This window comes from Lonchura striata, chromosome 4, assembly GCF_046129695.1.
Source record: "Lonchura striata isolate bLonStr1 chromosome 4, bLonStr1.mat, whole genome shotgun sequence".
Taxonomy (NCBI): Eukaryota; Metazoa; Chordata; class Aves; order Passeriformes; family Estrildidae; genus Lonchura; species Lonchura striata.
The window spans coordinates 35,660,094-35,732,182 of NC_134606.1; the positions used below are offsets into that span (position 1 = coordinate 35,660,094).

The window sequence follows — 72,089 nt, forward strand, 5'->3', positions numbered from 1 at the left end:
GCACCAGGCTTAATCTAAAATCATTTCACAATGGATTAAGAACTAATCATTTATGTGCTCTCAAACATTTCATGCTACTATGAACTTAATAACTCATTGTGTCCACCTATGTATATGTATGACACACATACACATGCACCTATATGCTCTGTCACCTCAGTATAATTCTTGGATTTCAGGATTGTAAAGACTATCAAGACGATGCAACAGTTTTAATGTCTCAGAGAGACTAATTTACTTATAGGAAATCTCCATGTGTTGCATAGGGCAGACTTGGGTTTCATGGTTATGTGCATAAGGTTACATTTTCACTGTTGGTCCAGAAGATCTGTGTGTCTTGAATGCTCTGTGTCGAATTTATCAGTGAGTACGCCTTAAAGAGTATAAAATTATGTGGATGCTAATGTTTAAGCAACAGAATCCTTGCCACTAAACTGAAGTAAAAGATGTCTCACAGAATACAGATTTAGGTGCTTTAGCTTTGAGCTATAACTATTTTGAGGCTTTCTGTGAATAATTCTTAGGGAACAGAAGATGGCCATTATAGTCATTGCTCAGTTGGAATATTTGCTTTCTTTATTAGCACATGTAGATAGCCTGTGACATATTTTCTCTTGGGATGGATCTAAAGGAAAACAAATCAAGTGGTGTAAATCTGCGTTTTTATTGACTATTGTTTATTTGACAGTGACAGTACTAAAGACAGTCTATAAACACAAAAACTACAGCGACTGTACTAAACAGTCTATAAACACAAAAACTAAGTTGCTAAAATTTGAATATGAATTTAACATTTTCTGACATGTTTCTTAAACATTTTGACTTAATTTGTGAATCTATATTTCTTTGGAAAAATTTCAAAGAAACCAATATTTAGTTGCAACTTCCCTGTCAAGGATACTCCATCTGTATTTCATATTTATGGTATACTAAACTGTAGTTACCACATTCTGTGTCTTTATGTATTTTTCTCATTTTCAGTCTCTCTCTCTTTAGTTCTGTTTTTCTTATTTTACTTTAATTCTGACTACATATGCCTTTCATAATCACAGAATTGAAAATTGATTTAGATTCTGTGACCAAAAAATACTGCCTGATGCCAGAAAAACAAAGAGAACAGCTGTCTCAAAGTGGGTTGTTACTCAGCTGTATTTATTTACTTCATTTTTTGCAAACATATTCTTTTTTAAATACTAATCACAACTACTTAATATCAAGATAAATGACATCTCCTGCTGATACAACTTCCAGCTTAACTATCCCATGTAAAAATTCAATAGACTCAACAGACTCAGAGATCTTTCTGCTTTACTTCTTTATTATTTAATTTTTTTTCTTGGAGATTAATTTTGCAGTATTTAGATGCAAAAATTAATCCACAGGTACAATAAAATTACTTTTCTGTTGGAATTTTCCACTTCTATTTGGAGTTAATAATTGCAGGATTTTTTTTAAGCCCACAGGGTGAGACAGGGTTCTTTGCAAGAAATTACAGTGTCTAGAATTTTAATTAATCACTTTGGTATTCATATAAACAAATAACATAAATATCTCACATAAGCCTGGATGTTTCTGCAGCTACATATAATGATCACTTAGTTTAAAATACACAGGCATACTTCAGGAACTACTGAAGGACTACTTAAAGTGCCCTAATTTCAAAAGAAGGGCATTCCCTCTCACCAAACCCAGTCTCACTGTACAGCCTCACTGCCTTATGGTTAAAACACTTTCTGGGGAGATATGGATTTCAGTTCATTCATTTTGTGAACACTTCAGCCCCATATTCTGTGAATATTAATGCTTTAATTGTTCATATATTCCACAAAACAGAAGACAGATCACCTCTACCACCTCTTATTTTAAGTTTTAAAAAGTGGTCAAAACATCCATATTTTGATTGAAGTTAATATGAAGGTACACAGGTAAATACATGGGCAGGGAAATCCCATTTTTTTCAGACTAATAATTGCATTTCAGTTTCAAACAGCCACCAGTCTTAATCCTAGCAAGATGGCAGTCACTGAAAATAATGGGATCTTTTCCATTAGAGGAGTTTTGCAACCAAAAATACAGTCCCTTACATGGTTCAGCAGAACTTTCAAGAATCTTGGACTTCGAAGCTCTATCTACAGATCCACTTTTGGCACTTTTGGCGCTGAAACCCTCAGTGTTGATTTGAACTGGAGCAGTGCTATGAAAAACTGCAGCGACGTGCTAGGGGAAAGCTTTGGCGCTGCCTTTGACTCCCGAGCTATCTGCACGCCGGGAGCTGTTGGTGCCAGCAGTGCTGTGCTGTACCAGCTGCCACGAGGACTGCCTCCTCACTAATGCTGATGGCTGAGAGATGTAGGGCAAAAGGCTAGTATAGACACATCTCTGATTGTTTAGGCTGATTATTTGTTCTCAGAGCAATAGAAGGAAGCTATGCAATGAATTTGTGCAATAAATTAAGCGTTAAGCAAAGTGTTTTCACAGTTACTGATATTTTTGCAAAGTTTGCTGATTTCTTCAGCTGTCATTCTCTTTTGAGTTTGCCACTGTGTTAATTAACCTGTGTCAATTCTATCTGATTAGTCATAGACCTAAGTGAATCAGCATAAAATAATTCATGTGTGTCTTAGGTTCATTGGATTACATTTAATCACGCAGTATTTGATTTGTCTTGGTTCCTAGATTCCTAATGTATGATTTTGAATTTGCACATAGTTACTCTCTAAATTTTTGGACATCTTTGCTGGTTTTTGAGACATCCTGCCTTGAACTTTATCTGCTCCAGATGCCAGATGTGGTTAGTAACTTTGAGCTAGAGCCCAGAAACTAAAAAAAAAAAAAAAACAATAAAAAAAAGGGCAAAACAGATATGGAAAAAAAAAACCTACAGTGGTGCCAAGATCCACCCTCACTTTTCATGCACAGAAGGTACACTGAAAACTTTGGTAAACAAATGCTCCATCTACATGCTTAACACTGTGAAAACATGACCTTAGCAAAATTGAAAGAGGGAAACCAGAAGGCTTCAGCCTGGCAGTAAGCTTTGTATTTATTAGAGCCTTCTGATTCAACATATATAGAGTTTACTTGTGTCTTATTCCTGAGAAGCCCCTAGGTAACTGACTTGAAGATAACATATTTCTAAATTACAGAAGATATACATGAATTAAATAAATAACCATATTTACTTGTAAAAGCAAAAAGTCCAAAATAAATAAATATGTTTAGGAATCTATTGATGGTAACAGGCATGATAATAAGAGTTATGGTACTATTATTTTTATTCTTTATTAAGAATACTCATTCTTTTACAGAATTCAAGTAAGGTAATTGGATTTACAGAGGCACAGAATATTTTCAAGTGTATTTTTAATGGCTTGTACCTCTATAATTCATGAAAATAACACATGTATGAAAGTCTGTTAAAACCAATGTCATTCTTTTCGTTCATTCCCTATAAAATACTGGGTTTCCATTGTTTAAAGCCATGTGATAAACTCTATGGTTAAATTGACCTTAGGTTGTGGAATCTGATCATACCAGATTTTCATAAGAGCCACTAAATACCTGCAGCTTGCCTGAAATTTATTTAGAATCACACAGAAACTGGATTTATGGGCTTGGCCTTAATCTCATGAAATCCAGGAGAAAAAACAAAAACTCTTACTGTTTAAGTGTAAAAATATCACACATTGAAATTTCTTTTTTCTCATTTAAACAAGCACAATTTTTAACGGCATGGAATCAGATTAGTTCATCAAAATGCTCTTTGAGATGAACATATATATGCTTTTCTTGGCACTGATCTCTGCCAGTCCCACATAATGTCACCTAAGCCAGAAAAGAAGACATAAACTCACTCTATAAATACTGTTGCTCTTCTGCTCATACCAGTTTGGATATTTCATACTGGGCTAATTTATCTTTCAAATAGAAATAAATGAAATGGAGAACCAGCCTATTTCCTAGATATAGAAAGATATGCAAGCTGTGTATATTTGTATAAACACACACAAATATACATTGATTATTGAGTGCATATTGATAGAGGGGACAGAATGAAATATACCTAAATTAGGTAAAAAAAAAAAAATCAAACCTTCTTTAAAAATAAGAAGAAAATAACATTCTATCTGTAAAAAGTCTTCTGGGAAAAATGTGTAGAATAGATTTAGTTAACTTTATAAATATTATTGTACTGTTACAATACCAAAATCAGGATTTTACTCATTTTGAAAATAGATCCACATACTCTAAAATCCTATCTTTAGCAGTCACCAGAACACATGAGAACATACATGTATGTATGTATGTGTATATATATATATATATATATATATTTTCATGTTGTAATCTTCCACATTGTGCTATATCATCTTCAGTGATGGCAATTTTCTGTCTAAGGGCACAGGAGCATGCAATTCCCAGATGCTGGAAGTCAAGGCAGAAAACCCAGCTGGCTGAACAGGAATCTTTTCTGGAAATAAGGAAAAAAAGGGAGGCATATGCACAGTGGAAACAAGGTCAGATGACACAGGAAGAATAAAGAGATGCTGCTTGCCACTGTAGGGAGAAAATTCATGTGGCCAAAGCTCAAGCATAGCTGAAGCTGGCCAGAAATGTGGGGAACAATAAAAACAGATAGATTCTTTTGAATCTATTAAAGGCAATAGGCAGCGTAGAAATAACATCAGCCCGTTACAGGAAGAGGATCGTCACCTCACAAACCCAGACACAATCAAGGCACAGGTGTTTAATACATTCTTTGCCTTTACCTTCAACATGAATGATGGAACAAGAGGATCTCCTCTGAGCAGGAGGACCATGACTGCAAGGATGATCAACTCCCAGTCACCCCTGAAACTGTGTGGGATCTGCTGCTCCTAATGATCCCTACATATCTATTGGGTCTGATGGGATTCAGCCAAGAATATTCAAAGAGCTGGCTGATGCCATTGCAAAACCTATCTTGGTGATTTTGAGCATTCTTGGGAATCCAGAGAGGTCCCAGCTGAGTGGAAGCTGGTGACCGTTGTCACAGTTTTTAAGGTTTAGAAGGAAGTCCCCAGAAACAACAAGCCTGTCAGTCTCTCCTCAGTGCCTGGTAAAGTTATGGAGAGGATTATTCTGGGAGGTAATGAAAAACACTTGAAAGACAATGCAGTCATTGCCTCAGCCTGAGAAAAAGAGACTCAGGGGAGAGTCTCACTTCCCATCACACTTCCTCATGAGGGGCAGAAGAGGGCAGGCACTGATCTTTCCTTTTGGTGACCAGTGACAGGACCCAAGGGAATGGCCTGAAGCTGGGCCAGGGGACAGTTGAGTTGGATATTAGGAAAAGATTCTTTACTCAGAGGGTGATTGGGCACTGGAACTGGCTCCCCAGGGAAGTGGACAGAGCACCAAGCCTTTCTGAGTTCAAGGAGTATTTGGACAATATTCTTGGGCACATGGTGTGACTCTTGGAAATAATGCTGTGCAGGACTGTGAGTTAGATTTGATTTTCCTTGTGGGTCCCTACCAACACAGCTTATGTGATTCTGTAAATTTCACTGATAATTTTTTGAACTTGTTTAAAATTATATGACACTCTATGGGAATGAGTTTCATGGTCTAACCACATTATGCATGCTGTAGACATTCTGACACCACTAGTATGTCTTTTAAATAGTCAAGTATTACATTTTAGTTATACACTGATGTTGAGAAGCCAAATTAACAGATACTCAAAGAACAAGGCTTATTCATATGGTTGTATGTGACTAACATTCAAACTCACAGACTCTTAGCAGCTCAGCAGAAAAGTTTCCCATTTAGATCACACACCTCATTCTCTCAATGAACTGTACCAAAAACTTATGTAAACTTATGTATAGAAGGCCTCATTTGAGATCCGAGTCAACCAGCTGGGACCAAGTGCCTCATAGCTTGGCATTGCTTTGCTTATTGGAGATGGCTGAACAATGGTCATCAACTGTAGATTAATACATGAGAGAGAAATAGATAGATGATAGGTAGATAGATAGATAGATAGATAGATAGATAGATAGATAGATAGATAATGTGTGATAAATATCTGTGTGAGAAAAATTAAATACTTCCTGTAAATATTTTTTTATTTTCTTCAGTTCAAAGACATATGTGACAATCTTTTCAAAAAATTTTTCTATGTGCATATATAAAATGAAATAAGGTTAAAGTGTCTTGCTGCCAGCTTCTGCCTGGCTTACCTCAGGATGGAATTAATCCAATAACAATTTTCCTTAGCATATGGCATTCTTTAATTTAAAATAATAAACATCCTATAAGAAAAAGTGTCATGGTGCTGACATTTGAGATTTTTTACTCATTTCTTGATTTTATTTAATGTGAAAATTCCTAGCAACTGCATCACTCATCAATATTTACTTTCTCTTTCATACCTTTTTGTTGACTTTTGGTTCACTTTTTCTTGTTATTTCTGGATGTGATTATGCCATTATGCTGACCAGTTGTTCATCTATAGCATGCAAAAATTTTTATGTGGCACTTCCAAGTTTTGCACATTATTTTCTTTACTCCAAATCTTTTCTTTCAGTTGTAGTAAATGTTCTCTACCACATACATCACAAAATCACTCTGCAGCACAAAAATATCTGCCCCAACTAAAAAAAAAAATTGTATGTGATAGCTTTTTCTTAAAACAGGACATCCACAAAATGATGTGCTGACACAGTGACTATATGTATAGAAAAATGGAGGCAGCCAAAACACTGGCTTGAAAGATAATCAGACCATCTATCACCATCAGACATACATAAAACTGGAGAGTAGAATAAGAGGATTGATTCTTTTCATAGTTCCCTGTTAATTCCTTAATTTTCAGATTTAGAATGAAGGCTTTTTGGCATTTCTCTCTCTTTTTTTGGTTCTTACTTTTAAAGGTTAAAACATAATCAAAACAATATTTCTTCTCAACTGGATAGTATTCAAAGAAAGCACATTAGTAGTAACTATCAAATAAGATGATTAATAAGACTCCAGGATTTCAACAAATATGAAAATCCATAAAACTCTGTGTTTATGATCATTTAAAGAAATAGACAAGAAGTCACACTAGAATGACACAGTTCTAAGAAACTCAAGTTGCTGTACTGGGTGGCTAGTGTGATTTTAATTGCTCACCCTAGCTTTTTAGGAAGCCCTTTACAATTTTATTGTAGTCCTACAACATTTTCTTTGCAAACATATAGATATTTGCAGTGCTTTATGGATTGATAATCAAATTAACAGGGAAAACAGTCATCCTGCATATAGAGTGTTGCCAAACTTGCAAGAGGCATGGGAGGGGTTCAAATATTTTTCTTTTGGTTTTGCTGCCAGCTGCTGTACTGCTGTGGTGCCAAATAAGGGTTTTAAAGGTTCTCCTATAATTATATCAGATAGAGAAAGGGCAGGGCATGCTTTAACACTGAATTTTTCCTTATACATTTGGACCCTGTCTCGAGCCTTAAGTTTTAACACCTTGCAGAACTGCCTTCCTAGCAAGGCCTCATGTTCATGTTCTCTTTCTTCCAGTAGACTATATTTTTAAAAATGTGTTCTTGATTTTCAGGCATGGGATTAACCCCAAATTCCCTTATCTAGTAACTTTTTTAAAGTGATTTTATTAATAAAGCTTCTATCCTCATTGAACTTCATTGTTACCTTAATTGCTTTTTTTATTTTTTTAACAGAATTAAGTATCTAAGGGGAAACATGAGTAGCTAAGTGTTCCTCATGTTATATGGCCTATATGCAGGACAATGGATTGAAACATTTATCACTGTGATGCCTGAGATACAGACTGAATTAATGTTGAGCATGGCAGAAGTAATTTGATAGAGGAAAGGCATGCTGGAGAGCTAGAAAGCCTCTCTGAATAGGTACTTGGGAGAGGATTTCTAAATCTTTTGTCCTTAGCTTCCTAGGCAGATGTTTCTTCTCTAGATATTCAGTATTACATTATTTTCTTAACTTCAAAACTTTCAGTAGTAGTAGATGTTTCCAAAATGACAGGAATCTCTCTTAACTTTCCTTCTCTAAAGTCAATTAGAAGCAATCTGAAAACCAGTCACCATCTCTCTGTGTCTCATTTATAGTCACATCTTCCTACCTGTTCTGACACATCTTTCCACAAAAACTGTATAATTTTTAGACATTCTTAGGAATCAGGAAATTGCACTGTACAAGTTTCTCTGTCGTTTTTTTATCATCTCCAGTGACTTCCCTTTTCTGCTTTGTAAAGCAAATTGACCACTGTATGGTCCTCTTTCAGCTAATAAACAAAGACTTTTTATTTTCATCAACTACCATTTCTATTACGACAATACTACTAACCTCAATTTCTTGTATTTTAAAAAAACCCCACATTATTGCTTTCCCTATACTGTCTGCTATTTTTGAAAAGACAGACAACAGCAGAATTATCAGTTTTACTGTCTTACTCCAAATCTCACTGTGAATGTCATGACATCTTCAAGATATAGTATAAGCACTATGAAAAAAAGACTTTTGACAACTATATTCTTGTACTCTCCTTTGATGTACCCGGTTTTCTCTGATTTGGCCCAAGTACATTACATTTTCATGCATGTTCTGCTGTCGTCCTGAGTGAACAAAATAATGTAGCCACTCACTACCATGAGCTGATATGATGTTGTCCCCTAAAAATGCATTTTGGCAAACCCCCGAGCCTGTTATTCATTCATTTTCTTGCCCTCTGAGTTAGTTAGTTAGATATTTCTGGCAACCAGTCTGTCTTGAACTCTTCTGTATACACAGCTAGGTGTAATATCTGAAATGTAGCACAGCTGCATAAGCTCCTCTTCTTATGCAGTAATTTATGCTTTTCCACATAATACATGCAGGGAGAAAATACAGAAATTGTATTATGAATAAGCCTCTTGGACATAGAAAACTATTTCATACTTGCTGTAAGTTTTTTGTTAATGAAAAACACACACCACATTAAGTATGTGGCCTGAAGTCTGTCTTTTAATTACCCCATGCAAAGCTGGACATTTGTGGCATTTCTCTAGTTTTGTATTCCAGCTGTTCTTCTTAGTAGAGGCTGGGGAATTGCACTGAGCTACATACCAAAGCACACATGCAGATTAGCTGTGTTTGTATGCTCTGGAACACACGTTGCCTGATTTCCTCATTCCCAGTGCGATACCACTTACTTGGTCTTTATAGCAACTTGGATAACACCTTGCAGAGAATGAGAGCATGGTAACAAAAAATGAATGAACAGGGTGACATATGTCTGAGGGCCATATGTCTGTCTTCTCTGTGAAAATAGGTTTAAACAACCTGGAGCTCCTTCACTTTGATGCCACTGTGGTCTATGAGGAACAGTGCAATATAAGCCATGGACTTAATAAATGGAGAGAAATGGAAGAGGAACAACAGACATAAAAGGAAAGCAAAAAAAGACATTGCTAGCCAAGAAGTTTACTAGAAAGCGATAAATGAAATGACATTTTGTATACAAACAATATGCAAAGGTTAATAAACATTCAACATTGCACCCTTGTGCAGGAGTTTGTGTGAAAAATTTGACTCAGCATCTTCAGCATCTAAGACATTATTTAGTAGTATTATTATTTCTTAACTTTGAACAGAAAATGCATGGAATTACCTTTCTCTCAAAACACCAAAATCAAATATTTGTGTACTTATTTAGTAACTTTTCATGCCTGTGATTTCAGATAATAATTGTTTGTGATAGTTTTGAGTCTATCTAATATATTACACAAAAACTCCTTAGGGCAAGTATTAGTGCAAATTTCACTTTCGTGAAAAAATCACAATATGATAAGATTTGTTTTGACTCTTGGCCATTGAATAATACACCATTATTAACTGTCTCACATTTTCTTAAATCAGCATATCAGCTTAAATAAGCATACCAGTATACACAGAATAAGGTACCCAAGGCATATACTCAGTCTTCTGTAAATTGGCCACTTATGAAAACAGATCACTTATGGTATGCTACTGCCTGATGTGACATCTCTTTCAACTTTTTATGTGAGGTTGGGTACTTTTTTTCTTAAGGCTGGGTCATTTGAAAAGGCGGGCCATTGAAAAATCAACAATGGAAGTCTTCATGCTTCTATGAGAATTTTCTTTAAAATTGAAGGAAAGATTAAAAAAAAATCAATTTATGAATCTGAGAGAAAAATATTTTGTAACTATTCCCTACCCCCCTACTCAAGTTTCATCAATAAGACTGAGATGCTAACTCAAGATTTCTAACAGATGTCTACAAGAAGCTTCTTCCTGTGGGCAATATTCTATCTTTTATGCAGTTGGTCAAATTAAAAACTTTTGATGGTAAAGGACTATGTGGCAACAAATTTCTTAAGAGTACCTGTAGTGAGTTGGCAACAAATCCAGCACAGTTTGAAAGAGCAAAGTACACATATCCTTCCAAGCAATCTCTGCTGACTCCAGGGGTAAATCACAGAGCCATCTTTCTATTACTTCCATCCTGCAGAGGATTGGCACATCCTGTTCTAGTTAGGAACACTGTGTCTTACATCAAATATATTTCTCCAAGGTTATGGGTGCCAGTGTGGATCCTTTATTTGCTGCCTTGGAAGACGTGTCATTTAGATTCTTGAATGGAATAATGGCAAGAGTCTGTTCAGCCAACAAAACCAGATTAGAAACTCTGTTTTAGTTTATCAGAATACTTCTAAACAATTTCAGCCTATGATACCCAAGATTGTATTCAACAAAGCTGATCTCTAGACACAGAACTATAAGCTTTTTTAAATGGAAACAGTGTGCACTCAGATTTTAAAGCATTCCAGCATTTCTAAAGAGTCCAGATTGTTCTTAACATCCATGCCAAATTATCAACAATTTAGAAAACTCTTGCCAAAAGTCATTCCAACTACAACTGTTTGGAATACAGAGGGGTTTATTGATCTTTTCCTTTGCATAGCTCTTTAAAAAAATTTCATTGTGGAAATAAAGACGATAACAGATGTTGATCATTGCCATAGAAGAGGGAAGGAAGGGAAAGGAGAGGCAAGTGGGTATCAGGCCTAAATTGCAGGTGAAAGATTATTGCAATGCTATTGTTAGGTCCCTATGTGGTAATACTGATCTCATAATGTTCTCATGATGTGACTTTAACCTGGCACTGTACTTGTGTCCCAACAAATTAGGGAAGCTGGCTCAGCTGGTTGGTACAGAGCTCATTATGGCACTTTGAGTGGCACAATTTTCACAACTCCAAAGCAAATTGGAGTCCTCTCAGAAACACAGGTATCATATGCTAACAAATCACTTATCCCAGAGGCCACCTTTGACTGCTTTTCTGAAGAATGTGAATCATGATCTTTATGAACACTTGATGGCTGTGATCTAATTTAGCAGCTGAGTTATATTAGTTCACATTTTTAAGGACAAAGGTTATAATAACAGGATCTTGTGTTATTTGATTTATTCAATTAGGTAACATAGCTACCTTAGTGGTTCTCTAACAGCTTGCTGGGTGCTAGGAGTGATATAATTTCTTTCTTCTAGGTAATACAAAAGAAGGGAATTCCACAGATAAAAGCAGAGTAGTAGAAAACAGACGAGGGATAGGAGAGGGCAAAATAGGAACACTGTTACTGAGAAACAAGGAGAAATTACAAGGCATTAATGATAGAGATGTAGTCTGAGTCAGAGTACTTTAGGGCCTTGAAAGCACAAGTAAAAAATTTAAACCTGATACACCAGGCAAAAGAAAACAGAGAACATCAAAGACAAGCATGTGTGTTAATATATATACACACTTGCATGATGCATATGTTTATAGAGCTTAGGGCTGAAACAAAGGATTTTTCCTGCCTAGCCAACACTCCACAACATTGCATTTTCTATGGGATAAAATTTGTGAATCTCGTAACAAGCTAATGAACAAGAGCATTTATTTCAGCTTTTACATGATTAAGGGTGCTCTTATTTCTACTGTATGGTCATATGCATTTGTATTGAGGAATTTTAGTTGTATACAGTTCTCATAATATAGCAGACAGAATTTGGCTTATAAGCTATAAAAGCAGTTAAATATGTTCTAAGGTATAAGCTACATTAACCACAGACCTGAAAATTTCTCAGAAGCACTTATCTTGATATGTCTAATATCTGTAACATTAAATGGTTGCTTTTTCATGCAAACAGATTCTGCCTACTAGGGGAATGAGAGGGAGAAGGGTGGTGGGTTGTTTTAAAGTGAGAAAAAGTGTCTTTTTTTTTTTTTTTTTTTGAGGCTGTCCTCACCCTATTCCTCATGCGACTTGGGCCAGCCAAAACTCACACAGGCTCAGGAGCTGCCAACAGCCCTTATCAAAGCTTGTAGCAGCTTCTCACGCGATTTACACACACGCACGCACAAATCGCCCTCTCCACCGAGCTGCAGCTGCCCTGGGACCCTTTCTCCGGGGCACATCGCGAGCCTGTCCCCTCTGGAAAGCCTGGCGGCGGGAAGAGGGGATGAAGCTGGGCTTTTCTCTGGCTCTTACCCTCCAGAGTTCATCCAGCGGGAGGACGATTTAAGGACCCGCTCCGCCCCTGCTTCCCCCCGCCCAGGCAGCTGCGGGAGGCTCTCAGTCACACGAGTGGGGAGTGGGGGGGAATGAGCCGCTGCAGCGGCGGCAGCAGGAGGAGGAGGGCAGGAGGGAGGGCAGGAGGGAGGGCACGAAGGAGGGAGAAAGGAAACCGGGCAGGTGACACGGCGCTGGGCTGCTCGGGCTGGGCGGGCGGCAGAGCGCGGCGGCCATGCACGTCAATGGGAAGGTGGCTCTGGTCACCGGCGGGGCGCAGGGCATCGGCCGGGCTTTCGTCCAGGCGCTGCTGGGCAAGGGTGCCAAGGTACGTCCCGGGAAGTTTCTCTCCCCTCTGCCTGCAGCCGGCACCCGCGGGGGCAGGGCGGTGGCGGCCCCCGGAGCTCGGCTCGGCGGGCGACCTGTCCGTCTGTCCATCCGCCCTCCCGCCAGCCGCTCATTTTCCTCCCGCCCCGCTCAGGTAGCCCTGCTGGACCGCAACTCCGAGGCCGGACGGGACAGCAAGGCGGCCCTGGACGAGCAGTTTGAAGCGCAGAGGACGCTGTTCATCCAGTGCGACGTGACGGATCAGGAGCAGCTGAAAGGTAGGAGGGAGCGCTGAGCGCTGCGGCACCGGTGAGCGCTCAGCGGAGTGAGCGCCGCGGGACAGCCTGCTCCCGATCGCTTCTGGCACTGACTCAAAACCGACTCCTTCCCCAGCCTGCAGATGTGAAATACTGCTACCAGCATTACTACCACAATTTCACTTTGCTCCTTGGCACATCGGAAAGAAAAGCCAAAGTCATCTCCATTGAGTGTTGTGGGTGATATTTTTGCATTAAAACCTCTGCAGAAGATAATTGCTGTTTTATGAGTAATATATATATAAACTTTAAAGCTCAGACTTGCTTTTTATGAGGTTTCAGTACAGATTCCAAGCTGCATTCCCTCGTCACAGGGGTAATAAATTCTGTGTCGAGTTGCAGCACTCTATACATACAGCACGCTTACATTCATTGTGTGCGGCCACAGCTGAAAGAACTGGCAAAAAGTGGCACGCTGCTTTATCATGAGGTTAACTATAGGGTAATAGCATTGCACACACATTTTGCAGATGGAATGAAAGCAGCTTCCCTGATGAATGATTTGCATTTCTGTTTTCACTTAGTGGATAAAGAGTGTTCCCTACTGAGTATCACATAACATTGATGTACCTTCATAATATTTTATAATAGGCACATCACTTCATCAAAGTTTCATTATTAAATGTTACATTCATAGGTAGTGACTCAGATTTATATTTTGACATCCCTTTTGTCAGTGCCTTTTCCCCAGATTCATTTCTGCCATGCTAGATGTTAACAGTTTTGGTCTGTTTTTGTTCATTACACTTCACTGATCACTTTCTCAACAGTGATCATTGAGCATAGCCATTTCAGAAAACATTGCTGGTATTCCAGAATTCAGCAGTACTGTCCACTGTTCCAACATTGCATTCCTAATTCTATAGCTTTACATTGTCTATTTGTAAGAAAGATGCTGTACTTTAAGTCTGGGATCTGCTGTAATCAGCAAAGTTTTTATCAGCTAGGTTGATGATTGACTTTTTCTCCAAATGGGAGGAGTAAGGAGCAAGAAAAAGCATCCTAGGGGTAGGAGTAGCATGTGCTGCTGTGTGGGTGTTACCTCAGTGTGCCTTGTCTCCCACATCTCCTGGTTTTCTTTAGTGCCAGGCGAGTGCAGGACCAACAGGGCGTGAACTGGGAGCTGGAGTGAGTAGGACAGGTCAGCAAGAGAGTTTTTGGAACAAGGTAGTAGGGAAAAAACAATCAGAGTAAAATTGGTAGTGGCCCTTGCAAAGAAAAAGAGCAAGAACAGGCAGCTGCTGCTGCCAATGCCTCTCTGATCATTGCATTAATCCTGCCACAGGTTTCTTACCATAAATTTGCAATCATGTCTCACAATCCTTTTGGGATCTGAGCTGGTTTTGGTGGGGGTTTTTGTTGGTTTTGTTTTTTTAACTATTTTATATTCATATTTTTCCACTTGCAATTGCAAGCTACTACTTCACATATTTAGATTAATTTCACATTTACAGTTTAAAGGTTTTATCAGAGGAATAGAGCAATCAAGTCCTGTACTTTATATTAAAGATCACGTGTGTGAATGAACTTCCTCTTTGTTTTGACTTTATTCCTTACAGTAGGAAGAAAGTCCCAGTACTAGAACTAGTATTTCTAAGTACATGAGGCTTATGGGCAAGATATCATCTGCTTAATCTAATTTCAAGTCCTGCCTGTACTTTTTTATCTGGTGGTTCTTTCACCTAATCCCCCACAAAAATCTCCTATCTCATCCCGCTTTTGAAAAATCACCATATTTACTATTGCCTTCCAGGGACATTTAGGAAGTTCACATAGAACTGGTGTTTGTGGTTCCATTATTTTTCTTACCTTTCCTTTAAAATGGATCCTTCTCTTAATTTTTCCTTCCCCACTTAATATTTCAAACAACATCTGCTTTTAATTTTTTATGGTTCCATAAGCACTAATTAATGTGCAATGAAAACCCAGAATTATTCTATGTTTGAAGAGGGAAGAATAAATCAGCTTATGCTGATGTGTAGGTGACAACTTCACTAAGGATTTACAAGATTCTTCTTGTGGATAGGCGAAAGATGGGATTACTGTAGGCAGATAAACTTTTACCAGAAATATTCCAAACACAGATATGCAAAAAACATCTGGTCTTTTCACAATATGTAAAATAGAAAACTACAATTAGTCAAGCCTGTGTAAATTTAATTAAAAAATCATTTGCAAAATAACTATTATCCATGGTGGGTTTTGAAGATTCTAGTTCTTAATAGAATCTTCAAAAACATCTTTCTTAGGAAAGATGTTATTTAGAGAGGGCTTAAAAGGGAATTAGCCAGTTTCCAAAATTTGGAAGATAAATAAGCACCCAAATTGTATTTATTTTACTCCTTCAAAATAAGTTAAATACTCACTTCTGCTTCTAATAAAGCCAAAGGTTTTCATTTGTCCTTGGTGATGGAGAATTGGAAAAATAAGTGGCAGAAGTGTTGAGAAATCAGAGAATGAATTGGCAACAAACATAAGAAAAGAAAAAAAAGGCAGACAGACCAAACCAGAAGATTTATTAATATTACAATATTCTAGTATAGGATAAGAATATTAGAAAAATCTGTACCATAAAGGCAGTTAGACAAATAAAACCTGTCCCATCAGCTGCCCAGCTCTTGTTTTGATCACAAGATTATGACTATGATGGACCTGTAGCATTGAGGCAAAGAAAAGGCTAGTGCAGGAAAAACTTTGTAAACCCCTGCAACTGCTGCAGAAAAAGATAGATGTTTGGAAGCTGCTGCTATGCAACTGATTGACCTGAAGGGACAAGCACTAAAGACCAGAGAAGGAAGATGGTCCTGTGATCACCTTTCACTGAAGTAACTTCATGAAGGCCTACCAAGCGTAATTTTGTTATACCTGAAATACTGTTGATTTTGAGTCAAATACCAAACCATGATTTTTAAAATAATATTGGGGAGGTGGTGTCTTGGTTTGCATAATAGTAAATATTTAGTGCCAAGGAGCAATATTTGGAGGGAAAAACAAGTAAGTTATATATACATGTCAGAAAATGTCCTCAGTCCTGAAACATCTTAGTCTGGAATGAACATCTGGAAGTCATCTCATCCATCTTGTCAAAGCAGAGCCAGGCTTGAGAAGTTTGCTCCTCATTATGACATCATCATGTTTTTCTATACAAATCTTTTATCTCAGTTCTAATACTGTCACCTGGGAAAACACATTGTGGAAGTTTCCCAGTTCTCATTTTGAAATTCTTTGGAAGACAGGTCACTATTTTTATCCTCAGAAAAAAAGGAAGATTTGAATTTGAGAAACGCATTATTAAAGTTACCTGAGAAGTAGGATATATAACAATTTATCCATAAATAGATACATGTAAATAAGAATCATGAATAATTATTTGTAGTTGAAATATTCATGTCAGGTATTCATTAAATAAAAACTGTGTTCTTAGGCTAAATTTGGATTGAATTAAGAATTTTTTTCTGAACACTTGAAGCTTTTGTTTTTCATTAAAAATAGATGGTGTCAAATATTGACTTTACTAGCTATACCAAACTGCTACAAAGCAAGCTATAAATGCCTAAGTTTTGTAATTGGGGTGCCAAACATCCTATCTAATACAAAATATATAAGTGCTAAGAACTTACAGCTCCTGTTATCAGACTTTATCAAACTGAATGAAAAGGAAACAACATTATCTTAATCCTCTCACTTTCCCTAAATATTTCTGATGTTGGTGCATGTTGGATAAAGTATTCAATTGCATGTTGCACACTAATGTTTAAGAAAATAACAAAGACATACTGGTATACTTAATAAAACTTTAATTTTTATGGATGCATTGTATTTTTATATCTTACTTTCCAAAGTTCTAAGAAATGTGTCTCTTGGATCTTTTACTATAGGTGCTTTTAAAAAAGTAACTGAACATTTTGGAAGGCTGGATATTGTGGTTAATAATGCTGGAGTGAACAATGAGAAGGACTGGGAAAGCACTATACAAATTAACTTGGTAAGCATTATCTCTTTTTTCCTGTCTATATTTCAGTATTTAATGCTGGAATACAGTTAACAGCCCATGGCTTGTGTAGATTTTGCCAGATGACAGAACATTAATTATTGGATTGACAAGTACAGCTATTGAAACAATCACCACATAACTAGTGTGTGGTGGGTCCCTAAAATTGTCTATCTGAGACATGTAGCACTGTGTAGAGGTGCTTGGACTATCACCAAACATTCCCTTTCTAGGAAATCTAATTATTTCCCAAATAGGTGTAAGAGTTGACTGCCCAAGGCAGTAGAGCTGCATCCACAGTAGGCCAGTCTGTTTATATGAACGTTTTAGAACATTTTAGTTACTTATGAGGCTCAGCTGGCCCGCAATAGAGTTGCCATTTGGTGATACTACAAGTAAATTTGTTCAGCCAAGACCTCCACACTTTCCTCACCACATGGCAGTATAAAATCTGAGTTTTAATACAGGCCCCTCCACCATCATCACTGGTAGGAGCACACTACTTAAGGACACTTACTCCCTAAAATCCAGTACATTCAACAAGCCTGTAAAATTAATTTTCAAGCAAACTCTTACCACTTTGATATTATCTGGTATCTCATCAGATGAAACTACAATATCTGTTCCTCAGCTGAAAAGTTTTTAATGTCAAGTACACCACTAGAACATCTAAGCTCCAAAGAATAATTTTTACAGCATTAATAGAATTTCTAGGTTAATGAAATTCAGCTTGTAGTCTACCATCTGTGAAGTCCTAATTCAATGGTGATTCAACAAGTCACCCCATGATCATACTTACTGCAAAGGAAGTAGCAAAAGGAAGCTTTGAAGAGTAAAATGTGGAGTTTTCTCATTTGAAATTTGTTGTGCAACAAGAAAGCTCAGAATATGAAAATTAGGTGTGTTTTTGTCAAAAACTTTAAAGACAAAGATACCTATCTTTGAATACTAATGCCTCCAAAAAAACAAATTAACAAAATAACTCCAGAACAAATAATATAATCTGTATATGAGACAAGTTACAGAAAAATTAATGAGAAAATTAGTATTTGTAACAAAAAGTATTTAAGTTTCATAACACCTTTCTCTTGTTGTTTTTATATCTATGCCTTATGTATTCTTCAAGATTTAAGTACATATTTCTTCCTCTTTATTTAATTTCTAAAATGTTCCAAAAAACTGAACATTAAGAAACTTCATATTGTGAAGTAACAGTAGTTTTTCATCTTCAGCAATAGGCAACATATGTTATCTCTTAGTACAGATGCCTTGAATGTAAAAGAAGGCTGCATTCTAGATGACTTATTTCTCTTTACTATTCTGCCTGGTTTTAACAAGATACAAGTTAATGTAGGCAACTGTCAAATTTGCAAGCAGAGATAATTAGTCATCACTGGAAATACTAAAGTCCATGTGAGAAATATGTTTGACTGTGATGCTTTTTGTCAAGGTAAATATCTTCACTTAGAGTGATATCTTAATAATTTTTTTATGCCAAGAGTTTCAAACAAAAGATGATGAGATCCTCCTCCTACTGTATTGCAGAAGACACCAAGCTGGGTGGGGGGTTGATCTGTTGAGGGGTCAGAAGGCTCTGCAATAAAGTGAAGTGCTGACTCCTGTACTTTGGTCACAACAACCTCATGCATCGCTGCAGGCTTAGGGCAGAGTGGCTGAAAAGGTGCCCATTGGGAAAGGACCTGGGAGTGCTGGTCAACAGCAGCTGCATGAGCCAGCTAAGCCCAGGTGGCCAGGAAGGTCAATGGCATCCTGGCCTGAATCAGCAATAGTGAGGTCAGTGGGACCAGGGCAGGGATTGTCTCTCCGTAGTCAGCATTGGTGAGACTGCACCTCAAATGCCATGTTCAGTTTGGGCCCCTCACTACAAGAAAGATGTTGAGGTGCAGGAGTGTTCCCAGAAAAGAGCAACAAAGCAGTGAAGGGTCTTATGAGGAGCAGCTGAGGAAGATGAGATTGTTTAACCTGGAGAAAAGGAGGGTCAGAGGAGCCTTATCACCCTCTACAATCACCTGAATGGAGGTTGTAAGAAGGTGGGGGACAGCCTCTTCCAGGTATGAAGTGATAGGACAAGAGAAAGTGGTCAGAAGGGCTGGAGGAGGTTTAGATTGGATATGAGGAGAGATTTCTTCACCAAAGAGGTTATCATGCATTGGAACAGGGTGCCCAGGAAAGTGGCTGATTCACCATCCCTAGAGATATTTAAAAGGCCTATAGATGTAGTGCTTGGGGTTATGGTTTAGTGATGGATTTGGCAGTGCTCAGCTAAGAGTTGTATTTGATTATTTTAAAGGTCTTTTCCAATCTAAACAATTCCATGAATCTATTTTTCTTTTTTTCTTATTACAAGTAATTGAGCAGAAGCAGACAATAGGTAGTCTCAAAATCTGAACTCCGAGTCTTAGAAAGGTACCTATGCTTAACTGTCAAGTTAGTCCCCTGTTTTTTTTCTCTAAGGGAATATTTTACAGCTTACACTTTATTATATATGTAAGTTTACCATAAATGTCCTAATGACCTCATACAAAGTTGAATGTTGAAAAATTTTATAAATATGGTGGTGACTGAAAGAACATCTAAAATGATCAGAGTAGAAGTACAGTTAGTAGGTTAAATCAAAGCCACTCTAAGATCCAAATATCTCCAGTCACCTATTGATTTGATTATTCTTTCCCTAACACCAAGTCAACTAACTAGCTTATCTTCATAAGCATTTCTATCTAGTTACTGTAATTTCTATAAAGCAAGGTATAAAACTTTGTATTTTTGGTTTTTTAATTATAACAAAAAAAAGAATAGCTGATGCATGTAATATCTTCTGTGGGTTGGTTCTATAAAATATGTTTCTTGTAGAAAGTAGCAAAATAGATATTAAATACATTCTTTTAAAATGTCTCGATTTCCCTCTTGTAGGATAGTTTAAGTATTCTTTGTTTTATTCCTAAGAACAGAAATAGCTGCTATAGCCACACAGTGTGATACACATTATGCACATTTTTTTTTTATTTTAAAAGGGGAAAAAATCTACATGCCAGTCATTGTCTTAGTGATTTCATTTATATATTGATATAACAAATATTCCCTGCCCCAGTCTAAAGTACAAAGTACAAAAGTAGAGCAGTACAGAGCAAGATAAATCAGAACAAACACATCTGGGGTGTGTTCTTTATGGCTAAAACAGTTCACAGAACTGGTTGGTCTTCAGGAACGTTGTTACAGAAGTATAAGGAAGTTTTCTGATAGTACTGCTTGAGAAACCATGAAGAAGAAGTTTCAAAAAGTGGGACTTAATTTTGAAGAAAAATGGAGTAAAACACAATTCCTACTTAGGTCATTTACAGTTTCCTGAGAGCGACAAAAGACAGCCTGATAAAGCTGGGGATGGGGTGTAGGAAGGAGTACTGACTACTAAAATTATATTTCTATTGCAATGCTTTCCACCATTTTGCTATATTTTGTGCTAAACATCCATCTTTTCATTACTTTACTAATACATCTATTATTTTTTTTACTTAAATATCCCAGCAAAGCCATCTATTCCTCACCTCAAAACTCCAAATCTCATGGTGTTTACTTGATTGATATCAGCTTGACCATCAGAGGCTTCAACTAGTGATAACCATTCAAGGGTACACTCTTGCTATTATGGCACATAAAAAAATGTACTTGGCAACCATACAAGAATTCCATTTTAAAGAGATATTACCTGTGTAGTTTCAGCAGTCTGTCACACACAGATTTGTGCACAGAATATCAAAAGGGTGTATGACACATAAATTCTTAAGGGTCCTACCTACAGTCCTCCATAATGACAGTCTTTATTGCATTCATAAAAATTTTTGCTTAAATGATCCAGAAATTTTATAACCCGACTTTTTTTATTCTTCAAATCCCTAAAGCAATAAAAGGGCCCACATCTTTACAAGCCTTGAACATGTATGTTATTTAAACACAATTGGGTGTTCTAAGAAGCTTCAATAATTTTATCTTGTGTTGATGTGGCTTTCTGGAATGACTTTAATTAGAGTGGCCACTATAATTGCAGTGTCTTTTGTCATTACAAATGCACTTAGCACAGTTTTACGCTGAAGACAATCCCCCAGATTACACACAGGGTCTTTTTTTATGCTAATGTCAGAGGCTTCTGAAAACTGACGTAGGCTGCAGTATACAGTTAAGCGTAACAGTACTGGTACCTATGCTTACATTTTAAATATTACCTGAATTAAAAGTTCAGAAGTATTTTATGTGGCATTTTGACCACCTTATTGTTTTATTATGATAAAAAATTAATTTTGTATATATGTTTAAACCAATTCCCCAAATGAATTTATGAAAAACTTTGAAAGCAAAATCACAACTATCTCCTATTTATGTGATAATTTTGCAGGCTTTAACACATTCTGGCAAAACTTTAAATTGCAGGCCAGAACCTGGGCATATCAAAACACCCCAATCATGTGGGATTCAATTATTTAAGCATTATCCAGAAGTAAGTAGAATTCAAATGCACACATAAAGTTTCTTCAGGTGCATGACAGTCTTATTCTTCATTACTAGGCAAAATGTAGAAATATGCAGTCATTCCGAGTTTTTACATTTTTGTGAGTTTGCACAATTTCTTTCCATAAGTAGCAGAACAAATTTCATGCATTTATAAAAGTCCTTTTCTAAAATGAAGTCTACCAACATAATGGTGTGTCCCTACAAAATGCTTAAATTTGAACTACAGAAAAGATCATGCACCACTGTATATTTATGTGTGACTCCTTTCAATAGCTCACGGTGAAATACATGTTCCAGCAACTAGCAAACCTTGCAAAATTAGTGTTTGCTTATCAGCGGGGACTTGTTTCTCACAAGGACAATTAATGTTTCAGCAGAAGACAGAAGGATAACTAAGCAAACATCAGAAGTGATTAATTGAATTTATTTTTGTGACATTGGCATGATGATCATGAAAAGGCTGTTCCACTGTGCAAGCTATAACATGGAGTATGTGGCAACCTGCTTCTGGTCCATACACCTTGCTGGCTTTTCCCAGCATAGAAGAAGAAATGAGAAGGACTGAACTTTCATCCCAAAGTAATGTAACCTGGACACATAGCTGGATTTAGCAGCTGGAAATAACCACTAGGTCCCACACTAGAGACAATGGCAAGCATAATTTCTCAGTACTAGCAACAGAGAAAAAAACCAAAACAAGCAATGTTATCTGTAGTAGATGAAATGGCATAGGTGACTGGTTTACTAACAAGTGGCTACCTCAATGGCTTACTTGCCTATTCTTCAGCATCATTTGATGTCAGAGGACTAAGTGCCTAGGGGTAGATGTAGCCAAAAAACGAGAAGTGACACTTACCTTGAAATTAGTAGAAAAAGGATCAATCCTCTAAGTACAAAAAGAAGCCTCTAGGTGTAATTATTTTTGCTGTTCATATTGTACTAGGAAGGACATAGTTACTTACCTTAATAGCACAATAAGCCAATTAAATTTTTACCTTATGGTTTTAATGCATGTTTACAGTAACCAGTGTTGAAGTATAATGAAAACCAAAGGTTTTAAACTAAAAACGTAAGACCAGTTATCAAAATGGAATACTATTCCTATGTCCTTCAGGAATGTTGGGGTGTATTGAATGAGGGGAGGGAAGTAAAGGAATCTGCACCATAAAAAACTGAAGCATAGTGTTTCATTCCCACGTTGTAAAAGAGCTATCGATTTGTAGCAAGTTATCTAATCCTGCTATATATTCCTTTCTCCTTTCTGCCTCTTCCTCTCTAGACTTCTTGTTTTCCACAGTTTGAGTTGGAAATTCATACTCAAGAGCTTAAAATTTTATTTCCTATAGCAATCAAACTAACTTATACATAGGAATATCAAGGAACTTGCTTGCTTGCTCCAACTTGTCTACATTCTAGAAAATCTACATTAAAAAAAGAAAGTCCCAGCTTCCTGTCCAACAGCAAAATGCTAAAATTTTCCATGGATATTCACAAGCAGCACTTTTAGTTTCAGAATTTTGAAGTTCATCTTACACAGTTAACAAAGGACTTTTAGATGTTTGATTTACAACATCACTCTATGATAGGCAAATGATCTTGGGTCAAATTCCAGCTCTGTGCTAACCTGCTTTATGAAACCGCAAGTTAGAGGTTCTTTCATTTTTATTCAGTGTCCCTAGCACTGAATTATCTTAGTTCAGGAACCTACATAAAATGTTACTATTTTGTTTTCTCAAAGAAATTCATATTACCACATCACCTTGATATCAATATAGCGCTCATCTTCAGCACTGAAGATGTTGATGTATTTTCTCAGTATGAAGTACCAGATGTATCTGACAAGTGGTGGCAAGCAAAACCTTATTAAATAGCTGTGAGAAACTATGTCAGTTGGAAGAGCTGCCCTGAAACACTAGGAAAAACAGCACTGTGTACTCAGTTACTTTCAAAGCAATTGCCACTTGAAAATGATGATGGTTAATGATGTCCTGGGCACCATCACCAAAATACACTTTTTTTTTTAATAAATAAATCTAAAATTAAACACAAAGTATGAAAGCTGACAAATATAATGTTGGAATAGAACAACATTGTACACATTGGCTGCCATTGGTTCCTAAAGGTGGAGAAAATTAATTAGTCCTCAAGACTCTTAACCTAATTAGAATCAGAGTTTCAATACATGATTTTTTTAGAATGATAAAATAAAAGCTATACAGCCAAAGGACACATAGAAATGTGAAGAATCAAAGATTTTTTAAGTTTTAGTTCTGATTTTGACACTGGCGACTAAATTGCCAGTGAAAATTTAATGATATAAGAAATCATTGAATAAGTTACTGATTACTGATACGTTATTCTCAAAAACAACTGTAAATATTTTGAGTATTTGCACAATTATTTTGCAATGTTTGCCATGACGTCAGATACCATATTTGGTTTATTACTGTAGGATACTTCAGCATGTCTGATCTCTTCTAATTTAAATCTGTAAATTAATGATAGGACATATTACCACACTCACCACTATAACTTTATTTAAAAGAATCTGAAATTTTCTGCTGGCAGTTGAAGAGTAAAACTGCCTCCCTTGAGAGCACACTCAGACCTCCAGTGCACCTTAATGGCCTATCTTCATTATGTGCTGTAGTAAAACTCTGAATATTGGTAAAAAAATAAACAGCAGTGTTGCTGAGGTATGTTAGTCAACATCCAGAAGAACAGTAATTTAGATTATTTTCTGAATTTGAGGATACTACTTAGGATAAAAAAAAAAAAAAACAAACAATCAAACAAACAAAAAAAAAAGAGGTATGAGTCAGCTTTACCATTTTTTAATTTACCTACATTTAGTTACAAAGCTGACTACTTTGACACTCTTTGTTGACATATTTATGAAAAACCCTTGAGCTAAATGCAGTGCAAACAAAGAAATCATAAAAAATTCAGCTCTAAAATGCCTTTGTGTACAAAGTCTCCCATCATATTTTCATCTTAAGCTGAGTCAGACAATTATTTTATTAGGTAATTTTAAATGTAACTTTCCCAGAATTTTTATTTAATAAATAATTATAAATTATTGTTGCCTAAAAGCCTGGGATTAAATTATTAGTCTTAAAAGAACAACTGGGGAACTGCACAATCTGAAAATACTTTTAGTCTCTTTCATTTAATTGAAAGGAAATGACAGACATTTTCATTAACCGAAAACCAAAATACTTTCTACCTGGGTTCAGAAAACACATATGTTTTGAGAGGATTGGAGAGAGGTGGATTCTTTCAAGAGAATGGGAAATCCAACACACAATAGAAGAAAAATGCCATCTGCTGAGAGTGCAGGCAGGTTCTTCTCACCCTGGGTATGTGGTTCAGAATTTTCCTGCAGAATAATTCTGTATTTTATCAGCCCAAACATCATAAATAGCCATTTGACCCAAGATCAGCCCCTCTCAGTGAGGTTTTTGTGGGGATCACAGGTGAGGATTACAAGGCAGGTGTAAGGGGCAATATCCAGATGGAAGTCTGCATTTGTCTTGAAGACCACCTCTCACAATGCCTTTATGTAAAGGAGAACATGTCTCCAGACACTTGAAGAAATATTGTTAATGGATTCCAGAGGAAGAAAAAGAACAATACAGTAATTTTGATTGGACAGCCAAGCTACCCACTTTTTTCTTGGTTTGTAATTGTGGTTTGGCCAAGGACTCATCTAGCTCTATTATCTCTGAATTAGAAGGAATTGAAAAGCCTTCAAGGAGCCCCAAGCTACTTCCTTCTTCAACTGATTTATTTTCGCTAATTATCCTAAGTAGAATTCTCCTTTTCTGCTCAGCAGGCTGAGCCACTGCTCCAGGGCATGACAGGATCTGCACCTGCTCTCCAAGGACAGCATTAACCCCTTTCTTCCTTAAATACCTTCTGTACCGCCTCCCATATATATATATATATATATATATATATATATATATATATATATATATATTAGAAAAGACACTCCACTCTTGAGGTGCCAATAAGTTTATGCTCAGAATAAGTATGTCTTATAGCAACACTACTGTACATTAACAATCTTGGTTTAAATAAATCAAACTTACATGTAACAATCAACATTAAACAGCACTAGATCAACCTTTATAAGGCCTCTGCTACTTTCCAGGACATGCAAGAGAAATCTGATTTAGTTTTGTATGTGTCAAAATACTGAAGACAATTCTTTTGACAGTTTCTGTTAAATTATTTAATCAACAGCATCCTTTTTTAATTAATCAGAATAATTCTTTTAAAATGATAGCTTAAACAAGACTTTCCAGGATAAAAAAATGGAAATTTTTTTTTAAGAAAAATTTAAAATATTATTTCAGAATTTCGAAATATTTATATTTTGTGGAGTTTTACACTATTCCAGGAAATAGATATTCTGAAAATATATTATTATAAAAATATCTCATTAAGTGCTGAAACTATCGAAAATGAGAAAAGCTGATTCATTATCAAGATTCCAAAGCAAACTTTGTAATGAGGTTTCAGGTTGTTGTATCTCTGTCAATGGGCAACCTCATGTATAGTGAAAAATCAATCAGTGATATTAATAAAGTCGGACATGCACTCTTCCAAACCCGATTCCTTGTAAAACCAAAAAATCACGAGGGATAACTGAAAATAAATTAGCAGTACTACTTTATAGTTTGTAACATGCATGTCTAAAAATATCTGCTAATGAAAATGAAATATAATATCCATCTCAAAATTATTCCAATATTGCTTTAGGAATTTAGATAGTGACAGAAAAATAGTTAACATTCTAATTTTTAAAAGCTTTTCTCTTTTTTCCCCCCCAAGTTTCTCCAGTCACTATCCATTAGGTTTTAGGCAAATACAGATTCTTCAATGTGTTTTTTTTTTAATGGGAAATTTCTGTCTCCGTTATTCTGCAGACCTTCTCTGGTCAAAAATATTGAAATAATCATGCATGCTTCACCTTTTGGACATCCAAATTTATTTGGGTCAATAAATAGCACTAAAAAGTCATAAATTGCCAATGAAGTTCTCATTTAAAAGCTGAAATAATATTTCCAAAAGACTAAAAGTGTGTCTCAATGTATTTTTCCATTTTAAGTAGAAATTGTAAAGCAAATATTAAATTCTTCCAGACAGAGCTAAAAGAAATTGGTAAATACTTATGGAATTCATCACTATTGAGTAATACCGGAACATTTCTCTAAAGTTATTATCTTCCACCAGGAACCATATCTGCTGCCTTTTTCTTACTATTTGTTTCACTCTCAGGTAAAGTGACTTTCTGGGAGAAACTCCCTCATGATTCCCCCAGCAGGCTGGGAACCCAAGGCTTGGTGTGTCTTTGGACATGTCAGTTTAAAAGTCTGAAGCTCTGTCAGAGGAATCTCAGCAGAATTTCTGACTGCAGTAGGGTTCCAAAACAGATTTTAAGGAATCAAGATGATACATATAGCTCTTAGAAAATTTTTTTTCCTTGAAGATCTGTCTTTAAAAAAAATAAATGTTTGTAAAAATCACAGCTAATATTATGCTAATAACATCTCACATCTCTTATAATGTCTTTTTTACCTTCTCTGTATTTGTCTGCGGTGGCTAACTTTCATTTGAGAGGAATGGTAAAACTCTAGTAACTTTAGTCAGAAAATAATACATATTTTTAATATCTTAGGACCAGAAATATATCATGGTACTTAATCCTAAAAAGTGTGAATTTCTTTTGACTTGAGCCTAATGCAGTTTTAAGTGTTAATGTTATAATGAGATAAAGTCAGTACATTTTTTATAATATAGAACAGGCTATCTCAACAAAAACAATGGGTTTTAGATCAGTTCATCTGCCACTTATATTTTTAGTTGAGTTTCATCTATAAATTGTTTACTCTTTATTTCATTTCTTTCACAGCTATTATTCCACATTTCAATATTTTAGTTTATTTATATCTTATTAAGAGAAATAAGTAAACTGCTATTACTTCTGTCTATTGCAATTATGCTTCTGCAGTTATTGAGTTGCAATATTGTGGAGTGTCTCCGTGCTTAAAAACTTCAAAGTATAAATAAGATCATTGGTAAAGCAATACAGGTTCTAAGCACCACAATAAAAGCAAGTTTCAATTTGTAGAAGCACAATAGATATTTTGAATAACATCAATATTTCAGTAAAATAATTTAAATAGTTTTGAGTACCTTCAGTAATTCCTTCCTCTCTATACCAGACATCTGTGATCAGAGGAACCTACCTTGGCTTAGAATACATGAAAAAAGGAAATGGAGGTGATGGAGGAGTAATCATTAATATCTCATCCTTGGCAGGTGAGAAAATTTTCTGCATGAACAAATTCTGGTGGGTTTTCTTCTTAAGTAAATTAATCATACTGATCAGTCTTACTTTCTGTTCTTTTTATGGCACTTTCCTCTTTAGCAATATTTTGAACTGGTTTTCATTGTAGCAATAGAAGGAATATCAAACAACCGCAAATTTCATTTGTATTTTTAAACACAATTCAATTGAAAAAAAAATCAGTAATTTTCCAACCTCTCAGTCTTGTATTTAAAGTCTTGAGCCTGATGTAAATTCCTCCATTCAACTCCAGAGTAACACAAATGTAAGAATCTCTAAGGCTAGACTGTACCTAGTTTATTAACAAAGATTGTCATACACCCACTCTGTTCCTAGCCCTTTCAGCTGTGATCTACCCGTACTTGAGAAGTCATAAAATTAACACTCATATTTCACCAAGCTTAAGCAAGCACTTTGCTCACTAATTTTCTATTATTCTATAACTATTTTTCAATTTATTGGTATAAAAATTGAATTCTATGGATCCTACATCAGCTGGGGGTAATGCTGCCCCTTCGTGAGGCCGAATTATGCACCATTTCCTATAGGTATACTCAATGTTTCAGTCACTGTGCTCCCAGCAAAAATGCACACTGTACATGGAGAATGAAGTCACCTGACAACTCTCCTCAAAAATTTTGTGGAGTAGCACTTGCATTCTCTCCTTTTTGTTTGGAGAGGTTGTTCTTTTTCTACTGTCATACTGCCTGTGAAAAACAATATGATACCTGACACTAGGATTGTTGGAGGGGTTTTTTTTGCATCTGTGCAGATGACCAAATTCCAGTCATTTAATTCCAGGATATTCCTATGTGTTTTAACAATGAAAAGCTGTTAAGATAGCACCAGTTAAGATAGCACCAGTTAAGATAGCACCAGCTACAGTTAATTGATTGTGCACAGGTGTGGATGTTCTGAGTAGTTTTAAGTTCTCCTGTAAGCCTTAGCTTTTGTGACAAAAAGTCCAGTTCACCCTACTGACATAATGCATATGGATCTTGAGGATCTGACTTAATGCATGCAGGTCTCCAAAGGGTGGGAGTGTCTTATTAAAAGACTCCATATACCTTTTACTCAGCATTTGTCATACTGCCTGACGCATTTCCTACTAGCAAGTTTGTCTCTATAGGCTGAAATGGACATTGTATTTGGTCCAAATTAACCTGAAGGAGACTGCTGTTTCAGTGCAAGAGGTCATCAACACAAGTAAAATATTAAACATGTTTGTAGAGACACTGATGCCCAAGGCAGTGCTTAAGAAAGGGTAGGGCTAGCAAGTGGCTTGATTCCTTTTCTAACTGGTCTCAAATGAACACAAAATTATTTTGTTTTTAAGACCTAAAGGCTTGGCTGTTGTGTTTGTTAAGACAAACAGTATTTTCATTGCTTTGTATGGTTTTACATGGCTTGTGTTTAAAAATTGTTTCCAAGGTCATAAGGAAAGACACACTTTAAAAGCTAACAAATACTAATTTTTATTCCTTATTTACTTACTGCTATTTGTGCTTTGTAATTGTAATTCTCCTTTCCAGTCTGAAGATCTAAGTCCTGTAGTTTATTCCGTATATGAAAGACAAACTTCCATTGGCTTGCTTAACATCCTCTTCAAGTGTTTTCTCAGAGCTTCAAGTGTTTTCTGTTGATCATTAAACTTCTGAGTGGTTTTGATCCCCACTGTTCAAGCTCTCTGTAAGATACAGACAGCAAACCTTTCTATGTCTTTCTGAGCAACAACAAGAGTTGTACATAATGCTTATGTAAAATCCAATAATACTTCCTTTGCACATTAATTAGCTACATTAATATTAATCAGTACATTACCTTGGGAATTTTACCAGTGATTTGGACTAGGAACAGAATCAAACCTTACAGTATTACATTTCCAAACACCTATGGTACTACCAAAATTATTTATTTGAAGTGGATGTTTAAAACTGTTAATTCAGCTGGATCAAAGCCAGAGCCTGTCTATTCAGTAGCGAGGTTTCCTTTCTTTAGTCTTGACCCCAGACTTAAAAGAGGAAGAGAAATATGTGAGCACGTGCAACAAGTACTCAACTATGTCTCAAAGCTACAAAATTTAATTTTATTAGATTTGTGCTTCATATCAAGAAGAAGTAATTCTGCTAAACTGAGATAATGAGAAAAGTGTTTTACTTCAAATTTGGCTCCATAAAAAATAATTTCAATGATTGCAGAATTTTGCATTGGAGTTGACTTAATTTGGTCTTTTACCTTGTGGTGGCTAGTACCTGTACCCTTTTCGCAAAAAATTAAGAGGGCAAAAGGAATTAAAGTATGGCACACACTTTTGTTTGGATGGATTTCATAATTTGAAGATTTTGGATTTCATATTTTCACAGAAAACAAATTTGTATCTAGCTGTATTTTAGCAGACAAAAAAAAAGTTTAAGTATTCACAGAGGGCTTAAAAAAATATTAGAATCTTTTAGCATAGTATCATGCTACTTTTTTGAGAGGCTGTTCAAAGTGTAGTGAATCTGGATGCCTTTCTGTGGCACAGCCATATCGGTGGTTTGACTGCTCTCAACTTCAAACATTCAGATTCTGCAAACAGCTGCTTTGCCTTCCCTTTATTGAAAGCTTCAGCCACAAGAAATACTTAAAGTACCTGTCACAGGAAACAAGCTTTTTTAGGACCAGATCCTATATGTATTACAAGAACAAAACTAATCATATGGTTACATCACCAAGCAAGGACTCTGTCACAGTGATACAGGGGAGCAGAAGTGTGCAAGTGAGGCTGTACAACTGAGCCCTTCAGCTCAGCATCATGACAGAGCTTCTGGTCCCTCCCCTTTGTGAAAGAGAAAATGCTCAGCAGAATCTGCCAGAATGACGTCAACAAGAATTAGAAGCTATTCCCTTCAGGCTTCAGTCTACTACAAAAAAAAAGATTGTAGAAATGGCACAGCTTAGAATTTTTACTAGGATTTCTGTTTCACCTTTGTTTTGCACTCAGAAAGACTAAAATGATGTCATGGGGGTACACAGAACGAAAACCAGAAAGGCCAAAAAAGGGCTAATAAATCTTATTCAAGGAAGGAACTTACTTAAATCTCTTTTATCAAAGTTCTTTCATTTCTTCAAAGTGGAATGAAAGGAAATACTGGTTTCAGCAAAGCCTACTGATACAATTCAAACTTGTTGATAGAATTCTCCATCTCTAGTATTAATTTCTCAGGATGTGATTATTGAAACTATGAAAAATAAGGAGTTGTACTGAGACACCTGACACCATATCTTCAATGGTAGAGTGCACTTGACACCAACAAGGAGAGTAGAATCTAAGCAAGGGCAAGAACTGTCTCTCTCAGCCTGCCAGGAACTGACAAAAATAGAACAAAGCAGTGAACATTGGAGCACAGGATTATTGTTGGTTTGCTTGAACTGGTTTTGGTAAACCAAAGAGCATCTTGAGTCATCACAAAGTAATTTTCAATTCACCATGCAGCAACATCTAGAAAGAGAGAAAAATCTAGCCATGGCAGCACCCCTCTCCTCCCCATCTAAGAGAGATTAAAACACAAATGTATCACTTTCCAGAAGTACACTGACCCATCACTATCCATTTGAACACCCTCCTCTTCTTCACCGCATTATTTTGTGCATTATGGTCTCTAGTCTGTTTCACTGCCATTCTGCTTTGCATAAGATAATTAAATATTCATGGCAGCAGCAAATAGAATCCAGATTTTCTAACAAACGAATGCCCTAACTAATATGTCAGGAACTCCTTTGCTCACTGGTTGAACAAATCTGTGGGCAGAGCAGAGCACAGAGTACACAGAGGTTTATCATAAATGCTGGCTAGGAGAGCCCCTTGGACACCACCAGCAGAGGCCCAGCTCCTCCTGGGGCAAGGATGCGGCTCAGAGCTGGGAAGCCTGCACTGTGGTTCTGAGTACTGAACCCAAGCACAAAAATGAGACAGGACTGTTACTGTTCTGTGTGAGAAATGCTAGTATCTAAGACTAGTAATCATTCTCAAAAGTGAGATGATTTTTTTCTTGGTTCTCTACTTCAGCAAAGACAATTTCAATTAGAAAAGAACTGGTTTAAAAAAAAAACAAAACAAAACTGCTATTTGTTCCTCTCTTCCTGCCTAGTTATTCCTACCTTTGGCATTTAAGTCTTTGAACCTTATTCCACTTCATTATTGTGAGCTGTGCCCTTCCTTTGTTTATTTCTTGACTTTGTTTCACTTCCCTCTCAAGTAAAAGGTGATTTTTCTTACTGTGGTTTAAAAATAAAAATAAAATTACTTCTCAATTCTTCCTCTGTGTTTCCCAGTAGACTTTGTCTGTTTTATTTCTGTTAGCTGTATCCTGATTAGAATTTCCTTATTTGGAGCATGTAAAAGTACTTCAGAGTTTGGGGTTTTTTAAAAATAGTATTGTATTATTTCTAATGTGCCAATATCCCAATGTTTTCAATAATCTGAAGAATGGTGATCCTCAAAAGTCAACAGAAGAATATTAAACATTTGTTGTGATCACAACCCACAGGAGACAGTCTAAAAGCCATTTCATAAAGTGGATTCTTAAGCAGAAGCATAACACATTAATCCAAGCTAAGCAAATAAGTAAAATTTTAAAAGAACAATCAGACAATAGATTAAGTTCTTCATTTCCCATCATTTAACAGTGCTGCTTTCACAGGATCATCAAGGTAGCATTTAAATCAAGCTAAAACTTTGACGCTTTCAGGTTGGTAATTAGAGCATTGTGCTGTCTTACGAAGTTCTTTCTGTCAGACAAAATAGATCCCAGAGCAAAGAGCCCATACAAGTCTGGCATATATAATTTTTCTGGCAAATCCATACTTAGAGATAGATAGTGAATTCTTCATCTCCACTGAGGTAAGTCAAACCCCTTCTTGAAAGTATCACCTTAACCTTAAGATCTGAAGTATGAAAGATAAAGAAAATATGAGTTATTAATTTGGATTATTTCCATTATAATCAAACATTAAGGCATTAAAATTACTATCCCATTTTACAATAGCACATTCAAGAAAACATTTTATCCTCTAGCTTTCAGACAGGCTGAAGTTTGCTATTCAAGGCCTAATTTTCAGGTGGAACTACAGCATCTATTTGGTCCAGTTCAGCTTTCATTGTACAGTAGAAATTATTGGCATAATTGGCAGAAATGAATATGTGCTTATAGTCTGTCATTTCTTCTTTAATAGCTTTTTGCCATCTACTCAGACTTACCAGAATTAATTTCTTAGTTTTCTTGCAAAACCTCTGTTCTCTCTTCTCTCTCTACAACAAATAAAATTTTGCTCTCCCACTCAGACCATAAAGGTTTACAGTGTTAGCAGAAATGTTTATTTTGCTTCTTCTATTCCCACACTTCCTCCTTGAACACACTGTAAATGATTGCAGGTATCCAGTTCACACTTTAGATATCAAAGCCTATCTAAAAGACTTTGCTCCTTAATATACTTTAAATACTTTACTCATTCACAGATGTCTCAAAAATCTTATACTTAAATGTTTTCTTCCAGATTGTGTCTTCTATTTTAAGTCATACTTCATAGATACAACTTTTCCTTTTAGAAGTTACGATTTTCTATCACTTCTTTTGCCTGCATATTTTTATTCATCTAATTTTTTCTTAGCCTATTCCAGATTACAAAAAATAATTTACAAATGTCTATTAATCCATTTTGTTGCATCTCTGTCACAAACACACTGCAAACCTATATGTGTGTTTAAGGTAATCATAAAATAGGACTATGCCACATCTTCATTCAGCTACCTTTTTATTTTAAAGGACTCATGCACACTGCAAACCTATATGTGTGTTTAAGGTAATCATAAAATAGGACTATGCCACATCTTCATTCAGCTACCTTTTTATTTTAAAGGACTCATGCCTGCTGCATTCCAGCCTGTGTACTGTGCCACAAAGCATGGTGTCATTGGATTCACACGGTCCATAGCAGTAAGTATGCATTTTCCAAAAGGTTGTCAGCAGCCCCTTGGGAACATGCTTACGTTTTTCGTGCTCCTCCTCTATAGCCACACAACTGGAACTGAGTTTATGAAAGAAAACAAAGTGTATGAAGCAGTGGAGGTTCCCTCCTTTCACAAAGAGAATCTGAAGATGGAATAAGCATGGCATCTGTGTGTTTATGACCAGTTTGCGGTTTGGACAACATAGAAGAAAGATGTTGTAAAGTAATTTAAGGACAGTAAGAGGCATCCTAAAATAAAATTCTAATCCGAGTTTTAAAAATATTTTTTCAGAACCCTGTCCCAGTCATTTAACATTTTGGTTTCCTTATTTCTAAATCAGGTCAATAACTTTTTTAATGATAAATAGACACTGAAGTGTAAAAAAGTTACTTGAACACATCATTATTTATTCTTACTGACTCTTAATACTCTGAAAATGAAAAATTACACATTCAGAATGGGGCATGTAAGATGACCATATTATAAGCTTCAACCTCTAACTCCAAAACTTTCTAGTTAAATTGAAGAAGCAGTGTGATAAAACAACTTGGAGGGAGAAAATGCAATTACACTTTAATAGATTAATCTTAAAGATAATCTGCTCACATAAGATTTCCAATTTGATTTCCAGAATTAAATACCTAAAATTATATAACCAATTTATTAACATTAATTACACTCTAGCCATATTTTATACCCCCATCCCTACACAAATAACTCCTTTTTCAGATTAACATAAATAATGTGGATAAGTGTTGCATATATCATATTAAACACATCAAGAACATGAGACTGAGTTTTCCATTTTTGTTTTCTCATTAACAATATAAATATCACCATCTAAGCACAAAAGTTAGGAAATGCTGTCTTTAAGGAACACGAGAATGCAGAGGAAAAAAAGAATAATAAACATACAGAACTACAGCGTTTACCAGGAAAGCCACTACAGCCTGATGTTGGGCAGGTCTGATACCGTGCACCTATGACTTCAGTTTCGTGTCTCCCCAGACCAAAGGGCCGGCTACCATGCCATGAAAATGACATGTATCTTACATAATACCTGAAAGGAGTCCATTAAATGTTAAAGTAAATAGAAAACAGTGCTTAACAGTTATGATTATTCTTGGATATATCATGTATAGTTCATCAGTTCTGTGCTACTTCTAAGAAAGTTCATCCAGCTCACCCAGTTCATCCAGTTCATTCGACTCATATGTGGATGTTGATCAGACTTTTTTGCTACATGCACACTTCGGTAGAAGCACAAACATGGGGTCCTACCTCTTCCAGAACAACTTGTGCTTCTTTCTTGTATCATGTTCCTGAGCTGCTTCCTGAAAAAAAAAATCAGTCCACAGGGACTTTCCAGTGGAGATGCTCAGTGATAGATTCATACCTTGGCAGGGACAACAGAGCAAGTAGAAAGGTTTAGCATTACAGTTGTAGGGATAGAGAACATAATGTATTTCTGTTGTTGTGAGGAAGGTATCTTAATACAGTATCTTAAAGATTATTTTATTTATTTCAGAGTTTTATTTTAATTTTAAAAAGCCCCTATAAGACTGGAAGCATACATTTGGGAAAACCTTTTATTGGTTTTGCTTAGAAAAGTTATATCATTACTGTAGGATACTATCAAAGACATGCTAAGGAGCACTAAGAACAAAAAAGTATTAAGAAAAAAAAAAACCAGCTTCATGGAAAGAGTTCTGATTTCTTGTAGAAGTATTCTCCTAACAAAATAAATGTGGGTTTTTTTCCCAGTAATCTAATATGATTACTAGACAAAACATGCTTCAAACTTATTTGTTAAAACAATCAGTAGTAACAAAATCTCCTTACTTAGCAAGACTGAAAATACTTTGTGGTAAATTTCATTCTTTGAAAATTTGCTTACACAATACTGTCTTAAAATGTTGATGACAAATGCCTACCCCTTTCTCTTTTCTAGTTAGCTGCTAACATGGAAAACTACGGTGTGAGACTGAACACAATTTGTCCAGGATTTGTCAACACACCAATTCTTCAGTCAATAGATAAAGAAGAAAATATGGGACAATACTACTCATACAAAGATGAGATAAAAAATATGATGCAGTTCTATGGTGTGATGGAGTAAGTCAGATACTATGTGGGTTTTGCACTTTGTTGATGAAGAACAAGGACACACTTTCAGCAAAATTAAGCAGAAGGGAAATATTGCCTCAGATAAAAGACTGTCAAATGTGTTATCTGTATAGAAAGAAAAAATGGCAAATATCTAAGCCTATTTTAGGAGCACCATCTGCATAGTGATATATCCCTTTATGCATTCCCATTTCCCAGCAAAGTCTAAATCAAATTAACAAGTTAAATATAGTGATTTTAGTTTTTAATAGCTTTTGGTATTCCCTCATGAATTTGTTTAATCAAAATTGTTGTGAGATAGAGGGTATATAATTTGCACAGAATTTTTACTAAATTGTCAAGTGAACCAAGACAGAAATCAGACCATGAACTGACAAAACTGGATTAAGAGTACAATAGCAGCCATGATGGATCATATCAAAGAGTTTCCTGGCCCACTGCATCTTGCCAAAAAAAGCCAAAAACAGACAGCTTGGACAGACTGTGAGAACATGGCAAGCATAAAATGATATTCTTTAACACTTTCTTAGCTTCTAACAATTACCTTCCAAGATGCTTCTATACAAAGGAAATTATATGATTGTGTTGTTTCACCTATACTTTATGTAAAATACTTTGTACCTATTGATCACAGCAAACAGCATGTGAAATTATCCTTTATGCTAATTTGTATGTCAGTTCTGCTACAGAAGCAGGATAAATCAACAGCAAAGAGCTGCAGAGGATTGTGTAAGAATTACTTCTGTTCATTTCCCTGATAGAGAAAACTTTGATAGGAAGCCCAGTGGCAGCTGGATGTCCACAGGCATTTATCAGAAACTAGACCAAACAAATGATGATAAAAAGTAGCCACTTTAGATGTATGTCCTGATTGAGAATATATGTCTCTCCTGAAACACTCATACCACCTCTGCTTTTCCTCAAAATAGATTTGTTCAAATGCCTTTTTTTTAAATTTTCAGATATATAGATTTAGATTTAGTTTATTGTCCTTTTCACATTTCTATTATATCATAACTCTGAAATAACTTTTTTTTCAGCCCATCAATAATTGCTGAGGGATTGATAACAATAATTGAAGATGATACTCTAAATGGAGAAGTTATGAAGATCACAGCATCCCAAGGAATTCATTTTCACCAATATGGCCAAACACCTTTTACATCATCAAAGAGATAAATAATTATTTTGGGCTAATTCCTTTCAGTTTTTCTCAAATAGAAAAATTTTTGAAAATACTAATTTCAGGGGAAACAATATTAGTGTTGTTTCTAGATCAGTGACAGTGTTCAAACATTTGCATCCTAATAACAAAGAGATAGGTGAGAAAATCTGCTGTGGGAAGATGTTACCACACTATTCTGATTCTATAAGCACTAGTAACAGTATTTATTAGTAGAAAAAACATACTGCTCTAAAGTCTTTTTTTATTATTGTTTAGTAGTAGGGACCAATTTTTTTCATTCTGGTTGTTTTGATCTACGTACTCCAAGCATAGTTTAGTTGTTCTGACTTACTTTGTTATAATTCTTTTCACTGCCATGCCTGCTTATTTACATCTTGAATTCATCAGACCAGGAATTCAGTTCAGGAATCTAGATCACAAATGTAGCCATAAGGAGTTAAGAATTAACTTTCTCTTATGAAATGTTAAATATGTGCAACTTAATATGTTGTATATCATATAAGGAAGTACAGGTTTTTAACTTCTTGGATTTTAGATATTTATAAAATATTTCAGAAATATTTTTATTTTCTTTTGTAGATATATATATGTGAATTTTCTCACTCTGTATATACAAAGATGAATATTTTGGCATTGATTAAAATGTCTGCTTGCCTATTAAATCTTATTTTCTAAACCTTTAATTTCTTGCCTTCATTGAGTAAAATCTCAATTCAATTCTGAATAATCTGGTTTGTATCATGTTTTATACATGTGCCTTTTGGTTTCACAGTACATATTCTCAGATATAGCATGTCATAGAGTAGCAATGAGAATAAAAAATGAGCTTCCTACCTCCTGAGCAGTACTGAATCTAGGGTAATCCTCAGCTATATTTATGCAAAAAATCTGCATACTTCATGGGTTACATGCCTAACAGAAGTAATTTTTTGCATGGTAATTTAATTAGGCTCATAGCATAAGAAGATTTGATAGCTTCTGGGAAAGCTGAAAAGTTAATATTCACCCTTCTTAGGAGTACTGACTTTAATTCTACTGCTTTTTGTTACTGAAAGGTGGAAACAGTAGTACTTACCTTCTGTGGAAGTCAGGGAGCAATAAGTCTCTTCAGGGAGAAGAAACAGGAAAGAAATTCACATACTTTGAATTACTCATCCTTCTCCCAATGCCAGCATTTTTGGGTATGTTAACACTATTTTTAAAGCCCATTTTGAACACACATAGGATGCTAACCACACCTTTAGCATCCCTGACAGTATCTGTATAAGCCTCTGATTAAAAACTACTATCTGATTTCATAGTATTCATTTCTATGTCTGTCTCATTAAAACCAGAGCACTTCCCAATACATGGCAGAATAGTGTAAAAGATGTGATGAAAACTTGAAGTCAGCATGTATTAGTTAGGTCCTAAAGCTAATAATCATCTACCTCTGTGTGTCTCCTTTTTAAACTCATAATCCAGTTGTGTTTATAATCCAGTTTCAATGTAGTCTAGAAACTAGGAAGGTTTAATAATAATGATTGTACATCTTCTTATTCACTTCAAATAACGATAGGAATAGTATTGATGGTACATTGCTGGCTTGATTGCTTTTGCTCATCTCTGCTCTTTGATACCCCAAAAGAAATTTCTGCTAAACAGGGTGGGTTGACTTCCCCAGGGAATAAGTGAAAGAATAAATAACTTAATAATGTTAGTAATAAAAGACCAGGAGTCCAATGTATGCTACCTGAAGGAAGAGAACCAGAAAGAAATATCAAGTTAATTACAGCTAATCGTTTTAGTCATTGCTTAATTAACTTGTGATATTGCACTTCTATAAAGTTCTAATCTATTAATTGGCATTATTCTAAGATTCCATTTATGTGGTATATCAATAGTCACACAAGAAAAAATTAGATTCATAAAACATGCAATTAGACTCTAGGACAACAGAAAAATCTAAGCCTATATCTGGGAAAGAATTTAAATTGTCTTCTGGATTAATTTTGTAACTCAAAAGACAGATGCTTTCAAATCAAAACCATACAGAAAACTTCATGAAAGGCATATACTGCACTGATTTCCATTTGATAATCTGATAAGAAAGCCTCAGAATCAAAAAAAAAACATTTAAACTGAGATAAATCTGTAACCTACAGGAAGAAATATGTACAGTGAGGCGAAATCCTTGATGCAAGTCATAATGTGAAAAATAACCATCAAAATTCTACATTTTAATTAAAAAGTGCCCTAAACCAATTGCAGTTTCAAATAGTCTGAATTTAAACACATCTGGGTGTTTTATCTGCACAGGATGAACAAGTTCTACATATGTTTTGGAAGGGTTTCCTGTAAGACTTCCCCTCAAACTTTGGAAGACTTCCAGTCAGAAAGAAAGAGAGCATATGTTTGATTTAAAGAGAGAAACACCAGAGAAGCAGTAGGTAGAAAGATGAGTTGAGAGGGAAGAGTTTCATTTTTTGCATAAAGAATGTTTTGAAACTTCATCTTCAGTTAAAAGTCTTGACATAATTCCAAGACTTAATTTATTTTGCCCAAGAGACCATCATTTTTAAGACAACTGTTGCAGTGTTGTAGAGAAACCCAGCCAAAAGGAAAAATAAATATTTTAAATTAGTAACACTAATTGCCAAGAACATAAAATAAAAAGTAATATTCTAGACTGATATAATGATCATGATTTGCAATGAAAACTCAACCCCATGTGACACAAGTTGACTTTTCAGTGTGTCCTTAGAGTTTCAAGTAGGATTTTTCTTAGGGGTAAAGAATAAATATTACTAATGAACTCCATTTTTTTCAGCGTTTATGATCCTACAGAAAAGCCAAAATCATAAGGCATTTCAAATGCTTTATTACATGACTGTGTTAGTTTATTTGTATTATTTCATGCCTTCATTCAAGGCATTTAAGAGGTATATAATCTACATAATTATGTGGATTGTTCATTGCATTCTGTATAGTTCAGAATGACCTGGAACTAAACTTGCATTATGAATGCCATAAATTCGTATGGCATCAATTTTGTTATTGATGGGGTGAACCATGGAGTAACAACTCCTTCTTGTAATTTCCTGAAATTAAGGAAGTCCAAATATGAGAGATTATACCTTTTCCTCTTGTTTGGAACACAAGCTTTGCAGTAAACAGTAAACCAAAAATAAATTTGAATAAAACCAAACCTGATTTCCATTGCAATTGTGAATATGAGACTAATCTTTAAAGGAAAGCATTAGATACCTAAAGACATGGCTTTTGGGCAGGACAGACTCTTCTGACAGATGATGATTTCCTTCCTCCAGTATTGAACTGCTCTAAACTTTCGACAGGATGATTCTCCAGCTTGAACTTCCCTTTTAGCTACGTCTATTTGCTTTGCATCAAAAGACATTGACAGTTTTCAGCTCCAGCTCCAGGAATCCAGATGGTGCAATGAAAGTGAAAGATAATACCATATGACTTAGATTATTTTTCCCTCCAGTACATAAAGGAACAGCTTAATGTCAGGTCAAATTTAAAATTAAAACAGAAAGGAGCAGTAAACAAGCATAATGCTTTTACTCTGATGGGGACAGTAAACAGGAAGAGATCAGATGAGGTAAAATAAGGCAGAAAGAGGCTAAACCTGGAACATCTTTAAAATAAGTAACTTAAACCCCACTGTTTAAGTGAAAGGCCATTACTATGCACTGTGGCCCAATTTTAAATCTGGATGTTTTCAGATTTGTACAGACAGTCTAACACACTATTCTCTCAAGGATTCAGAGGATAAAATCAGACTCTTCACAGTAAAAATTAATTTTAATGAAAAAAATTGAACTATTTCAAGCACTCAGCAATGAAGAATTTGAAACAGTTATATATTCAGGTCTTTATTTTTCACAAGCTCTGTGTTAATTCACTGCTGGTATCTGCTGGGTAAACTTTACAGAGATTATTATGGCTGCAGAGATGGAATTAATTTCTTGCTACAAGAATTGCACTTCCGTAGCTTTCACTTTCATCAGAGGGTTCCTAGTCCTCCTCCTTTCACACAGAAGAAAAGCTACACAAGACAGGATGATCATCTAGTGACAGGTCAGATATCTGGTCATGGAATTCTGAATGGTTGAAGGCTCTAGACTTAGCCTCATCAAGCAAAGATTTATGGTAGTGACATCCAAGCAGAACACAAAAGATCTACATAATCCCTTATTTGTCACATGACCTTGCCAATTCCTGCTCTTCATCTTTACATTGGACTACCTTAAACACAAGCATTTCAGAAGTGAACTACACTCCAGTTGCACCAAAACAGCTGTGCTTCTTCAGCAGCCACCAAGAACACATTCTCTTAAGACATCACTCATTTCACTGATTTCAGAGAAACTGTAAAACCAGATTGTTAGTTCACATGATGCTCCACATCAAAGAAATGGCTCAAGGTATCTCAGTAGATTTTTTTCTCTTCACAATGGAACTTTTCCCCAGCAGCCACAATCTTGAGAAAGGAAAGAAAGAAGAAAAAGAAATCAGGCTCTCAGTCAGACAGATTTGAACTCTTCACTATAGGTCATGAGGATAAGCACACTTCTGCTTGCTTGCAGAAAAAAAAAACCCACACATAACTTTCAGTGCACTTTCCCATAGCTGCAAACAAAACCCGCAAAAGTGAAGAGGAAACAAAAATATTTTTGGAATATAGGAATGTAAAACTCTTCAGAAAAAACAGTTGTATTTTAGCTCATCTAGCTATTCAGATTTATTTAGTTTAAATTAGTAACACTTCAGAATCTTGTACAGCATTTGACCTTGAAACATTGTTTCAGCAATTAACACTAAAAGCAGTTAACATCATACAACACAACCAGCGCAGTTCTCAAGAAAGACCCAGAGGTGGGCAGAGAATACTGAATTCTCTACTGCTTATTCTGGAACAGTTCTTACAAAATTAAAGAGCTTCCTTGTACAAAATCCTTCTGGCAATTTCACTTCAAACACATACAGCATTCCTTTGTGGAGCTTTTATCCTTCTCTGCAATTGTAAATCTGTTTAAATACACTGCCCTCAGCAATGCTTACAAATTAGATGACACTTATCAAAATTATTGCTGTTGTTTTGATTTAAGAGAGTTACTGTACTTGGTATATATTAATGCAAGACTAGAGAAAAGGCAGCTACCAATTTTTTACATATCTATGTCTATATCAATGTATATATGTACATATATCTTCACATATATGTACCTACTACATACTCACAACCTACACATAGAATATAAATCTTTTGTTTTAGAGAAATACTCACTATCTCTGCATGTCCCTGGAGATAGTAATTTCTATAAAAATTGGGAAGCATTATTTCTCAGTGATGTGTGTCTCCCAAATGTGGTGTCTCAAGATCATGAAATAAACTTAAATCTGTATGAATTATATTTTATTGAGAATGTTTTACCTAGCTGGATTTTCTATTTCAGTTTTCTTCTCAGTTCCTGAAATATATCAAAATTCGATTTGCTCTTTAATTTAAGCAATCAGACATTAGCTGATGTATAATCTTTGATGTATTATGGATCCCTCAAATGCCACCTGCTGAGGCAAATCTATGCTCTTATCTATTATAATTTCTTACATACTATTTTATATACTGTCATAGATAATCACAGTCACTGGAAGGTTTGTGACGTTATACATGGGACATTTCCCAAATATTTCATGACAGAGTTTTTAGAAGTGTAGAATCATTTAGGTTGGAAAAGATATTTAAGACCATTTAGACCACCCTTGTGACAGAACAAATTTATATTTTTTTATATGGGTTTTCCTTCTTTTTTTTATGCTGATAACATTGCTAATTTTTACTTGCAAAAGGGACAAAAAACCCCCCCAATAATTCCAAAACTCCAAAAAGGCATAAAAAACCACAAAATGCCATTTAATTTTTTTGAACAAAACCATGCACTGAATACAACAGTGGACTCTGCTTAAAACATATAATTGTACTACACTGTGGCTAAAACGAAAAATATGGTCACTAGGCCCACTTCTGGGACTGTGTTACTTGAAAAATCATCAAATATGTCATCTGAGTAGTCTCATTTTTCTTTGTCATTCCCCATTATGTCTAATATGTCAAACATTTTTTTAAAGAAGGCCAAGAATAAAAGCATAAACATAGAACAAAATGTTTCTATAAAGCACAAAGTTTATGCTACTCAACTGAAGATAAATAGCTGTATCTTGCAATACAGATATTTGACTATGACACGTACATGGTGCAAATTCTGTGACTGAAAGAGTAAGGTTCATTCTTATGAAAAAAGGGCCTGTATAAATATTAGTATGGATAGTAAGTTTCCTATTGGCCACCATTTTTCACTCAATTTGTCATTGTACCATACTGTTAGGAAAAAATTATTTAAACAGCTTAAGGAAGAAAAATTATTCAGTACTCACTCTACACAATGGAGTGAAATTCAAACTTCATTTCCAGTGAGAGTTTCTTAAAACATTGGGCCCTGAAAACACATTTGTAGCATAAATTAAAATACTCCAGAGTGCCAACAAAGATCTGTGGAGTCTGTTTAACAGACATAAGAACTAAAACTTTATTAGACATTGGCTTTGGCCTCTTCAATTAGCAACAGCTTGAAAAGCAATCATAAGCATTTAAAATAAAATAAATGTGTTTCATTTCTGTAAATTTCAAGTCTTTGTGCTGCATTTATAACAAAGTACTTTTGTTCTCAAGTTAAATGACACTTCAGCACCAAAATATTTGTCATGCTGGGGAAACATCTGTATTTAAAGCAGGATTTGCATGCTAAGCTTCAGGGAAATGCTAAGATGTCATCAACTTCAGTGGGCCTGTCAAGTCAGCTGAATTGTTCAAGCCTGTGCTAGACAAAAAATAATGGCATAGCAAATAGCACTGAGGCATTCACTGCATTAACTGCAAATTGGTCCTGATGGAGTCTTCCTTCTTTGCCAATCTAAGAATTTTGGACAGCCCTTGTAGTCAAGGAAGGTGAAAACTATGCAAAAATCCCCCAAAGAAACAAGATGGAATTTTCTGCCACTCTCCAAGACTTCCCTCCTGCATGGCATTGTTCACCTTCTGGATAAAAGTCAGCTGCATTAGCTGTCTTAGTTTGTTAGCTCTTTGCTTCCAGTGTCTCTTAATTTTTTGATATTCAAGAAAAAATTCAGTTAAAAGTCATTTTGGCCTATCCCAGAAAACTAAAATTCATCTCCCCTTGTATTGGGCTACAGATTCTGAGCTGCACAATTCTGGAGAAAATGCAGAAGAAATTAATGAACATGGACTTAGGAACTAAGTCTAACTACTGTTATCTAACAATAAATGCTGATCCAGATCATGTGATAAACTGTGAAGATTTGCTAAGAATAGTTGAAAATATGCATAAATTGAGTTCTCACTCAATTTCTAAGCAAAACACTAATGTCTAGGCAAATTGACCACAAATAATTTTTGCTCCCCTCCAGGCAGAGGTGACTGAATCCTCAGTTTAGAAAGTCAAAAAAACAGCATTCCAGAAGAATTGAAAAGAGAAAGAAAGATGTGACTTTACAGTCACAGGTGCAGACTTACACAAATCTACCTATAAGCACTATATAGTAATTACAGTATAGTAATGATCTAAATTTTCAGTACTGAAATTTTCTAAAGGGGGCTTGCAACCCAGCAAAGTTATCCTCAACAGCTGTTAATGCTTAACACTCATTGCTCTTGAACTATGGAGTATAAATACATTTTACACTTCTAGAACCTGGCAAATAACTGCTAATCATCAGCATGACTACCCTGTCTTGGATCCTGGCTACCTCTGTAGTACTAAAACTTTGAGGAAAGATTTGACCTGCAGAATCATAGTTACTGGTTTCTAATTCTTTACTTTTTTTCTCCTCGCATTTCAGAACTTTTTGAATATTTAAAGCACTCAGAATATATAAGCAGGACTCTAATCACCTTTAAAGCAACTATGAATACAGGATCCTCAATATTTACCTGATATTAAAAAAATTTCAGATGACACTAGCTCTGGAATTGGTGTTCGGCTGACTCCCAAAGCAGAAGTGGAAATTACTAAGAGAATGCATTTTGATTTGCAAATCTTTGGTTTAGATTTAATATGTATTCATATCTGATTAAAACTCAGAGAATGAAATACAACTATTTTATCTAATTTCTAAATCCTAGTCTAATTTTTCAAATCATTAGTAATTAATGCATTTTGATCAAATTTTCACTCTCTAGTAATTCCTTACAGCATATCTTTGAAAGTGAGCTGCATAAAAGGTTTAATGATTTGACAGATTCAACCAATTCAGTAGCTTTGTTTATAGGGCAGCTGCCAAGAGTGAGTCACCAAGTCAGCCTGTGACATGCCCGCTTGTATAACTTGTATTCTTTGGCAGCTTTTGAGGCTTTGCATATCTCTTACTGGATACATAACTCCACTCACATATCAAAAAAATAAATAGAGTCATAAATTTGTATAAAATTAGTTTTAAAACTGTACTCATTAAATCTAGTGGAGATCAGTGTATTTTTTTACATCCTGCACCACCCTCTAACTTGGCGGTCAAAGAAAAGACAAGAACTTGAAGCTGGTAAAACACAAACTTCTGGCCTTACATCAGACTTTTGATTAAAAGAACAGATTTAAAATCCATGAGGATAGTGTATCTTTTAGCAGAAGCTGGGAGGTATACCAAAAGAGCAAATTTAATCAATTTCTCACAAGAACCACCAACTTCAGCTTGCTGCATATCAATAACCACCCCTATGTGGAGAGAGAAAACACTCTCTCTTTCTCTCCATCTACTTAATCGAATTAAGGAAAAGACAGTGCAAAGGGTAAAAATCTTCAAGTACATCTGTTTGCTCTTTAAGCTTAAATTTGATACAATACCAAAATAATTGGTCTCTGCCATTCAGAGATCTGTTCTGCTACTTTCATGCAGCTCTTATGCACAAAAAACTGAGTTGTTTTCTAACTAAATGGCTCAAACAGTAAACACTTTGTGAAATTATTTGTTTTGCTTGCTCTAACATCTAGAAAATGGTTACGCTTCTTAAACTTTTTAGTCTGATACATCACATTTAACTCTGGATTGAAAAAGTTCCTGGTCACCAATTGTTGATTTTTTTGCTCCTAAACAAGGTTTATTTAGTGGAACAACCAACTCGCAACAACTCTGGCATCCTGTTTAGGTTGTATTATACAACTGAGCTTTGTATCAGATTTTAAAGCTTGTCAGGACTTGCTTAGATATTCCTACTTAGCTTTCTCTGGAAAAGAAAGGAAATGTTTTGTTTGCTTTCTTATATCATTTTGCCTTGAGGATTCCATTAGGCCAGTTTGAAATCCAGAATATTAATTACCTTATATACACCATTACATCAATATGATCTGGAGGAAACATATTTTTCTGGGTTTCCTGTTCTAAATGATGTGGTTTCAGATAGAACATTTGATAGTTGAGAACTAGGGCCTCTCTACATGCAATAAGTTCTTCCTTATCAAGTAGAGTATTGTTTTTAATTTCATGTTCTGTTAGTGCCAAGCTGAAATGAAATTACATTATTTTTCATATTTGACCTTTCCACACCTAAAATTTCATCTTTTTACATTTTGAGGTAGGGTGTCTGATTGTCAGGGATGAGAAGGTGAAGTAAAGGAATTAATCAAGGAAGACACTCTGTAGAGCCTGAGGTCACCATAGAGGACACAGAATCATTGTGTTTTCCCTGCTCTTCAGAATTAGACTAGGATTGGGTAAATTTCACTTGAATTCTGGTGAAACACATTCATCAGATGTGCTCTTCTCTAAACAGAGAAGAACTTGAAAAGAAATTTGTCACTCACTGGCTGTAATTAGTCCACAGCCTGAGAGGCGAAGCATCAAAATTCTAATGAGGGAACAAAAGCCAGTACCAGTGAAGAGAATAAAGGATAAAGAGACAGGCAAGAATCTATACAAGCTGCAGGAAAGCCTTCTTAGGGGTGTATCCTCTGGGACAAAGAGCTCTCTGATGTTCTAGAGTAATCTCATCTATGCTCCATTTCCAATTAAAGGTTGGACCAGATGGTTTTGTCCCTTCCAATCTGGTGTGTTTTGTGGTTCTGCACATTGCTTTTTAATACCCTCTAAATGGGCTATACTATGGTACTTCTGGGACTACTTATCTTCAGATTACCATCACCCCACAACCAGTCTGAATTCTAATCTGTCAGCAAATATTTCATGTCAAACGGTGCCAAGCAATAGCATAAAGATCCACCATACAGTGACAGTGTATGGCTAGGAATGTCCTTCTTAAAGAGAAATCAAGTTTTATTCTTTTTTCTTTTCATTTTTTGATTTCTCTTGCAATCACTGAGTGTGGCTGCCTAGTTCTACTTTCCATGACCAGATCCAGAGGTTTAGAAATTATACACAGAAAAATGGGCTGCAGGAGTAACAAGTAAGTGATAATAATGCTAAATGTAGTGTAACGGGAAGGAAAAAAATACACAGAAACCTGAAACTATTGGTCAGCTTCTGCCTAAAAAGGCAGAGGTTCTAACTCCACATGCACATCCTGATGAAAGATAGGAAATTTCTCTTTATGGTAGAAAACTCCCAGTGCTGTTAACAGCATGAGGGCACCACACACAGTGTTTTAATTTCTTCTGAGTTACCTTGGTCAACCGAAAGAACACATCTAGTCTTAGTCAGAGAAAAGGAGGGGTTTGTCCTATACTGGCCTGGAAATGGCTGTGGAGAGGAGGGATCCAACATATCAGAGGGCTTCCTAGGCCACGATGTGTTGCTATATTAAGGAAACTCTAGAGATGACAGACAGAGATGGAATAGAATAATCTCAATGCTTGTACATCCCTTCAATTCAACATCAGTTCTGCCCATAATGAAGTTTGGGGATTTTACTGTAGCTGCCTTCCTCACCTTTCTCGGCCTATGTACAGCAGGAATTGCTCAGCTGATCAGGACTGTGAAGGAAATGCATCTCTAGGTGGTCCTAATTTTACAACTTGCAAATTGTATCCAAAAAACACATTTCCAAGCTTGGAAATCAGGAGGGCAAAATGGACTGAAAGGCTAAAGAACAAATTTACACTCAGAGGACACTGCTGCAGGATTTACAGATAAACAGTACTTTTTGTCTTTGCAAAAGCAGACAATTTTCAAAATGCAAGCCAAACTATTGAATCATAAAATAATTAAAGTTGAAAAAGTCTATTCAGATCACCAAGTCTGTCAACTCAGTTACACCACCCTATTCACCATTAAACCATGTCCTCAGATGCCATGTCCAAGTGTATTTTGAACACTTCCAGAGATGGTGGCTCCACCACATTCCTGGGCAGCCTGTTTCAGTGCTAAACAGTGGAGAAATACTTTCAGTGAATAAATTAAATGAGATTACTTTATTAAGGCAGGATTCCTCACACCAAACCACCAAATTTTAAATTAGTTAAAAATTTTCATACCTCTGATTTCCCTGTAATTTCTAAGAAAATACTGATTTCTCTGCTAGCATTACGTTCAAAAGGCTTTGAACATTTTTTTAGCATTAAGGGGAAACCCAGAACCACTTAATATGAAAGTTTTATCGTCAGTGATAGACACAGTCCTGATTTTTTTAATCTGTTTCAGACTAAGAGTATTAGATGCAATTACTAACATTATTTTCATTTGTAAGTAGGGAGCTCAGGCCAAAATACTTCTATTTCAATGGTAATATATGCTGTTTCACCATAGAAAGCATTCCTATCATTATTGGCCTTTTCTCAAGAATCCATGACCTCTTTGGAACTGAAACTCACTTTGACCCTGCATAACTAAATGCTGTGACTACCCTATTGTGCAGGGGTAGCAATTTTAACTTTTTTTTAACTTGTAACCGATACTCAAATACAATTTCTATTTTTTCATGAACACTAGTTGTCCTACAGATATCATACTACATTGCAAACAGGCTTCAAATTATAATACATTTTAGAAGGAAAGAAACTGATTGGGCAAAAAGTTGAAAGACTCTTTCCATTTATATTTAAAAACGTCTATGTAACAGCACGCCATACCTTCCCTATGCTCTTGTAAATACTTGAAGTAGCCAGACAGGTTTTTGAAGGTCACATTACATTACTATGAATGAAGCTTCATAAAAGGCTGATTTACCATGTTTCTGCTATCATTTATGGCAATATGTAGTAATAAACCTGTGACCTCTAGCACCTGTGATTCCTAAGTTTTTTTCAAAAATAAATATTAGATAGAGCAATATGTGTGCATGTTTGTTTGTGGCTTTTTCCCACTCACAGATAATCACTTTTACTACATAGGTTCTGTGATAAAAAAAGAAACAAAATATACCACCTTCTGTTTCTTGTGTAAAACAAAGAAACTAAGCAACAAAAGTGGGCTTATTGAAAAGACACAGCTTTGGAAGACATGCTTCAATACACAGGTAGTATTGAAATTTAGGATGACAGGTTAAAAGGGAAGAGAGAGCAGAATCAAGGACCTGCCTATACCCACACTGCCCCATCCTTCACTACCAGATGCAGATGTTTATCCCATTTTGGTCCTGTTAAAGGCTTCCTCAATGAGGTGTTTCCAGTAAACAAGCCAGCTGTTGGCAAAGTGCCACAGTAATCCAACAGTCCTTGTACCTCACAATGTGTGTGACAACTTTCAGAAGGTTGAGCCAGTTCATCTCCCTAGGGAACACTGACATCAGCACTAGTGTGGATGGCACAGGGATGACTAGCAAACCCACATCCTGATCTTGCAGAAAGATGTTTATAAGTACATGACCAGGCTTGCATGTTCTGCTTGTCTTTTTTGGCCTGAGGAGTAAAGCCTATTGGATTAACTAAATACTTCATTTTCAAAGCATAGATGACATTTATGTCTGCTAAAATTTTGAGGGATTAAATTGTACATTTAAAAATTTTTCTCCTTTAACTTCAGGTTTTTTTCTCTGCCTTAGGCTGTCTGTTGCTAGTTCATTATAAAAAAATTCTTTCATTTCTCTGCACTTGAATGTTCTGCATCAGAGGATTCTGTGTCTCAATAATTTCCAAAAAAATTGCAATTTCTGGTACACTATGAAAACATTTTTTAACAAATATGAATGTCTTCTCTCTCACTAGAAACCTTGCAACAGCCAATGCAACAGAAAAATATGAAAGACCTATGGACCAACTAAAAAGAAAAGATGGAGAGAAACATAGCCAGTAAAATGCCTTGTGAATTTTTTACTTTCTGGGACATTTCCATGTGAAATTTATTCTCAGAAGAAACAGTACATTGCAAAATCAGCAGCCATAGTTTGCTTCAGAAAAATTGTATTCAATATAAATCTTTACTTCCTGTTATAAGATTGGCAGAAGCTTCTTAGAGCGTGTATGGAAAACCAGAGGAAACTGATGCAGAACTATGTGGTCTTCAGGCAGTGGCAGACTGTCCTCTCATTGTCTTCTACCAACAAGTTCTTCTCAGCCAAAGACAGAACTAGAACATGAAAAATGGTTTTTGTTTACAGGAACAGGCAACCTCTTTCCTTCTCCTATTTTTCTGCTACACCACACTCAAGAGCCTCTTTCATCAACTTGGAGCCTTTTACTCTGTCCTCGGTTCTATCAAGCCACTGACATTGATCCTAAACTGCTTTCTCAAAATGCCATTACTGAAGAAGAGGAACTTGCAGAAGTTAGTACCAGCAGCTTCTGTCTGGGACTGGCAAAGGGACTTAAAAATCTAACTAGAAAACAGAGTGAAAATTGGAGGTCAAAATAAATAATACTGACATTCCAAATAACACCAGAAGTTACAATAGAAATATTAGACAATGTTGACTGGTTTCATCTCTTATTCAGCTTGTGTTTTGACATAGCCCCTAAACCTTTACATGACTAATATGAAAACAAAACCAAATCTACTTCTCTTAAGAAGAAAACACCAATAACCCCTTTTTCAGAAACAGTTTTTTGCTGAATATGGGTTATGTAGGTTGCCTCTTCTAGGAAAAGCAGCCTACAGTTAGAGCCACTGAAGACAACTTTCCATCCTTCTAATGCACACCAGACCACAGAATCATCTGAGTTGGAAGGAACACAGAAAGATGACTGAGTCAAACTCTGAAGTGAATGGACCATATTCATTTTATTTTTTAATTCAACTGATTCAATTTAAACATTTTTCTTCACTTAGAGTTAAAAGTTAACTGCCATCTTTTGTTTATATACTGATCAACACAATTTCTAAACCCTAATGAAATTAAATATGCATTACTTCATTTGCTTGCATGCTTCCCCCATGTTGTATGATTTCTGGAATGCTAATTACTTCATAATTTTTCTTTTTAATATGCATAATTTTGTTGGGAATGTGGACAAAGAGAAATTTAAGCAAAACTAAATACATTGGAGAAATCCCAGTCTTGTAATCACATTCTGCACTGCTATTTTATGTTTTACTACAGTACCCATTCTCACATGAATGAAGCATACTCTTCAGTTTATATGTTTGATCATGCAGAAATGAATGACTACGATTTTCAGTGGAGCACTTGAAACAGGAAGACATTAAAGATTAAGTCCCACCTTCAAGAAGTCTATGAGCTTTTACTATTTTCTTTAAAGGAGATAGTATTTTGTATGAACAAATTCATATGGGCACTTGGTGGCTTTGGAATGTTCTAAAAAAAAACTTCTGGGTAGCTCTTTAACCACTTTAACTGTCCTTTTTATGTAAACCAGTGCTGCTCTTTGCACCTAGCAAGCATTTCATTAGTGGAGAAAAGCTAAATAGCACTTTCTTTAGAAAACCATAAGAAATTAAACAACCCACAAGATCACCACCACATCAACCCCTTACCCACCTAGACAGAAGATTATTTCACTCTAAGTGCTGTCATTTCATACTCTGAGAACTTCAGTTTGTAGGTTGAATTTTACAGGAAGAACTCCTGTAATGTGTAAACTGTTTATGTCACTAAAATTTCACTCCTGTTTGTTTTGGAAGATGCTTGTCTGCATCTAAAAGGAAGGCAATTGGTTTAGTTATTAATTATTTCCAACAGAGAAGTGGGAAATAATTAATTTAAAATGCAGAATAAATAGTAAGGGAAAAATGTTTACAGATAAAATATTTTTTTTAAAAATCAGAAAAAATCAGTGAACTGCAGTAAATATGCAACTGGAAAATGAGATAGCCAGATAAACAATAAACTATATTTTTTTGCTGAATATGATGACAATTTTAATTTGCAATAATTAACTGCAAAATACAATTGAAAAATTGAGTTGAGTCAAAAACACAATGGAAAGATTTGCAACTTAATTTTAGCACCAAAAAAAGTCCTTCTAAAGAACATATTTATAGAGAGATTAAAGAGCATGTGCTTAATATACAAACATGAATGTTAACAAATGCTCATAAGAAAGCAGTGAGAGTACTGTTGGTTTTGCTGTAAATAAAAACTGGTAATTACCTATTAATCATAGCAAAAAAAGAGATAAACATAAAATGTGCATGTAGAGAGAACATATACACCATTTGCTTTGTACTAAAGAAGAAGGTAATGTTCTGGAATTTTTTTTATTTATTATCTCAGCAGGGTTAATTTGTTTCATATACATGGCGTTTGTCTGAGATTTTTAATCAATCCTGACAGTTCTCCAGTTAATTATTAAAATGCCTAAAGCTTCTGCATGTAGTTCTTGTTGACATGAGGGAAACAGAATTGAAGAGTTTCTCTAAGCAATTTTGTGAACATACTGTTCAGAACATAGGAACAGGGACATCCTACCACATTATTTGACTGTTAAGAAGGGAAGTACTATTAATAAGCTATGTTCTTTCATCACAGATGCTGGTGGATTAGTGGTAACATCCTAAAAACAGTTAGAAGTTACAAGTTCATATACATGCACCTTCATCCTATTGCCTAGATATTTATATGACCCTTCAGTATCTCCCATGCACTATACCTGCAATCATCAGACATTTTATTTTGTTCCTATATTTAAAAAGGATCCAGGAGGAAAATTATTTCCTGCATTTATGGCCACAAGTCAGAATAGCCCTGAGCTGTGTTCATAATGATATTCCTTATCTGTCGCAATCTTGGCTTCCTTTCCTTTGCTGGGAATTTTGGGAACACTCTGTATAGTAGTTACTCTAACCTGCTCTTTTTCCTAAAACACTTCCACATAAAAAAAACTTTAAAAATTAAAACATTTTTTTAAAAAGTACAAAAGTGCAATACAATGTGATGCAGGATAATAAATTTATACTGAAGCAAATCCAATAAACTTGGAAAATCTATCAATTTCAGTCACTGTAAACAGGCACCAAAACTGACTACAGTTGGACAGAGTACATTAGTGGGAATATTCAGCAGCCATTTTACAGCGTTTGGATTTTTTTAAACAGAAAAACAGGGGTCAGAATTGTTATGAAATTGCTGAAATTGAGACAGCAAAGTTTTCATGTTCCATCCTCCTACAGGGTGAGGAAAGAAAAAATTAGTAAAAAAGCTACAAATCTGAAATGCATGCAGTTTCTCCTGCATGTTTAATGAAGCACTTTTCTGGCACACAGGCTTTCCATTTAGTCTCTTCGGATCTTTTCTCCGTTAAAACTACAAGCAAGGCAGAGTGAAAGTATTTCCCTCTGATTTACGTAAACAGTGGATGTATTCGAGTACACAGGAATTGTCTAACTTCCATATCCTGTTTCTGATAGCAGTCACTATCACTGTCAGAAGAAAGCAGACAACACTAACAAGATATCCCTATCAACATGGACAGCTGTTCCCACCCTCTGAAATTGGTTCATATCTAGAAGATAACTAACACCAAAACAACTGTAAAAAAATACAAATAGTCTTGTTACCTCTACAAAGCAACAGCCTGTTCTTTAGTCCTTTGGCTTTGATGTTACCTTCTAGTGTATTTCCAAGAGAACATCTCATATCTCCATCACATCACAAGATCCCATCTCTTACTCAATTTTATTGCCTAACGATAGAAGACCGTTCTTTTTCCAGGCAGAAGACACACTGCAGGATTGCCAGTGGCAGCATACAGAAACAAATTGTACCAGGTTTCTACTCTACAACCACTCTTAATATATAACAGTGATATGCTGAAATTATGCAACATATTTGGCCATCATAAAAATTCAGAATTTATTAGATATTATTACACAACTTTCTATGTAAATATACTATCAATATCAAAGTAGATTCCTTCACACTATCTACTTTATTGGTGAAACTGGTGCTGCTTCCTAGCATCAGACAACAATTTGGAAGTCATGGAGACCTTCCAAAAATGCATATAATTTTTAAGACATGATGTGAAACCAACCAAAAGAACAATTTAATTTTTTTTCCACAGCCCTAGTACTCTGCTTACCTTTAAGAAGTCATGACTTCTTCAAAGTAATCTCAAATGTGATTTGAAAAAGAAAATTGGAAAAAGAGTTTTTTAAATGAAAATGTTGAGCATTTCCACTGGGAAAACTGAAAAGAAAATTAAGCATTAAATAAGTTTATATAAGCTTTATAATAACAACATTGTTTGCAAACTCGCGTACTTTCTCCACCAAAAGTTTCAAAAATATTATTCATAAATATCTGATGTTATGTGAATAAAATTTCTGATGAAAAAGGAATAGATTTCAGAAAAGGTTAGGAAAAAATACAAAGAAAAAGTATTCTTGTATTGAGTGAGAAATAAGCAACCTAGTAAAAGGCTTTAGGTGAAATTTTGGAGAGGGTTTTAATTTAGCAGTTCACCTTAATAACAGTTTATGTTCCTCTTATCGCTGGGTATTTTCATATCAGATTATTAGAACAGCAATATAGGATTTCAAAGTTAACTTTTCTCCTTATCTTTTGCATCCAGTCCTTCTATGCCATTCCAAAAAAAAAAAAAAAACATAGCTAGACCCTGTTGGGTTCAATCATCCAGCATATCTCCACACAGACAGGACTTTCCAGACAAGATTGTTTGTTCTACAAAAATCTACCGTGTTGGGATTTCCACAACTCCAACCAAATGTCCCTTTCTTCATAGATTTATCTCTCAAGATTTCATATATTCAAATCTGAATTTTATTTTACAGACTCCATCCTGCTGTACTGGATTCCAGCTCTGTGGATTATACTAAATAATTCTTCATTGTTGCATCTGAACTAATAGTATCAGGACAGAGATGCAGGCCATGTCCCAGCTGAGTGTCAAAAAAAGGGAGACAGAAAAGACAGAGGCCATCAAGTGCTCTAAAAGTGAAGGAAAAATTTTCACAGTTAGTGTGAGATACCCTGGGAACCAGCACAGCAATGCAAACTTCCAAAAGAATTGACACTGCCAACTCTTCTGTTTAATAAATAATTAGTAACTGATTAATGTACTTTAAATTTCCAAACTAACAGCACTGTGAAGACTTATTTCACAACAGAAGGAGGGGAAGTATCACGTTTACATCCTTTTCATGTGGCAGTATCATTTTAAGCGGAAATAGATGAATAAAAATAGACCATATAAAAAGAATTTGAGCAGCACTGTTCAGTCTTACAGGATACTGGATATCTACATTTTTTTTTTCTGTAAGTATTTTGATTAATTCAGGATTCCCACAAAGGAGAGTCTTCCTATGAATCACCTCAAGTCTGGCTTTCACAAGGCCACATGAATGTTCCCACTCTGAAATGCACATTTAATTGGAAGACATTAGTCTACTGTTTAGAATAGAAAAAAATACAACAGATTCCATCTGCCTGAGAGCTCAATATTAAATTGTCTTGCAATGTTCTGATCGTTTCTCTACCTTACTAGGAATCTGATATACCTTCAGCATCAAGAAAACTGGATTCTAATTTTTCACACTTCTTTCCCTTATTTCTCGATCCATGTTCAACAGTATGAACTTTTTTTGTGTGTATAGATGTTGTTAATTATTGTCTGACAACTATTTATCCAGAAATCCTAAAATGGTTACAGTTTTTCCCATGAAATTATTCAAGATGCAACCTTTCCACCAAGTAAGGTTTCTACCCCTACACAGAAGTGTAGTGGTACCTGGCAAACCCCGTTATTTCCAGAACATGAATGGGTTAAATTTTAATTTGTTATGGTGGAGGCCAGTAGTGCAGAGTCATCCCACAATGAAAAGAAACATCACATTGCAAAACAAAGGTCTCTGAACACACTGTACAATCATCAGTGGATATCACGTCAATGCTAATTAAATAGAGTTGAGTTCTTTTGTAAGAAGGTATGGAGAAAGATGCCTCAACCTGGGAAAATTGCATTTTTTCCTTGAGTAACATAAAGTTTTAGGAAGTATCTGATTTAAATAACACTTACCAGTTCTACCTGGAAAAAAGAGAAGAGTTCTGTGTGTGTATTCCAGTCTAGAAGGGGAAGAAAGTTAATCTGCTTGAATGCCACTGAAGTAACATGTAATAACTAGATAGTGTGAGAAATAAAAGATAAAGTACTTATACAAAGTAATTCATCTACCAAGGTAGAAGGATTCCTAGTGCCTGTGGTGGATAGAAATTCACTAATATTACATATTATTACAACAATCCAATTCTCTTTTCTGAAGAGTTGTTAGGACAAAACTATTGATTTCATAAAACCTGCAGCACAACAAAAAGGTAGTAATCAACTCCATTGATCACAAAAGTATTGTTTTACATTCCTTAAAAAAAATTTACATGTTCTTAATTCCATGTCTTGCAGATAATTCCACTGTGTTGTCTTATGTGGTATTTACTCATATGGTGTCTGAATATTATCCATACAATCAGATTATTCACTGAAGCCAAAGAGTACCCACTTTAAAATAGGTAAGAAGGGCAGATCAATAAACTCTTCACATGCAGCACAATACTCTCAATTTCATTAGGACAGAAACAGAAAAGACCTTGACTCTGTGTGAGCACTGCTCAGCAATAATAAAAACAGTCCTGCATTATCAACACTGTTTTGGTCACAAATACTAAGCATAGCACTATGCAAGCTACTGTGAAGAATATTAGAACATTAATCAACAAAGAAGTGATCACAATATATAAAAATTTTGAACAAGATATAGGTCAAATATGCAACAGAGTCATCTCAAATACATTTAAAAATAAGGTTGCTATAATCCATGAAAAAGGGAAAAAAATTAAAAGGAGGGGTAGAGGCAGTAGAGGCAGTCTCTGAAATCACTATCTCTTCAACATTTTTCACTTAAAGTTAAAAAATCAAATTCTAAAGGCAGGCATGTACTTTACAGTAATTTTTAATAAATTTTTCATGTAAAAGCACGTACATACAGACAAAACCCAAACAGCTGTCTCAAGGTTTCAAGATAATCTTTATTTTTTGAAAGAACTAATGAATATTTAACAGTGCACATGTTGAATTTGAGATATTTGAGCACTGAAAGAGATGACAAATTTCAAAATTATTTCTGAGTGTTTTCACCTTTGTACAGTAGAATTCTGTTCAAGAAGACAAATAGGAAAGCTGAGAAAAATGTTGGGCATTTTTGTGTGTGAATGGTAGTCTCAAAGGAGGTACAAGGTCATTGAGAAGCCAGTAATGCAGAAGAGGAACTGGAATGAAAATTACAGGATTTTTTTCCTCTTGATTAGAAAAACAAAAAAAACCTGTAGCTTAAGAACATGTATTGAAGGTCAATTTTACAGTCACCCAGACGACAGGAATGTATTTTTGTTAAGGAAAGTGCTTGTCATATCTTTTTTTATGCAGTAGGTGTGGGCCAACTGAAATGCCTGATACTAAAAAAAAAAATTAATAAATAATTTTCAAAAAATCATGGATATTAACACGCATGGCCATAAAAGCATCATCAGTCTTCTATCCTGTTTCTGCTTTTGTAATAAAGTTATTAGTGGCCACCATGGTCTGAGGCACTGTACAGGCAACAAAAGCAGCAGTTGTACATTCATTAAATATACCAGGAAAAGATGACAGTTTGTGACACATCAGACTAGCTCACACTCTGAGCAACGTGTTGGGAGGAACTAAATTCCCGAGGGCAGAAAGCCCTCTATCACACTGGATACCAATGGGAGTTTATCACAATACTCTCGAGTCTGATGACTCTGACCCACATCTTTCCTTTGCCCAGACAAAACAAGTCCCACATGCAGTGACTAGAAAACATAAAAACTCTCTTGCAAGTGGCCACACCAGCAAGGAAGTCAAAGACATTGCCTGACAGCAGTGAAAAGTAAGCATCACACCGTTTTTCACCTGAAGCAAGCGAGCTCTCCATGAGCTTGGACACATGATCAAGTTCAGCATTTTGTTGTGAAGATGGCTTCGGGGCAGTAGATTTAAGAGTGGGGGGTTCAGAATGACTGTTGCAGAAGGCAGAGTAACATGAGGTCCCAACTAAAATGATTCAGCAGAGGTGCAAATAGGAGGAGCAAGCACATCCACTCTGTGGAGAACAAATTAATTCTACTGTCCAGTGACTCTACATCAGAGTGACTTTCATGTTATCTGAGTCATTTACCACTTTAAATCCTATAAATTAGTGCAGCTGTTGTTGATATGCACTTAGCATTCAGAAATTCGAGGAAATACCCAACAAATCTGAAGTGAAAAAGAACAGCACGAAAGACTGTGGAAAGAAAAGTGCCACAGTAGCAAAACCAGTAAGGTTTTTTGCTTTGTCTTGAACAGTAGACAGTGCCAATATTTACAGCAGTGACAAATCAACATGCATAAGTCACTGATTATAAAATTGCTGCTAGTATGACATTCTCAGTTCCTCATGTTTCTTCCTCAGTATCTCCAGCAAGTGCTGGTACGCTGCAAACAAAACTGAAAATGTCTATTAATGTTTATTAGCAGCTTCTCTTTATTTCAAAGGATGAATCATCTCTTGGCTCCCTGAAACTCTGAGTTAATCTTAGCCACTCCTGCATTGACTCATAGTCACTATTATTATTATTATTTTTATTGTTATTATTGTTATGGGGAGTCCAGTGAGATACTCCAGTCTATATTACTAATATGTTGGCACCAACTAAGTGTCATAACATGTGTGATTCATCCCAAAGAGCATATTGCTAGTGAACACAGTAAGATGCCAGGATGTATGGGAAAATGGAAAAGAAAAATCCAAAATATGAAATTTATTTTTTAAAGGATTAACAACCAGACAAGATACTTGGTAGCTCTCAACAATACATTGCTGTTGAGTGATTAAGATTGAATTAGAAAATAAGAGCCCTACAAAGTTCTAAGGAAACAGAGAAGGAAATCATTCACTTGCAAGCAGGACATCATCAGACAGGAGCTTTCTCGTTTGTTCTCTTTCTCTAGGACAAACAAGGGGAAATGCACTGTGACCTTTAGAGAGCATTTTCATAATTCTGTTTTCTCCAGAATCTTGAAGGACATATTGTAACTGTGTGCATAGATGGTAATAAAGGATGATGCTATGAGCCTACTTTACCACATATGAGAGGTGCTTATAATACGATCCAGAGAAAGTCAGGATTGTAACACGAGTTGGATTGAGACAGGATTGAGACACAAGCCTTTAGAACTCCAGAACTACTTTACTAGAAACACGGAAAATAAAAGATGCTATTCCTTAGACCTATTAGTTCAACACCCCTTTGCTTAGGATTTCAGGAGTCACAAAGGCAAAAAAATACAGTAGAATGTTCCCTTAATGGATGATGTAGCTTCAAGTTACAAATCTCCTGCTGTGACTCCCATCAAAGTCAAGTACTCCCAACAGGTACAAAATATCTATGGCCCAGATAACACAGCCACAATTCCTACCCAGCTCTAATGATTCCAGGTTCTACTGCCTCTGCTCTAAACTAACATTCCACTCCTGCAGAGTTAGTTTCTCGAGTTTGCTGATATTTTTTTGTGTTGGAATTTTTTTCTTTGTTTTTGTTTTGGTTTTGGGGTTTTTTTAATTCAAGTGACATTTACATTTCCTGTTCCTCACACTAAATTTTGTCTCTAGGAAACTGAAAAGAGAATAATATGTGTGTCCATCAATCCACAAGCTGCGGAGGTCATCTGATTTAAAACATACTCCTGAGCTTACTTAGACTGCAATATACAAACCCCTTGGAAGAGTTATTCTGATTTAAGAGACCTGAATATGAAAAATAAATGAAATAACATAATTCTATTCTATTGGATATGGAGCTGGAAAACATAAAAGAAAGTGAAGAAATAACTTATTCCTAATTCTTAAAAAAAAAAATCAGATACTTTTCACTGTTTCTCATTTATCCTTTAGTAGATGAAAAGTCAAAAATTTGCTGCTGAATTTAACATAAAATGTGATTACCAGACTTGATGGTTTGCCTGCATTATTACATTTAATATTCACGAACATAGCTATTGTAAAGGATAAACCTAATTACTAGTAACTCACAATGAAAAGCAGACTTTATTTTATTCCAAGAAATTACCTTTATTAAATCAGATGCCTTGTTCTGTGTAAGGACCACATGCATATTCTCTCAAGCTCTTGATCATTCAATAATAATCGAATCATTTAGGATGGAAAAGACCATTAAGAACATCTATTCCAATCCTTAGCCCAGCGCTTCCAAGTCCACCACTAAGCCATGACCTGAGCACCACATCTACATCTCTTTTAAATATCTCTGGGGATGGTGACTCAACCATTTCCCTGGGCAGGCTGTTCCAATGCTTTTTGGTGACGAAATTTCTCCTCCTATCTAATTTAAACCTCCCCTGGCACACCTTGACGCCATTTCCTTTTGTACTATAACTTGTTACCTGGGAGAAGAGACTGACCCCCACCTGGCTACAACTTCCCTTCAGGTAATTGTAGAGAATGATGTATTTTTCCTCTACCCCATATACCATGTCCCCTTTTTGAAAAGGCTCTCTAAGCCTTCCTTATTATTTTGTTCCAGTGCCTACTTTTTTAAACTATTCTGATGGCTCTTCCTTCTAGTGAAGTGTTTAAAATTGGTTTGCATTTGCCCTTTGAAATTCATGTCAACAAAGCTCCTGGAGCTACTTGTCTGGGTTTTGTAATCCAAAATTCCTTTTACAAGCTCTTGAGAATGAAAAGATTCTTTCCTTAGAGCACATAGCTTTCCCCTTCTAATTTTTTCTCTCTTCTGATGAAGCTTTTGTCGTCTGAACAATTGAGAACATTTGAAGATGAAAGAGGTAAATCTGGATTTACTCAATTTATCTACCTTACTAATCTTCCAATTTGAAAATAAAATACATTTCTTGTGTTTTGTTTATCTTTTCCATCTAACTGCACAAAGTCAATATAAATCTGTTCAGTCAAACTGAGCTAGAATTGAGGTGACCTTCACAATGGATCTGTAACAATTTTGTTACATAGATAACAATGGTTTTACTGACAAGACATTTCCTTTATGTACAATAATTCTCTGTAAGTGATAAAATACATCACTATCAGCGTTGGGTGAGTTATGAAAGGACATCTTCAAGTCTGATTAAAATTCAGTGGCTTATTTTAGCACACATAACTATGAAGGACTTGCACTTGAATGCTCTGTGAAGTACTGACACTGATGTGATGAAGGAGTGTGTTCGAAAAGAGAGAAAACTGGGAATCAAGCAGGCTGGCATTGAGCTTGCCAAGAAATTGGCACACTTTGTGACTCAGCTCCAGGACTAGGCCTCATCGACCCAATAAACTAAATAAGACAAATTGCTTTCAGGAAAAAAAGTCTTTTCTGAAGGCAATCAAAAAAAGTAATATCCCACACAAAGTTCATATCAGTTCTTTCATCAAAATGCTGAGGAATAACTGAAAATCTCCTAATTTTAAACATTAATTCTCTCATCCTGACTTTTATACACAAGACTAGAGCTCAACCCTTTATGGGCCATTTCTCAATGTAAACAGTCTGCTCTGAATAATAAATAATTCTGTCTCTAACTTTTATATAATTTTTGAATATAAAAATATTCTCATTTTAAAGCTTTCACTGGGCAATGAAAGCTATCACATTTTCCACCATATTCCTCTGGTCCTAATTCAAATTTAATTTTTCCTGTGTTTAATTTATAAATGTGAATTATTTTCACTGGCTCACTAACACTGGAATGCAAGGTATATGCTATCTGTCATGCTTGATGTGTCATGTTTGGTTTGGCTAACAATTTTCACCAAGTAAACTCAATGCAGGTTTGTTATCTCTAGGTATCTTTGATTGTAAATTCCTCAGGGCAGTGCCTGAGACCTCAACAAGGTACTGAAATCTATTAAACAAGCATCAGTAGTTAACCTGTACAGTAAATTTCCATGACTTCACTGACAAACATATTACTGAATACTTTTCGGTACAATAATTGTCTGTCAACCAGTGAAATTCCTGAACATCAGAAGCTGATATAAATAGAAGAAGCATACTGAAACTGTATGATAACCTAGGTAACATAACACAAATCCTACGGGGCACCAAAATAATTAACATTTTTGCACTAAATCATTCGTTGTTGGGATAACTCAAACATATTCTATCTTCCATATGCTGTCAAGTTGTTCTTTTCATCCTCACTACAGTTGTGGAGACATATAATACACAAACCAGCTGTATTGCTAATCAGTAACATACCTGTGTAAAATAAAAAGCCTCAGCACTTCCCTGAAACCCACACAGATCTAGTTGTGCCAGCCAGATAAGAAATAGGCCAAAAGGACAAAGATAAACTTGTTAGGTCGCCAAGACTGTAGAGTAGATTTTGTGCACAGCTACAGCATGGCAAGGTATTCAACAGAGATAAACACCATTACATTTTACATGGCAATGCAACATGGTTCCTATTTACTGAAGAACCCCTCCATTTTTTTTCCACTTTCCCATGGCTGTAATCAAATCAAGTTGTAGGAAGCCTAAGTCTTCACATTCTGGGTTTTCATTATTGCTATCATCAGCTTGGAGCAAACCATCTTAACAGCAAATTAACAGGATTTTAAAACACAATTGAGTTTGTTACACTGTCAGCTTGCATTGTGCAGCAGTCATCTGGTTTGAATCTGGTTTGAATGTAATACAGCCCTCAAAAAAAATCCAATAAACTTTCTACCATTTCTACTTCAATGATAAATTTACAAACTGAAATCAAAAGAAATTGTACACTAGAGGTTCAATACACTCTTAATGCCCTATTTGGACAAGGAACACTGACCTTTAGTTTGACCTTTATTCTTTTCCAGCCTTTTCAAGTACTTGGGAAAACAGGTTGGGGGAGCTTATTTTATTTAAATTCCAGAAAATTTAATAACTTACATTTTACAAATCAAATCACTTAACAGCAAATGCTCAAGCACTGTGTCAAAAGCCAGCTGGAGCAGTTATGAGTGAAAAATTTTTATTATACTGAATAGAGAAAGATATCACCAAGTTAACTCCATGCATTTAGTAAAAAAAAACAAAATAAAAAACCCAAGCAACATGCAGGGAACAGTTTCAAATTACAATTTCTATTATTTAAGAGCATCCTACCTTGCTTTTAAGCCTGTAACATGGACAGCAGTTAATAACAAGTAGAGGACTGAATGCATTATGAGGCCTTTAAGAATTCACACATGGATAAATGAGTATCCAAGGAATGGACCACAGATCTCTACACATAGAAATTCTGACCATACAATAATGCACAGAAGTCTGTTTTCAAACATTTGGTGAATCAAAGTAAGCCAAAAAGTAGCATTAGCTCTCCAGCTTGCAAGATTCGACTTTATCAGATGTTTTCAAAATATAATATGTTCATTGCTTAGAGTGGTTATGTCTTCTAAACACAAAACAAATGGCAGTTTGTTAAGAAAAGAGTTAAATGCATTTTAAATAAAACCCAGGGGTAGTGGAAGATTACCATGGAAATTCTGTATCACCCAGGATCTGATACACTAGTAATAACTACATCAATACAATATTTAGTAATTATTTTGTAGCCATAAATGGCTAACTTACCTCTAACCCTCTCTGGGTTTTTTCAGACCTATTTATCTTAGCTCAGGAAAATCTAAAAAAAAAAAAACTGCACCTACACTGCCATCTTGTGGAAAGTATCCATTTTCCATGGATTAACTTTCCTAGATGAAACACCCCCTCAAAAGGAAATTTCCTTTTCTTTTAGTATACTACTCTTACCTATCTGACAGGTATTTTTTTTTTTTAATAAGTTTAACTTCAACTAATTTTTCTATATAACATAAAAGTGATGAGACAGATTCTGTACCAAATTAGTACTTCAAAGATAACTCAGATAAAACCAGCAACTCAGAGAGAAAAAAATCATGTACAGTGAATGCAGCTGTGACTAGTTGGAATGTTTTCATTTTCCAGAACCATATTTGTAAAATCCCCCTTTCAAACACATCGTCTCACCTACAATTTACACAGCACCTGCTCAGCATCTCAAATAATGCCCGCAATAACACCTGTACAACATTTCTCACCCTTGGAGGAGCTGCCACTGAGCAGAATTCATGGTCAGAGTGGGAATAGCTACACTGCAAACATGACAGAAGCACTTCATCACCCTTTACAGGTTAAAATCCACTTCCATTCTACTGCAGGCTGTAAGGTATGTACTTTTCACTCAGGGATGGTAAAAAAACATTTATTGATTCCAAATGGTGTTATATCAGATAGACTCGGCAAAAGAACAACAACTTCCTTAGTTTTATTTCCTTCATGGGATCAAGTCTGAAGCGTTTAAAATGTGCTCTGATGCCTCTTTTTTGGGCAGTGTGATTGATATATTTAAAAAACATGTATTCCAGTCTTCCACATTTTTATCTGGACCTTCTCCATCTTCAAGCCAATCTTCCTAAATATGCTCCCTTATCCCTCTCTACCACACTTCCACAGGGCACTATGAATATGTCTTGGTGGACATTATATTCCCCAAACAGCCATAAGAAAATACATTGGCATTCATGAGTGTTCCTCAATTGTCCTCAGCAGGAAGACTATTGAATTCTAAGATCCTGAATGTCACAACAGAGACAATTTTGGTCCTGTCTGCCCCCAGAACACAAACAAACCAATTTTTGTGCAGCATGTATGGGGGAGAGAAAATTTTTTACCAAAGTGGAGTGGGAGACATGGAAGATGTTTTACTTGAGGGAAAATTGCAACAACCAATAAGGCCCTCCTTAATTATGATAAATCATATGAGAATCAATTAATAGGCCTACCCAGATCAGAGATAATATTTACTACTGGAAGAGCAGAGATCTTTCTATGTTAGTAAGCAGAGAGTTCAAGTATGTAGCATAACAATTAGCTGCTATTACACAGTTTTTTTTGACATTAACAGTGATAAAGAGACCTCAAAATCTTAATAAAATTCTGCCCACCTCAGTGTGGTAGACTTCAGAATGAGGAAAAAAAAAGCAATAAATTTTCTGACTGAAAGCTGTCAATGCTTTTATAGACAGAGTTGAATGTAAAATTAAAGTTAGAATCATCCTTATGACATATAGGAAGGAGGACCACATGCCTGGAGAGAGGTGAAATTCCCAGTCATAAAAATCCAGCTGTTTTTTATTTCAAGCACACATTTAAAAGCTAAAAACCAAATCCAAGAAACATCCAAGTAGTTCTCTATCCACAGTTGCTGATTCAATAGGGAACTTCAATTAATTAATATATTTTACAGCTGCTAAGCTGAGCTGGATCTTATATTAGCAACAAGCATAATTCTACCAAAAATATGCTGGTTTTATCCTGCAAATATAAGATCATCTTCTGCATAGCCTATTAAGTTGGCCTGCCTGTTAAATTTGCATGTCTGTTAAAATGGAGAAGTTGTGCTTTGAAACCAAATGGAAAGGTAAAACTTCTGCTCCCTCTGCTCCCAAAGATGTGTATTACATTAAAGTTTTTAAAAACTGTAAAGCTGCTTAATTTTTTAATTATAAGAAATAACTCTAAATGGTTACTTATTTCAGGATGTGAATTATTCTGTACACATCCTGGTCTTCTCCCCTCCGCTGTCATCAGGCTCTTCTACAAGGGCAGCTGCAGCACCACATTCTTGTCCAAGTTAGAAATCCTCATCCCCCTGCAGCAGATCCTGTTGTGAGAAACAATAACAAAATCACAGGAAGGTTTTATGCAATAGGTTTACTTGTTTAAAAAAATATTAATCAATAAATAATATGTGAATATTGTATAGCATGAAGTTATTTTTTCAGAGACACTTTGGGAAATGCAGTGTTGTCCAAGATAACTCAATACCCAAAATAGCCTGGGATTTTTGTCACAAGAAAAGAAAGGGAAGTGGAACTAGATTATGGGCAAGTTTCAAGTGAAGATAGAATAAATCCAGGTAGAAATGGGAGAAGTTCTGAACCCACCTGTTAATTAAATTTAAATAAATTGTAACAAGTATGAAAATAATTAATTAATAGAAACATCCAATCTCTTAAAACAATGTATACCCATAAATTAATATCTGTAACTTTGGCCTCAGACCAAATATACTTTGTGTACCTTAACATGACAGCTGTCTCTGTCTTTGTCTTGACCAATGTATAACATGCATTAATAGTGTACATAAAAAAATCTTTATCAAATAATTTCCACTTCAAACACAGGACTTGTCACTATATAAGTAAGGAACATATGTGTAGCATACCAGCATAGAAAATGGCAGGTCTGCAAATCTGCAGCATCCTCCTGATGGCCATTATTATTGTATAAGCCCAGTATTCATACATAAATATTTGAAGATCTATTTTTATTGCCTTAAAGCTGAACATCAGAAATCACTTTAATATTTTAGAGCTCTCAACTCAGTGTGTTTGAAAGGACCACGTCTCCATGAGCTGTTCAATAAGGATTTTATGTTATTTCACAATTTCTCTGTATTATTTAAACATCCACCTTTAGGGAATTTTGTGCCCCTTTCCCTCCAGAGTATAGTTGAGCAATTTCTCACAGATTTTTGGGAACTCATAAAATTTTTATATATGCATGTCAAGATAAAAACCATTTTCAGGTAAGTGAAAGTAGTGCCTGCTCTGAAAAGCTGTAGACAGTGAGAGCTCAGCATTTCTGGGCTGTTTTAAGGCCTTGATTTTGCATTTATTTATATGTGTATCTCAGGAAAATTCCTATGTGTTGCTTATGTTAATGGAAAAAATTATACACTCAGTATCTTCAGTACTATACTCTTGGACATTGAATAGTTTTTCAGAATGCAGAAATCAGAAACCAGAAACCTTCTTTAAAATATTTACTTTTTAAGCATTCCTCCTAAAAGTTTCCTTTTATTCTGATGAGGTTGATAAATATATCTTGAGCCTTCCACTCTTAAATATTAAGTTTCTGTGGTGCCCTTTTAAAGAGAAACTGTACAGTTTATCCAGAGTCAATGACTAGTGAACAAGACAGTATTAGTGCAGACTTCAGTGGTACAGTGTCAGGACTTATAATAGCAGTCATCCCTGTCTTTTCTGTGACTTCTAAATTAAAATTATTTTATTGGCAGCTTCCTCATAGAAGTTTCATTTTTGCACATTCAAAATGTTTAAAATGCTAAAAAAATTCATCAATAATATAATTAAGTATATCCCACAATATTAATTTATTTAGACACTATTCAAAAGACATAAGATCACCATATTTCATGCTCATTAAATATTTAAAGTAACCAAGACAAAAGTTCTTAGACTGAAGTGTTTTGTCTTCAAATATATTATTCTTTATTCTTTCTACATGTGCAAATTTATTTATCTGTTTATCTCTCTTCTTTACAGTACAGTTTGAAAAAATACAGAGTTATGAATGAAAAGACAGGAAGAAACCAAGCAGCAGTGATAATTCTAAATCATAATCAATACCCCTGAAAAAGGTTTTTCCTCGTGCCTCTGTCCCTTTTGAATATTGGTTAACATTTCTTGAGGCGTCCATAAAATGTGTCAACGCATTTATGTGTCTGCATCCCTGAATAAAATTACAAATGTTCACTGTCTTGCTAATGGTCCTCTTTTGAGCCAAGGATATGCTCATGCAATAGTGATACATATCAGACAAAAATATTGCATAAAACAATATAAACTAATTAAATTAAGGATTGTACAAGAGCTCTGAAACTTTAAAGAAAATCCAACAAGTAACTTCCTCAAATAACAGGACTTTTAATTAATAAACCCTTACATACCATTCACTTCCTATGCAAGGAATGATCTGTCTTAGAGTTTTTTACACATAATAAAAGAAGGAGTTAAATCTGTGAGTATTGGTACTTAAACAACCCTATAAACTTGTGCAAGGCTGAGACAGCTATAAAGTCTGTTCATCACTAATAAATCACTCCCCTTCTTTATCTTAATAGCACCAGCATAAAACCAAATGATAACAGTTCCTATCCAGATTTACAGTGAGTAACTGAGGTCAGCACTTGGATCCAGATGTTTTAGTGCATGCTTATTTCTATGCATACTTAAAACTATCAACCACATAGACCTGAAGAGGCTGAAAACAAAAGAGAATAAAGTTCCATTTATAATTTTTCTGTATGCCCAATACAAAGCATTTGTGAACAGACAGGTCTCCCTATAGCAGAACTAGTTTCAACATTATATTTAAAGGCATATACTGAGCAGGGAGAAAGGAAGTCCACAGTATAACACAAAATGACAAACTGACTTTCATGGCTGTCCTGCTCTGCCTCTGAACAGGCAAGTGACACTAGACTGCATAATAAAGAGAGATGTGCAGTTTCAAGAGATCTGAGGAATAGAAAGCAGAAGACCCTGTAGCTCAGTTCTAGAAAGAAAATCAGAGTCATATGGAACACGGATCAAATAAATAAACACCACAAAATACAAAACTCCTTTGAACATGCACCAGTCAATTGCAGAAATGCTATTATTTAATTTAGCTGGGGAAAAAAATCTATAACTTTTTGTTATAGGAGCATGCATTTCATTTCACATGGGATAATGGAAAGAGGAGAGAGAAAGGGAAGGACACCAAAACTATTTTTCTCTGCACTCTCTGGAAGGGAACTGGGGATGTGTTCTCTGTGATACCAACAGAGATAGTCAGATCACACATCCTCTAAAAAGGTCTCTATAGCTTATTTCACACTCCAGCATTGTACTGCCAAGTACTACAGGACATGTAAGCAGAACTTAAATGAAATCAAATTGACAACCTTTTAAGTGTTCTGGTTTAACACAAGAGAATTATTCTTGTGTGCCACCAAGAAGGTCCTTCTTCCATAAGTTTACTGTGCAACTACATTACTACAACCAGCAAATGGAGACAAAGCTCACAATCAAAAGTGCAAATGACTGTACAATTACATATCAGCTGTTAGATTCCAAGCTTGTTTTAATAGCCTCTACTTTTTTTAAAATTTTTTTTAAATCCACAAAGAACATAAGACAACAAAGCCTCGTGTGGAATCTGAAAACACTCCTGAAAGGAAAAGAATGCACATGAAATTACAATTTCTGGAATACTGAATTTTGCATACAAATATAAGCTTCTCGGCGTCTTGTTTAAAGACGTCTTGCCCAAAACATCCTTTGCACATCTAGAAAAACTTCTGTAAACACATCTTTCACGTGTGGATAGAGAACAGCAAACATCAATTGCTTTCAAAGACATTTTTGAAGAAAGAGAAATTTAGTTTTGCTCCCAAGTATACACATAGAATCATGGTATTTTCAATACGTCTACCATTTTTGTATGTCTACCGTGACTAGGCCACAGACACAAAGTTCTGTATAAAATGTTTTCAAATGTCATTTCCATATTTCTTCCCAACATGCATTTTGTCTATAAAGAAGAATAATCAAAAGATTTCCTAGCCCTCCAATGGTGTCCTCACCAGGCTGACATATACCCTTCCACACCAGTTTCTCTAAAAGTGGAAGGATTCCAGAAAGTCTCCAAGGACAGACTTTAGAAGGAGGTCCTAGTTAAAATATTGGCAGCACATATATTTGTCTTTTTAATGGCAACCACTTTACATTGTTTAGCACATTTAACAGGATTTAAAGATGAATTTAATATACTCACAAGCTTTCAGAAAGAGCCTGTGAGGTGGAGGGGGGAAAAATGGTGAGAGATGAAACATATAGTCACTGCCAACAGGTATTGAGCAAGCACTGCATGAGCAGGTGAAAAAAAATCTAGTGACTGTGAAGAGCTTGATGACAGCTCTGGGTCTGCTCCCCTTATTCAACTGTTTCCACTTATATTCACTTCTGCATCTGTTATATATTATGGGGTGTTTTTATTAGCAGCTTTGGATCCTCTAAAGCAGGTGAGCATGTGTTCAAAAGACAACTGAAAAAAAAAAAAAAAGACATTAGAAAGAAAACATGAAACAGTTCAGAGAAAAGCAGAACAAAGTGTGATCTTTGCAAATAAAGGCCATTTGAATGAAGACAAAATTAGTAAAACACTTTCAATTTAAATTAAACCAGGCAAAGTAGTTGATGCATATAATCTCTCTTGGCAAGGACTGCTCAAGAAGAACAGCAAATATACACACATACCACCTGCAATTATCTAACATAAAATGATATTCCTTAAGTAATTTTCCCCCTTTTCCCATCCTTCTTATTTAAGCAATTATCTACAACTCACTTGCTAATCTTGCCTGTTTTCCTCTATATTTATGTGTTGACAGAGTTCCCAAGTCAGAAACACATTTGGGATCCAAGTGGTGACAGGGAGAAGAGTTCATTCCCTACAAAATGTCTTCCCTGAATATGAACTCTTTGGCCAAGAGTGATGAATCTGTGCTTTTGTTTTAAAACTGTTCTTGGAAGGAAGAAAAGAAAAAAGAAATCCACAGACTGTATCCAATGTACTTATCTCTTGGATTATACATTACTTAGGTTTTGTAGAGGTTGTTTGTTTGTTTGTTTGGGGGCTTTCATCTGTATTACCTATATTTTATTACCTTAATTGCTGGTTATGAAAATATGTAGTTTTACATTTGGGACTATATGTAAAGGTATTAAATAAAAATGTGAGTTTTTTGTACTGCTGAGAGTACATAATTCTGATAGGGACTGTGTAGCACTCTACAGTCCAATAAATTGTAATTTCACATCTAAAAAGTTTAGAGGTGCTGCAGAACTACTTAAGCACTTGACCAGCTCCTCCCTCAAAGGAACACAAACATCTGTATTCGAGTGTCATTGCATGATTCATTGTCTTGTCTTCGGACAGTAAAGTCAGTTTAAGATGTTCCCATGCACTTCCTCCCTGACCCCAGCCATTCCCTGTTTCCTTTAAGCTGCTCCACCTGTAATACAAAATTCTTGCAAAAAAAAAAAAAAAAACCAACAACAACAATCTTTGGTGCTTAGGTGTTTTACCTCCAATTAAATGCCTCTCCCTATTTGTGATCACAGAAGAACAGAAGAAAATACTAAGTTACAAGTACGTACTTATTATTTTAAGGAAGATATATTTTCTCTTAAAACACATGTGGTGATGACATCTATAAAGTAATCCAGAGGAAATTGTCTGGGGCACAATGACAAAAAAATCCATGAAATTCTGGTCTAGTCATCAGGAAGCTCTCAGAGAGACAGTTTACATTCCATTTGCTTTTCCCAAGACTGCTTACCTTGTAACTTTACATATAATGTAATAAGAAGTGAAAAGTT

General features: G+C 35.5%; 1 protein-coding gene across 1 annotated transcript; it reads left to right on the forward strand.

The window, feature by feature from the left end:
• The first annotated feature begins 12,440 nt into the window (after nucleotides 1–12,440).
• Nucleotides 12,441–38,055, forward strand: HPGD (15-hydroxyprostaglandin dehydrogenase). The gene is made up of 7 exons (XM_021551246.3): nucleotides 12,441–12,888; nucleotides 13,042–13,165; nucleotides 17,083–17,189; nucleotides 27,953–28,049; nucleotides 33,976–34,052; nucleotides 36,018–36,181; nucleotides 37,234–38,055. Exons 1-7 carry the CDS (start codon nucleotides 12,796–12,798, stop codon nucleotides 37,370–37,372), a joined length of 801 nt encoding a protein of 266 aa, XP_021406921.1. The 5' UTR covers nucleotides 12,441–12,795; the 3' UTR covers nucleotides 37,373–38,055.
• Nucleotides 38,056–72,089: the final 34,034 nt, after the last annotated feature.

What these genes read in the sequence shown, in the direction of transcription:
- HPGD (XM_021551246.3), top strand. Translation starts at nt 12,796, where the DNA reads ATGCACGTCAATGGGAAGGTGGCTCTGGTCACCGGCGGGGCGCAGGGC. An exon ending in GGATCAGGAGCAGCTGAAAG is followed by an intron (nt 13,166 to 17,082) that starts GTAGGAGGGAGC and finishes CTTTTACTATAG; the next exon opens with GTGCTTTTAAAAAAGTAACT. An exon ending in TAATATCTCATCCTTGGCAG is followed by an intron (nt 28,050 to 33,975) that starts GTGAGAAAATTT and finishes TTTATTTTAAAG; the next exon opens with GACTCATGCCTGCTGCATTC.